The following is a 66173-nucleotide window of genomic DNA, read 5'->3' as shown; positions in this document are numbered from 1 at the left end:
AAAAAAATATTCTCAAATTTTGAGATATACGCATATATCGTACTCACTCATACTAGGAAATCCTTAGCGGACTCTATACATGAATCCTAGAAAACTCTAACCTAGCTCCACGACTTGACACAGAATGATCCTAAGGATACTGGAACTAGAGCTCTGATACCAACTGTGACGCCCCTAGGTAAAAAAATATTCTCAAATTTTGAGATATACGCATATATCGTACTCACTCATACTAGGAAATCCTTAGCGGACTCTATACATGAATCCTAGAAAACTCTAACCTAGCTCCACGACTTGACACAGAATGATCCTAAGGATACTGGAACTAGAGCTCTGATACCAACTGTGACGCCCCTAGGTTCACATAAGGCTGCAGTCCGAGGTGAAACCAAGAATGTCAAACCTGCCATGCACCACACCGTGCAATAACATGTTTCACCATCACAATTACTATCTCACTAGTAGAGTCAACAACAGGTGTAGATACAAAAGCAAGTAAAAGATAATACAAGAGATATATGATAAAATAATAGAGATAAAAATGATAGTTCATCATCCAACATACAAAAATATAAAGTGAATCTCTGAAATAACTAGTCTGGAGATCTCAACAAGTCTCAAATATAGAATATCTTATAAAAGGAAATAAGGCACACGGCCTTTACAACTTTTAGAACATAACTCTCAAATGTCTAAACAAAATGTCTATAATGGAGCTCCATAAATAAAATAAAACTACAAATGAAAGATGGACGCTAATAAGTATCGCCATCAACCTGCGACTCTTTGTGTACCTGGCTCGTTACCTGAAATGGGAGGGGACAACGAGCGTCAAAGCTCTAGCGAGCAACATCATAACCAACCCTAAGGGAGAGGGCTCGTTGCATATAGAAAATACAATTAATACATATATACATAAAATCATTGATCCTGATAATAAGAGGATTTTAGTATTTAGGAAATTACAACACGAGCATAGGTACGTCGAGCGAAATAATCCAAACAATGAAACCCTTATGTATATACCTTGTATCTCAAATTGTAAATCCCTAAATACCAAACCCAAGATCTAATACAGCAACAATAATATAAAGAAGACTAACCCATCTCAGAACTCAAATACCATGTCATGTCAAAACTCACATAAGTATCATGTCCAGCCTATGTAAGTGTAAGTGGCATACTCAATGTTTAAACAAGTGTCCAACACATGTACTAAGACTAGGTGTAGTGGATGCCTAACACATGGACTGCATATATAAATTATCCAACACATGGACTGAATAATGAATGTCCAACACAAGGACTGAATATAATGAATGTCCAACACATGGACTGAATATGATGAATGTCCAACACATGGACTGCACATAATAATTTCCCAACACATGGACTGAATGAAATGTGTAGAATATCGATGAGATATATGAAAAGGATGCATATACACTAATTTCACACGTGTCTCGATGTGCAAATCTAAACTCATGTCCGCAAGTCATCTCACATATGAAGATACATAATAAACAATAATTTCTAACGCCAAATATTTGAGGCGACTCCTCAGTCACATTAAAGCATACAACAAAAGTAAACATGCACAAACTGTGCCGGCGATCAACCGAAACAGGCAGAAACCTTTCACAGGTTTCTGTCTGCTTCGAAACAAATCTAGAAGTGGCATCATTATTTTCCAAGCATAATATTACTGATATTAACATATATGAAACAACATGAAATGAAATATTAGCATGTAAATATATCGTCGAAACCCGAAACATTTATATACACATGTTTAAACGTTTTAAAAGCAAAAACTTGTGATTTAATTCATGATTAATAAATTTCAGATCTGAAATTTGTCAAGGTTACTGTTGTAATCAATTAGAAAATTATGATAATGTATTCTCACTTCATAAGTTATAAAGATCTATCTTTTGTACACTAAAAATACGCTTTACGCTCGAAAAATCCGAATAAAACTTAATAAAACATGCAAAATAAAAGGGTGCAGAGTTGGGTGAGATGTTACTCGCCTCATATGCTGAAAAACTCTTGTCACGTGAAAGAGAACCAATGCCCTTCGCTGCACTGCACAAAACCCGCTGAAAAATCCTCCGAAATCCCTCAAAATTGCCAAAGAAAAGAACTAGGGTTTGAGAGAGGGGAAAATGGGCTGCTAGGGTTTGGAACACAGGAGAAAAGAGGTGTTTTCATGTTTAAACATGTGTATATATGACAGCAAACCCGAAAAACTATAGCCCAAAACCCGAAACCCGAAACTGGAAAACCCAGTCTGACTAGAAACATACTCTTCGGTATTTTGGCTGTAACTTTCGAATCCGACTTCGGAATGAGGTGATTAAAGATTTATTGGAAAACTGCTGAAGATATCTACAACTTTGATCTTAAGTTTTTCCATATTCACAATACATCAGTGTGTAAAATACAAAATCTCTCCACTGGTCATAAATTTCCTGATTTATACATCGAGTATGATTTCTGCATTTGCTCTTATATATATACATATATATATATTGAATTGATCTCAAATCAATTCCTAGCATACTCAAACATCATAATATGTTATTTATAAAAATATATAACATATTTATTATTACTTATCACAAAATATTCAAATTTTTAGGGTTTTACAGTTACTCGCTATATCGCTTTGACGCTCGTTGTTTTTCCCACCTTTCAGGCAGCGAGTCAGGCGCACGGAGAGTCACAAGTTGATGAGATGTCTTCATAGATTCTATATAGATATTTATTATATTTGTAGTTTATGTCAGAACTCCACAATAGATGTATTTAAGAACATTTGAGATATTATTTCTAGCTTTGTAAGGCGATGTGCCTTTATGTCATTTCATTTGACTTCCTATATGAGACAGTTGTATCAGTTCAATTGTTTGTTTCTTAGAGATTTATCCATTTATATCAGTGATGATGATTTTCTTTAGAGTATCTATTGTTTAGTATTTCTTCCGTATATTTTCTCTTGCCTGTTTTGTACCTACACCTGTTATTGATTCCACTAGATAGATAGTAATTATGATGGTGAAATATATCATAGCATGATATTTGGTGCTTGGCAGGTTTGACATTCTTGGTTTCACCTTGGACTGCAACCTTGTTGAAACCAGGGGCGTCATATTAGAGTCCAAGGCCTCCTAGTTGAGGTTGTTGAAAATTACCGTAACGACACTCTCTGGAAGATCGAGGTGGCTCTGGCCTGCAAGGCTGGCTTCGACCACCTCATGATACAGCTGCCGGTCGAGCTTAAGATCGATCCTGGATAGTTCTATTATTCCTCACGAGTCGCCAATTGCTTTGACGCTTTGCAGGAGATAGAAAAGAGAAGAGGATGGCTGGTCCTGGATGTCAATAATGGAGACAAGGAGGGTGAGGAATAGGCCCAAGAAACAAGTAAGGGCTCGGCCCAAGATAGTTGGGCTAGCTGTCCTGAAGAGGAGGATGACAAAGAGGTCAGGTCCGAGCCTCGGTCGTCTCCTCTGCCGACTTCTACTGCTGCTGCTTCTCTGGTTGCCTTCTTGTGGGCTCCTGCGTCTTCCACATCCATGTGCCCTCCAAACTTTCCAATTTCCCTTAGCATTAGCAAGATATAGATTTATGTAATGGTATTAGCACAATTTATGAGTTACAAACGATAGGGGTGTGTGTTGGCATAACAGGCAAAAGGTTTCCTTAATTTGTCACGTTATTATGCATATTTCAATATGGAGTCATGAATGATTCATGTGAATGTATATAAATACTTTTTATGTTAGAATTATATGGAATTACGGAAGCATTGTTGGATTAATTTTCTATTATCACTTTCAATTGCTTGCATTTTAAAACTTTTTTTATTGTATATAGATATTCTTTTATTGAAAAACTTTTTCTCAATTTTTAAAAAATCTGATTGTAGTAGAGAACAAGGAGATAACATGTATTTGAAAAGTGGAAATTCTCATTAATATTTGATTACTTGATTAATGGACTTTTTTATATGCATTCCGCAAAGCGTAGCTATTTTAGTTTTACTCTGATTCATAACTATTAATTTGTACACTTTTCTTGCATGTCTATCACATAAATATATAATATACCAATTTAGGTGCGCTTTTACTATTGCAAATACGGACTGCAGCCTTGTTGAAACCAGGGGCGTCATATTAGAGTCCAAGGCCTCCTAGTTGAGGTTGTTGAAAATTACCGTAACGACACTCTCTGGAAGATCGAGGTGGCTCTGGCCTGCAAGGCTGGCTTCGACCACCTCATGATACAGCTGCCGGTCGAGCTTAAGATCGATCCTGGATAGTTCTATTATTCCTCACGAGTCGCCAATTGCTTTGACGCTTTGCAGGAGATAGAAAAGAGAAGAGGATGGCTGGTCCTGGATGTCAATAATGGAGACAAGGAGGGTGAGGAATAGGCCCAAGAAACAAGTAAGGGCTCGGCCCAAGATAGTTGGGCTAGCTGTCCTGAAGAGGAGGATGACAAAGAGGTCAGGTCCGAGCCTCGGTCGTCTCCTCTGCCGACTTCTACTGCTGCTGCTTCTCTGGTTGCCTTCTTGTGGGCTCCTGCGTCTTCCACATCCATGTGCCCTCCAAACTTTCCAATTTCCCTTAGCATTAGCAAGATATAGATTTATGTAATGGTATTAGCACAATTTATGAGTTACAAACGATAGGGGTGTGTGTTGGCATAACAGGCAAAAGGTTTCCTTAATTTGTCACGTTATTATGCATATTTCAATATGGAGTCATGAATGATTCATGTGAATGTATATAAATACTTTTTATGTTAGAATTATATGGAATTACGGAAGCATTGTTGGATTAATTTTCTATTATCACTTTCAATTGCTTGCATTTTAAAACTTTTTTTATTGTATATAGATATTCTTTTATTGAAAAACTTTTTCTCAATTTTTAAAAAATCTGATTGTAGTAGAGAACAAGGAGATAACATGTATTTGAAAAGTGGAAATTCTCATTAATATTTGATTACTTGATTAATGGACTTTTTTATATGCATTCCGCAAAGCGTAGCTATTTTAGTTTTACTCTGATTCATAACTATTAATTTGTACACTTTTCTTGCATGTCTATCACATAAATATATAATATACCAATTTAGGTGCGCTTTTACTATTGCAAATACGGACTGCAGCCTTGTTGAAACCAGGGGCGTCATATTAGAGTCCAAGGCCTCCTAGTTGAGGTTGTTGAAAATTACCGTAACGACACTCTCTGGAAGATCGAGGTGGCTCTGGCCTGCAAGGCTGGCTTCGACCACCTCATGATACAGCTGCCGGTCGAGCTTAAGATCGATCCTGGATAGTTCTATTATTCCTCACGAGTCGCCAATTGCTTTGACGCTTTGCAGGAGATAGAAAAGAGAAGAGGATGGCTGGTCCTGGATGTCAATAATGGAGACAAGGAGGGTGAGGAATAGGCCCAAGAAACAAGTAAGGGCTCGGCCCAAGATAGTTGGGCTAGCTGTCCTGAAGAGGAGGATGACAAAGAGGTCAGGTCCGAGCCTCGGTCGTCTCCTCTGCCGACTTCTACTGCTGCTGCTTCTCTGGTTGCCTTCTTGTGGGCTCCTGCGTCTTCCACATCCATGTGCCCTCCAAACTTTCCAATTTCCCTTAGCATTAGCAAGATATAGATTTATGTAATGGTATTAGCACAATTTATGAGTTACAAACGATAGGGGTGTGTGTTGGCATAACAGGCAAAAGGTTTCCTTAATTTGTCACGTTATTATGCATATTTCAATATGGAGTCATGAATGATTCATGTGAATGTATATAAATACTTTTTATGTTAGAATTATATGGAATTACGGAAGCATTGTTGGATTAATTTTCTATTATCACTTTCAATTGCTTGCATTTTAAAACTTTTTTTATTGTATATAGATATTCTTTTATTGAAAAACTTTTTCTCAATTTTTAAAAAATCTGATTGTAGTAGAGAACAAGGAGATAACATGTATTTGAAAAGTGGAAATTCTCATTAATATTTGATTACTTGATTAATGGACTTTTTTATATGCATTCCGCAAAGCGTAGCTATTTTAGTTTTACTCTGATTCATAACTATTAATTTGTACACTTTTCTTGCATGTCTATCACATAAATATATAATATACCAATTTAGGTGCGCTTTTACTATTGCAAATACGGACTGCAGCCTTGTTGAAACCAGGGGCGTCATATTAGAGTCCAAGGCCTCCTAGTTGAGGTTGTTGAAAATTACCGTAACGACACTCTCTGGAAGATCGAGGTGGCTCTGGCCTGCAACTGGCTTTGACTACCTCATGATACAGCTGCCGGTCGAGCTTAAGATCGATCCTGGATAGTTCTATTATTCCTCACGAGTCGCCAATTGCTTTAACGCTTTGCAGGAGATAGAAAAGAGAAGAGGATGGCTGGTCCTGGATGTCAATAATGGAGACAAGGAGGGTGAGGAATAGGCCCAAGAAACAAGTAAGGGCTCGGCCCAAGATAGTTGGGCTAGCTGTCCTGAAGAGGAGGATGACAAAGAGGTCAGGTCCGAGCCTCGGTCGTCTCCTCTGCCGACTTCTACTGCTGCTGCTTCTCTGGTTGCCTTCTCGTGGGCTCCTGCGTCTTCCACATCCATGTGCCCTCCAAACTTTCCAATTTCCCTTAGCATTAGCAAGATACAGATTTATGTAATGGTATTAGCACAATTTGTAAGTTACAAACGATAGGGGTGTGCGTTGGCATAACAGGCAAAAGGTTTCCTTAATTTGTCACGTTATTATGCATATTTCAATATGGAGTCATGAATGATTCATGTGAATGTATATAAATACTTTTTATGTTAGAATTATATGGAATTACGGAAGCATTGTTGGATTAATTTTCTATTATCACTTTCAATTGCTTGCATTTTAAAACTTTTTTTTATTGTATATAGATATTCTTTTATTGAAAAACTTTTTCTCAATTTTTAAAAAATCTGATTGTAGTAGAGAACAAGGAGATAACATGTATTTGAAAAGTGGAAATTCTCATTAATATTTGATTACTTGATTAATGGACTTTTTTATATGCATTCCGCAAAGCGTAGCTATTTTAGTTTTACTTTGATTCATAACTATTAATTTGTACACTTTTCTTGCATGTCTATCACATAAATATATAATATACCAATTTAGGTGCGCTTTTACTATTGCAAATACGTGGGCTCTTGTGGTTGAAACCAGGGGCGTCATATTAGAGTCCAAGGCCTCCTAGTTGAGGTTGTTGAAAATTACCGTAACGACACTCTCTGGAAGATCGAGGTGGCTCTGGCAGTGCGCTTTCCTATTGCAAATACGTGGCCCCACGTATCAGTGGGCATAAACTTTGACAGCCGGCAATCACGTCCAAATATAGTTAGGTTTAACTTAAGACTTAATCGAGAAGAAAATTACCCTAATTATGACCGTTACTTAGCTTAATCTTGACGCCGACTTAAACCGGCTTAAATGGATTAGCGGGGCCTTCGTATCTCTCGTCTTCCCCCAAAACCGAAACCCTAAGCGAGCCTCTCCTCTCCCTTTTCTTCTTCCAAATTCTTCCCAAGAAAAAAAAAACTCTAGCTTTTCGGTGCCCCTATCTTCTCAATTCTCGCGGAGATCCAGGGTTTTCTGCCCTAAATCGTTAAAGATTCGACGATCCAAGGCGGAAGAGGAGCCTATCTCAAGCAGAGGGTTTTCTGCCCTAAATCGTCAAAGATTCGACGATCCATGGTGAGAGAGGAGCTGATCTCAAGCGATTTCAAGGTAACGATCTTATTTTTTTTACTATTTATGGGTACATTGGAAATTTCTGCGGCTTACATCCTTGATCGATCAATGCAGGTAAATTCTCCCATCCTCAAGTTCCCATCGCTGGATCCATGGTGGGGAAGTACTTCGAAGAAAATCAAAGTTGGGAAAGGTAACATCTTGACCCTTTAATTGAAGATAACTTTTTTATTTTTGTTCAGTTCTGTTGAAATCATGTTCTGATGTTGATAGCTAGAAACATACTGTCATCAAATTTCTTGAACTTGTCATCTTTAGATGTAAAAACCTTCCTTGGCAATGTATTTAATTAACTCGCTTATTCTTTCTGATGCAAACTTGTTAATTGTTTGTTGGTTTTCTTAGCAAGCGTAATTAGTGCAACTTAAGTAAAATCTTGGATGGTTGTTTTGCTTGAGATTAAAAAACTTTGGTTAGCCATCACATTGTGCTGCTTCTGTGAGCACGTCATTGTGGCCTTATGGGTTATGTATTTTAATTTAATAACCTATTCTTTATGATGCAAAGTTGATAACTGTTTCCAATACCATTTTACGTACTTACATTTTTTTTTTCAAATTTCCAATTTCTTAAACTCTTTCCACTTTCACATATTTTCAATTTGTTCATGCTTTCTAATTTCAAACTATTTTCAAGTTTTCATATTTCGTAGAGAAAGTTTTAATCTTCTAAAGTTTTCAACGATTTAAATGTTATAAAAAGTAGGTTTGATAGATATTTACATTCCAAACTTTCCAATTTCTCAAACTATTTCCATTTTTACATATATTCAAAAAATTTAAACTATCCTATTTTCAAACTTTTTCAAGTTTACTTTAAAAGTTTTCTCAAACTTTGTTTTTTAAATTTCCAAACATCAAATTTCTCAGAACTCTTTTGACATTTGACTATAATTTTCAAACTTTTTAATTTCTTAAACAATTTTCATGTTTTCATGTTTTTTTGAAAAGTCTTAATCTTTTCTAAGTTTTCAATGGGGTTTCAATAATTAAACTAACTTTCCGTATTTTTAAATGCCATTTTTACATATTTACATTTTTGCGAACTTTCCAATTTCTCAAACTCTTTCCATTTTCAAACTTTCAAATTTGTCAAAGTCTTTCCATTTTCACTTTCTTCAAACTTTATGATTCTTCACTTTTTTTTCAAGATTTTACTTTAATTTTTAACTTTCCAATTTCTTCAACTTTTTTCAAGTTTTCATAAATTTATAAGGTTTTTAAATACCTTTTTTTTCACTTTAACATAGTTGACTTGTTTTGCATTTCATTTAGCTTTCAATTGTTCCAATTTCTCATACTTTTCAAACATTCCAAGTTCTTATGATTTAGCTTTAAACTTTCCAAAATTTCAAACTATTTTCAAATTTCGTATTTTATAGAAAAAGAATTAATCTTGAAAAAGTTTTCATCATTTTAAACTATAAAATAGGCTTTCCTGCATTTTCAAATGTCATTTTTAGATATTTATATTTCAAACCTTCCAATTTCTCTAACTCTTTCCACTTTTACATATTTTCAAATTTTTTAACTTTTCTATTTCGCAATTTCTTTTCCATTTTTATATAATTAGATTTTTTGAGCTTTCCATAATTGAAACTTCTTGATTTTTTTATTTTTGAATATTCAAACTTTTTCAAGTTTTCATAACTTTACAAGTTGCCTTAAACTTTTTTTAAAGTTTCCAATCTTCCATTTTCTCAAGCTCCTTTGTCATTTCGCTATAATTTAATTTCCTAACTTCCAATTCGTGAAACACTTTTCATGTTTCATATTTCTTAAAGAAGTCTTAAATCTTTTCCATGTTTTCAATGGTTAAAATAAATAAATTAACCTTTCCATATTTTCAAATACCATTTTACTTATTTACATTTTCTTTCACATTTTATAACTTCTCAAACTATTTTCAAAATTTCACAATATCTTTTGAAAAAGTCTTAATCTTTTTTCACATTTTATAACTTCTCAAACTATTTTCAAAATTTCACAATATCTTTTGAAAAAGTCTTAATCTTTTCTAAGTTTTTAAACATTCCAACTTGTCAAACTTTGTTCATTTTCACATATTTTAACTTTATTCACATTTTTCTGATGTTTAGGCCTTTTTTTTGACGTTTTACTTTTCAATTTCATAATTTTTTAAGTTTTCAAAACTTCATAAGGTTTTCAAATACCTTTTTTCACTTTAACATAAGTCACTTGTTTTGCATTTCACATAGCTTTCAAATGTTCCAATTTCTATACTTGTCAAACGTTCCAGTTCTCAATAGTTCAATTTTGAAACTTTCCAAATTTTCAAATTGTTTTCAATTTTTCTTAGTTTATTGAGAAAAGTTTTAATCTTTTTCAATGGTTTAAATTATAAAACTAGGTTTTCCACGTTTTTAGACGCCCTTTTTAGATATTTGCATTTTAAACTTTCCAATTTCTCAAACTCTTTCCATCTTTACATATTTTAATTTTTTTTAACTTTCCAAAATTCCAATTTCTACAAACTCTGTTGACATTTCGCAATAATTTTCAAACATTCCAATTTCTCAAACACTTCTCATGTTTTACTTTTTTTTTTAAATAAAAGTGTTTAACCTTTTCTATGTTTCCAGTTCCGTATTTTCAAATACTATTTTTTCATATTTACTTTTTTTTGTTCAAATGTTCCAATTTCTCAAACTCTTTCCATTTTTCAAAGTCTCCAATTTGTAAAATCTTTGTATTTTTTTTACATTTTGCTTGCTCTCAAATGTTCCAATTTCTCATACTTTTGAAGCATTCCAATTTCTTATACTTTTTAACTTTCCAAATTTTCAAACCATTTTCAAGTTTTCATATTTTATAGAAAAAGTTTTAATCTTTGATGGGTTTAAACTATGAAAATAGGAGTTTTCACATTTTCAAATTCCATTTTTATGTATTTACATTTTTTTAAACTTTTCAATTTCTAAAACTTTTTGACATTTTAAAATTTTTTAATTTTCAAACTTTTTCAAGTTTCATAACTTTACAAGTTTTAGTCTTTTCTAACTTTTTCTAGTTTTCATATATTTTTTTGAAGTCTTAGTTTTTTCTATTTTTTCAATTGTTTCTTAATGTTTTCTAACTTTTCCATATTTCAAATACCACTTTTACGTACTTACATTTTCAGATGTCATTTTTAGTTATTTTCATTTAAAACTTTTCAAATGTAACTCATCCGTTTAACATATTTTCAATTTTCTCAAACTTTCCAATTTCCCCAAAATTTTCTAATTTTTACATATTACAGTTTTTTCAAACTTTTTCAAGTTTTCATAACTTTACAAGTTGTCTCCATTTTTTTAAGTTTCCTAACTTCAAGTTTCTCAAACTCCTTTGACATTTCACTATAATTTCCAAACTTTCCAATTCTCAAACTTTTTTCTTATTTTCATATTTTTTGAACAAGTTTTAATCTTTTCTAGATTTTCAATGGTTTAAATAAATAAACTAGCTTTTTCATATTCTCAATTACCATTTTACTAATTTACTTTTTTTGGCCAACTTTTTCAACTTCTAAAACTCTCTTCAAGTTTTCTTAATTTTTAAAAAAAGATTTAATCTTTTCTAAGTTTTTAAACTTTCCAATTTGTCAAACTCTTTCCATTTTCACATATTTTTACTTTCTTTAATCTTTCTGATTTGTCAACTTATTTTGACATTTCACTTTAATTTTAAAACATTTTAAATTCTCAAACAAATTCAAAATTTCAAAGTGTTATAAGGTTTTCACATACCATTTGATCATTTAACATAGTTGGCTTGTTTCATATTTCGCTTAGATTTCAAATGTTCTGATTTCTCATACTTTAAATTTTAAAATTTCCTAAATTTCAAGGTGTTTTTTAGTTTTCTTATTTTATAGAAAAAAGCTTTAATCTTGAAAAGTTTTCAACTATTTAAATTGCAATAGTAGGTTTCCCACTTTTTTAAAGGCCCTTTTTCGTTGTTTACATTTTAACTTTCTAATTTTTCAAATAGTTTCCATTTTTACATATTTTCAAAATTTTTAAACTTTTCAATTTCCAAACTTATTTTCATTTAAATATTTTTACATTTTTTTTTCAAACTTTTTAATTTCTCAAACATTTTGACATTTTTAGATTTTTAAATTTCAAACTTTTTCAAGTTTTTCAAACTTTTTTTTTTCAAGTTTCCAAACTTCCAATTTTTACAAACTTTTGAAATTTCACAATAATTTTCAAGCTTTTTATCTTTTCTTAGTTTTCAAAGTTTCAAATAATTAAACTAACTTTTTCGTATTTTAAATTATCATTTTTATACATATTTACTTTTTTTTAACTTTCCAATTTCTCCAACTCTTTCCACTTTTCAAACTTTCCAATTAGTCAAACTCTGTCCATTTTCACATATTTCACTTTCTTCAAGCTTCCTAATTTATTAGGTATTTTTTGACATTTACATTTTAATTTTCCAACTTTTTAATGTCTTCAACTTTTTTAAGTTTTCATAACTCTATAAGGTTGTCAAATATCCTTTTTTTCACTTTAACATAGTTGACTTATTTTGCATTTTGCTTTGCTTTGGAATGTTTCGATTTCTCGTACTTTTTAAGTTTCAAACTTTCCAAAATTTCAAACTGTATTCAAGTTTTCATATTTTATTGAAGAAGTCTTAGTGTTCAAAAGTTTTTTGTGGTTTCAATCTTCAAAAATTTTATTGAAAATGTTTTAATCTTTAAAAGTTTTCGTAACTTAAAAAGTTTTCATAACTTTAAAAGTTTTCTCAAACCTTTTTTTTAGTCTTCCATACTTCCAATCTCTCAAACTCTTCTTAATATTTTCTAAGGTTTCAAAGGTATTTAACTAGTTTTTTCTGTATTTTCAAATACCGTTTTTGTATATATATAGAAAAACTTATGTCAACTTAAGTGGACCATTCACCAAAGTTTTTATCCATTGATGAAAAGTCTCTTCATATGATGCACGTTCATATGATGCACGGATCTCTAGGTATCATCAATGGATATAAACTTTGGTGGATGGTCGACTTAAGTTGACATAAGTTTCTCTCTCTCTCTATATATATATATATCCAATCTTTCTAATTTGTGAAATTCTTTTCTTTGCTAGGGATTGAATTTAATCTTGGAAATATGTAATATTGGTTAAGTAGAAGTTTCTAGAGAGTGAAACTTTTTTTTCGGAATTATTGAATATTTTGGAGTGCCCTAAGTTTTTCATAAGAATTTGTTACGGATGCGTCATGACTCTTCTAGAAGTGTGTAAGAATAGTCATGAAGATTATTATGTATTGAAGAAGAATGTTATGGAAGCACCATGAATACCCCATGATGGAGTGCTTGTATAGTATAAAGGAGTAGTGTGTACAAGAATAAAGTAGTAGAGAAATTAAGTTGAGTGCAACCAAGTTATAGAGAATCTAAGTTGTATTAACCTCTACAACTTCTCTCTTATACACATATTTTTTTTCCATACTACTTTTACTATTCCTTTACAATCGCATCCTCTCTACAAGATACTTAGTCCACCTAAAAGTAGCCTATCCTAAAATTTCTAGCAAAGTGGTATCAGAGCAGTGTTCAATCCATCCACCTTCATATAGAAGCTTGTGTACGAGATGGCGAATTTGATCTAGCCCTAAATCCCAAACCTGATGAAGGTCAACGATGACAATTGGAGTATTCGCATGAGAGTCTTGTTCGCCTCGCAATACTTATTGGAGATTGTAAAGAATGGATATATTGAACCAAAATCAACTAATGTTGAAGTAGCTGTGACAAATGATTAAAAGAGCAAGTTGAAGAAGCACAAGAAGAAAGATAAAAAAGCTACATTCTTCATATATTGAGGAGTAGACGAGGCCAGATTTGAGAAGGTATTCGACGCGCAAAATTTTCTAAACATGCATGGGAGATTTTGAAGACAGCCTAACAAGGTGTCATCAGAGCAAGATAAGTGTGCCTTCAAGCTTTAAGAGCAAAGTTTGAAAACTTAAAAGATAAAAGCCAGAGAGTATCTCGGATTACTTTAATAGACTACAAACAGTTACAAACCAATTAAATAGAAATGGTGAAGCTCTTGATGATGTTAGAATAATGGACATGATAGTAAGAGTGCTAGTCCCCAAGTTTGATTATGTGGTTGCTGTAATTGAAGAATCTAAAGATTTCTCCCAAATATCGATTGAAGAGCTACAACGTACTCTGTAAGCACATGAGTTACGAATGAACGAACGAAACCATGAACATCAAGGGAATGAAGCAAATCGCGAATGATCATTTGTTTGAGGACGTAGATGAACAGGATGAGATGCTTGAGGAAGATGTGGAGAATACTTCCTAGAGTAAAGATTTCAAAATTAGTTCTTTAGCTACAGAAGGTACAATCACTTTAGTTAAAACTCTCCTAAAAGCAAAGGAGAAGAGCTAACTTCATCATGGAAAATCTAGTTGACAGTATCATAACCTATTTGATCAAAGAAGTGAGTATAGAATATGGTGAAGAAAGTTCATGAAGAACTAGAAAAGAAAGATAAGGTACCATAACAAATTAAAACTTTAAAGATAGAAAAGATAACGATAGAAACCGAAGAGTTGAATGGAGAAAAGAAGGAAGCTAAAGAAGATAAAAAAGATAACTATAGGAAGTGAAGAGTTGAATGAAGAAAAGAAGGAAGCTAAAGAAAGTCAAGCGCTTGAGGAAGAGTTTTTGGCTAAATTTGAACATGTTTAGGAGCATAACATTTAGAAGCAAGAAGAAAAAGATCAGAACATGATTATAACAGAAGAAATCGATGTGAAACGTGATGGCAACTTCGAAACCAGTCCTAACTCCTCATGCCTTGCTGGGGAGCTCCATGGCACCAACATACCTATGAATTGTAGAAGAAAAGAAGAGGATCAAGATAACCATCAAGATATATTCAAGGAATGGTTGAAACCCAAAGACGTTGACTTGGAGGTAAAGGCATGCATACTTTTGCTTACTATAAAACAAAATATAAAAGGAGGCATGGTAGAAGAAAATGCTAAAAAGAAAGGTTAATTGAAAAATCGAGAGTCATAAAAAGTTTTATGAAAGAGTTAAGACAACTGGGAAGGATAACGAGGTGGTGCTAAGGAGTCAAATTAAGCCATGTGGCAAAAGAAAATCAACATCTAAGGAGACTTCTAATTACTTTGGTCAGACATCATCTAAAAAGTAATCAACTTTATGCTTCATTCCATTCAACAAGATTTTGAAGAACAAGATGATTGACGATTATCTCCATTAGCCTAAAAATGACTTGCCAACTTCGATGCCTACAAGTTGAAGATATGTTGGGGACTCAGCAAGTTAAGTTTAAGGGGAAGTGTTGGAGATTAAACATAATTTGGGAAATATGTTATTGGTTAAGTAGAAGTTTCTAGGGAGTGAAATCTTTTTGGGAAATATAGAATGTTCCAGAGAAACATAGTTTGTTATAAGAAAATTGTATCTAGAGGAGTCAATAGATGCTTTTAGAGTGTTTTCTAGAAGTGCGTAAGAATAATCATGTAGATTGTTATGTGTAGAAGGAGGATGATGCTTTTAGAGTGTTTTCTAGAAGTGCGTAAGAATAATCATGTAGATTGTTATGTGTAGAAGGAGGAGGTTATGGAAGCACCTCATGGTGTCAATCATGTAGATTGTTATGTGTAGAAGGAGGAGGTTATGGAAGCACCTCATGGTGTCTGTAAATACCCCACGAGGAAGTGCTTGTAAAATATGAAGGAGTAGAGTAATGAAGTTGTATGGGATTGAAGTAGTAGAGAAATTAAGTTGAGTAAAACCAACCTATAGAGAATCAAATTGTAGAAACAACTTCTCTTGGATACAAAAGGGTTTTTCTTTATACTACTTTCACTACTACTACATAATTTTGTCCTCTTTACAAAATACTTAGTCCAACCTATTTTTCTTTATACTACTTTCACTACTACTACATAATTTTGTCCTCTTTACAAAATACTTAGTCCAACCTAATATAGCCTCTTTGAAAATTTCAAACACCAGTCCTCTTTACAAAATACTTAGTCCAACCTAATATAGCCTCTTTGAAAATTTCAAACACCATCTTCACATTTTTAGTTTCTTCAAACTTTATGATTTTTCAACTTTTTTTTGCATCTTACTTTAATTTTCAAAATTTTCCAATTTCTTAAACTTTTATAGTTTTCATAACTTTATAAGGTTTCTTTAACATAATTGACTTGGTTTGCATTTCACTTAGCTTTCAAATATTCAAATTTCTAGTTTTCAATCTTTACAAATTTTCATACTGTTTACAAGTGCATATTTTATAGAAAAAGAATTAATCTTCAAAGGTTTTCATCAGTTTAAACTATAAAAATAGGTTCCCCACATTTTCAAATGACATTTTTAGATATTACATTTCAAGCATTTCAATTTCTTAACTCTTTCTATTTTTACGTACTTCAAAATATTTCAAACTTACAAATATCATAAACTCTTTTTTTAATATATTTACATTAACTTTCCGAATATCTAGAACTTTTTAACATTTTTAGCTTTTTAAAATTTTGAATTTTCAAACTTTTCAAGTCTTCATAACTTTACAAGTTGTCTCAAAACTTTTTTTAAACTTTCATAACTTTCAATTTCTCAAATTTCTTTGACATTTCGGTATAATTTCCAAACTTCCAATTCCTAAAGCACTTTTCATGTTTCATATTTCTTTCAATGTTTTCAATGGTTTAAAATAAATAAACTAGCTATTCTATATTATCTAAATTTCCTAAAACACTTTTTTGTATTTTCAAATACAATTTTCAAATATTATTTCACACGATTTCAATTTCCATTTTATAGATATATTTCCTTTTTTTTTCCATATTTTCAAATTTGTGAGCTTTCTAATTTCCGAACTCTTTACATTTGACCTATTTTCAAATTTTCAAACTTTCGAATTTCCCAAAGTTTTTTTCCATCTTTACATGTATATGCATATTTTTGAAATTTTCAATTTCTGAAAATTTTGGGCAATTTTTAATTTCATTCAAGATTTCATTTAGCTTATATTTCAAAATGTTCCAATTTCTCAATACTTTAATTTTTTAAACATTCTAAAATTTAAACTTTTTGACATTTCACTTTTATTTTCAAGTTTTACAACTTCTCAAACCCTTATCAAAATTTTGTACTTTTTTAAAAATTTCTTAACCTTGCTAAGTTTTCAATCTTTCCAATTTATCAAACTCTTTTCATTTTCACATATTTTTGCTTTCTTCACACTTTCCTTTTCCTTAGATTTTTTTTGACATTTCACTTTAATTTTCGAACTTTTCAATTTCTTAAACTTATTTCAAGTTGTCATAACTCTATAAGGTTCATAAACTTTTTCAAGTATTCATAACTCTATAAGGTTCTTTAATATCTTTTTCTTGACTTTACTATATTTTCAAAATTTGCAAACTTCTCAATTTTGCATACTCTTTTCCATTTTTATATAGTTCCATTTTTTGGACTTTAGTATATCTAAAGCTTTTTGACATTTTCGGCTTTTTGAAAATTTTGCAGCTATCATAACTTCACAAGTTGTCAAGTTGTCTCAAACTTTTTTTTTTGGAGTTTCCAAATTTACAATTTCTCAAACATCGTTGATATTTCGCTATACTTTCCAAACTTCCAATTTCTAAAACATTTGTCATGTTTCATATTTCTTAAAAAAGTCTTAGTCTTTTCTATGTTTTCAATTGTCTAAATTAATAAACGAACTTTTCTATATTTTAAATGCCATTTTACTTGTTTACATTTTTAGATTTCTAATTTATCAAACTATTTTCAAGTTATCGTAATATTTTTTGAAAAAGTCAGAATCTTTTCTAAGTTTTCAAACTTTCCAATATGTCAAACTCTTTCCATTTTTAATAATTTCACTTTCCTATTTCTTAATTAAAAAAAATAGTTTTCAAAACCTTATATGGTTTTCAAATACCTTGTTTTCGCTTTAACATACTTGACTTGTTCTGCTTTTTGCTTAGCTTTCAAATGTTCCAATTTCCCATACTTTTTAGACTATCCAATTTCTCATAATTTAATTTTCACACTTTCCAAATTTTCAAATAGTTTTTAAGTTTTCTTATTTTATATAAAAAAAAATTAATCTTCAAAAGATTTCAACGGTTTAAATTATGTAAGTAGATTTCCGACTTGTTCAAATGACTCTTTTTAGATATTTTCATTTCAAATTTTCCTATATTTCAAACTCTTTCCAATTTTACACATTTTCAAAAATTTTAAACTTTCCAATTTTCCAAACTCTGTTTCATGTTTACATGTATACATTTTTTTCAAACTTTTTTATTTTTGAAACTTTTTGAAATTTTTGAAATTTTAAATTCCATACAAGTTTTAAAATTTTAAATTCCATACAAGTTTTAACAACTTTAAAATTATCTTAACTTTTTTTTTCAAGTTTCTGAACATCCAATTTCTAAAACGCTTTTGACATTTATAATATTTTTCAAACTTTTTTGGCATTTCGCTTAGCTCTCGAATGTTCCAATTTCTTGTACTTTTGGCATGTTCTAATGTCTCATATTGTAATTTTGAAACTTCCCTAATTTTTAAGCTGTTTTCAACTTTTTATATTTTATAGAAAAAGTTTTAATTTTCAAAAGTTTTAGATGGTTTAAATTATAAAAATAGGTTTCTCACGATTTCAAATTCCATTTTAATAGCTATATTTCAATTTTTCATATTTTCAATTTTTCAAACTTTCCAATTTCTCAAATTCTCTACTTTTTACCTAATTTCATTTTTCAAACTTTCAAATTTCCCAGACTCTTATTCGTTTTTATGTATATATGTATTTTGAAACTTTTTTAATTTCAAACCATTTTCAAGTTTTCATTTCTCGTATCTTTCAAAAGTTCCAATTTTTCATACTTCAATTTTTAGATGTTGCAATTTTCAAACTTCTTTGACCTTTCACTTTTATCTTCACAAACCCTGTTCAAGTTTTCATATTTTTTTAAATTTCTTAATCTTTTCTAAGTTTTCAAACTTTTCAATATACCACTTTTTTATTTTCACATATTTTCACTTTGTTCGAACTTTCTTATATTTTATTTTCACATATTTTCAATATATCAAACTCTTTTTTAAATTTCTTATATATTTGTTATATTTTATTTTAATTTTTAAACTTTCCAATTTCTTAAACTTATTTCAAGTTTTCTTGACTACAAGGTTCTTAAATATCTTGTTTTTCACTTCAACATAGATAACTTGTTTTGCATTTCGCTTAGTTTCCAAATGTTCCAATTTCTCTTACTTTCCAGGCGTTTCAATTTCTTATGTTTTAGTTCTCAAACTTTCCTAATTTTCAAACTATTTTCAAGTTTCATATTTTATAGAAAAAGAATTTATCTTAAAATTTTCATCAGTTTAAACTATAAAAATAGGTTTCCATGCAATTTCAGTTATCATTTTTAGATATTTACGTTTCACACCTTTCAATTTCTTTAACTCTTTCCATTTTTACATATTTTCAAAATTTCCAACTTTCCAATTTCGCAAACTCTTTTCCATTTTTATATAAATTACAATTTTCGAGCATTGTAATATCTAAAACTTTTTGACATTTTTAGCTTTTTAAAATTTTGAATTTTTTAAGTATTTTGAGTTTTCGTAACTTTACAAGTTGCCTTAATTTTTTTTTAGTTTCCAAACTTCCAATTTCTCAAACTCCTTTAGCATTTCGCTATAATTTCTGAACTTCCAATTGTTGAAACACTTTTCATGTTTCATATTTCTTAAGAAACTCTTAATTTTTTCAATGTTTTGAATAGTTGAAATAAATAAACTAACTTTTTTTTTGCATTTTCAAATACAAGTTTACTTATTTTCATTTTCTTTTAGATTTTTAACTTGTCAAACTATTTTAAAGTTTTCATGATTTTTTTTTTGAAAACCTCTTAATCTTTTCTAAAATTTTGAACTTTCCAATTTATCAAACTCTTTCCATTTTTGCATATTTTCACTTTAAATTTTAAAAATAGGTTTCTCGCAAGTTTGAATTCCTTTTTAAGATATTTTCTTTTTTTTTCATATTTTTAGTTTTTTCAAACTTTCCAATTTATCAAACTCTCTACCTTCTAACTATTTTTAATTTTTTTTCAAACTTTTAAATTTCCCGAACTCTTTTCTCTTTATACGTATGTACATATTTTGAAACTTTTTGACATTTTTTAATTTCAAACTATCAACTTTTCATTTCGCTTAGCTTTCAAGCGTTCCCATTTTTCATACTTTAATTTTTAAACGTTCCAAAATTTTAAACTTTTTTGATATTTCACTTCTATTTTCAAGCTTTCACTTTCAAAAACCTTTTTCAAGTTTTCATAATATCTTTAAAATTTCTTATAATCTTTTCTATGTTTTTCAAATATTCTAAGTTATCAAACTCTTTTCATTTCTACATATTTTCACTCTCTTTGAACTTTTTGTTTTCTTATATATTTTTGGCATTCTACTTTAGTTTTCAGACTTTCCAATTTCTTAAAATTTTTTCAATTTTTTGTTACTCTTAAGGTTCTTAATTATAACTTTTTTTTTCACTTTAACGTAGTTAACTTGTTTTGCATTTTGCTTAGCAAACGTTCCAATCTTTTATGCTTTAGTTTTCAAACTTTCCAAAATTTTAAATAGTTTTCAAGTTTCATATTTTATAGAAAAAGGATTAATCTTCAAAAGTTTTCATCCGTTTAAGCTATAAAATTAGATTCGTATGCATTTTTAAATGCCATTTTTAGATATTTACATTTCAAACCTTTCAATTTTTCAAACTCTTTTACCTTTTTACATATTTTTAAAATTTTCAAACTCTTTTGCATTTTTATTTAATTACATTTTTTAAACTTCCCAATATCAAAAACTTTTTGACGTTTACAACGTTTTAAGTTTTTTAATTTTCAAACTTTTCAAGTTTTCATAACTTTGCAAGATTTTTATAAACTTTTTTTTTTAAGTTTCCAAACATCCAAGTTCTAAAACTCATTTGACATTTCATTATTCTTTCCAACTTCCAATCCCTTAAACACTTTTCATGTTTCATATTTCTTAAAAATTTGACATTTCATTATTCTTTCCAACTTCCAATCCCTTAAACACTTTTCATGTTTCATATTTCTTAAAAATAGTCTTAATCTTTTCTGTGTTTTCAATCCAATCCCTTAAACACTTTTCATGTTTCATATTTCTTAAAAATAGTCTTAATCTTTTCTGTGTTTTCAATTATCATTTTGCTTATTTACATTTTCTTTCAAATTTTCTAACTTCTCAAACTATTTTCAAGTTTTTGTAATATTTTGAAAATGTCTTAATATTTTCTATGCTTTGAAACTTTTCCAATTTGTCAAACTCTTTCCATTTTCACATATTTTCACATTCTTCAAACTTTCTAATTTCTCGTCTTCTTTCAACATGTACTTTCCAATTTCTTATTATATTTTCCGTTTTCAAAATTTATAAGATTTTCAAATACCTTTTTTTTACTTTAGCATAGTTGACTTGTTTCGCATTTCACTTAGCTTTTAAATGTTCCAATTTCCCATACTTTTCAAACATTCCAATTTTTCATAGTTTAACTTTATAACTTCCCTAATTTCAAATTGTTTTTATGTTTTCTTATTTTGTAGTAAAAAATTTTAATCTTTAAAAGATTTCAATGGTTTAAATTATACAAGTACATTTCCCAATTTTTCAAAGGCTATTTTAAATATTTACATTTTAAACTTTCCAATTTCTGAAACTCTTTCCATTTTACATATTTTCAAATATTTTAAACATTTCCTTTTCCCAAGTGCTCTTGCATTTTTACATTTTTTCAAACATTTCAAACATTTTAATTTTTGAAAACTTTTTGATATTTTAAACTTTTTAAATTTCAAACTTTTGCAAGTTTTCACAACTTTACTTTTCTCTAACTTCTTTTCAAGTTCCTAAACTTCCAATTTTTTCAAACTCTTTTGACATTTCCCAAAAATTTTCAAACTTTTACATTTCTCAACGTTTTTTCATGTTTTCTTACTTTTTATATATGTCCTAATATTTTCTATGTTTTCAATCAAATTTACTTTTTCGTATTTTAAATATTTTTTTACATATATATATATACATATTTATATATATATTTTTTAAAATTCTAGTTTCTAGCCTTTTCATTTTGCAAATCCAATTTGTTAAACTCTTTCCATTTTCACATATTTTCACTTCAAACTTTCTGATTTCACAACTACTTTCATAAGTCTATAAGTCTGTCAAATATCTGTTTTTTCTCTTTAACATAGTTGACTTTTTTTTGCATTTCGCTTAGCCCTCAAAGCTTTCAAATTCACATACTTTTGAAATATTCTAGTTTCACATACTTTGATTTTCAAAATTTCTAAAATTTTGAGTCGTTTTCTAGTTTATATATTTTTAAGAAAAAGTTTTAAATCTTCAAAAGTTTTTGACGCTTTAAATTGTAAAAATAGGTTTCTCATGATTTCAAATTCTATTTTTAGATATTTTTATTTTTTTCAATTTTTTCAAACTTTCCAATTTAGAAAACTCTCTACATTTTGTCGATTTTCAATTTTTTCAAACTTTTGAATTTCCCAAACACTTCCATTTTTACGTGTATACATATTTTGAAACTTTCCAGTTTCTGAAACTTGACATTTTTAAATTTCAAACCATTTTCAAGCTTTCATTTCGCTTAGCTTGCAAATGCTTCCAATTTTCATACTTTAATTTTTAAATGTTCTAAATTTACTTTAATTTTTAATCATTCTAAAATTTCATACTTTTTTGTCGTTTCACTTTTATATTCAAGCTTTCACTTTGTCAAACCCTTCTCATGTTTTCGTAATATCTTTAAAATTTCTTAATCTTTTCTAAGTTTTCAAACTTTACAATTTATGAAACTCTTTTCATATTTCACATATTTTCGCTCTGTTCAAAGTTTTCGTAATATCTTTAATTTTTAAACTTTCCAATTTCTTAAATTTCTTTAGTTTTCATAACCAATAAGGTTTTTAAATATATTTTTTTAACCACTTTAACATCTAATTTATTTAGCATTTAGCTTAGCTTTTAAATGTTCCAATTTATCTAATTTTTGGAACATTCCAATTTCTTACGCTTTAGCTCTCAAACTTTATGAAGTTTCAAATTGTTTTCAAGTTTCATGTTTTATAGAAAAAGAATTTATCTTGAAAACTTTTCATCGATTTAAACAATAAAAACGGGTTTCCATACATTTTTTAAATGTCATTTTTAGATATTTATGTTTCAAACCTTTTAATTTCTCTAATTTTTACCTTTTTACATATTTTCAAAATTTTCAAACTTCCCATTTTCAAAAGTCCTTTACATTTTTATATAATTACATTTTTTTTTCAAAATTTCCAATATCTATAGCCTTTTGACATTTTCAACTTTATAATTTTTGAATTTTCAAACTTTTGCAAGTGTTCTTAAATTTTTGCATGTTGTCTCAAAACTTTTATTTAAAAGTTTTGAAGCATCCATTTTTTCAAACGCCTTTAACATTTCCTTATACTTTCCAAACTTCCAATTCCTTAATTACTTTTCATGTTTCATATTTCTTCAAAAAAGTCTTAATTTGTTGTGTATTTTCAAATACCATTTTATTTAGTTATATTTTCTTTCTGATTTTCTAACTTCTCATAATATTTTGGAAAAAGTCTTAAACTTTTCTAAGTTTTCAAACATTCCAATTTGTCAAACTCTTTCCATTTTCACATATTTTCACTTTGTTCAAACTTTCTGATTTCTCAACTTTTTTCGACATTTCACTTTTTAATTTCTCAAGTTTCTTTAAAGTTCTCAAATTTTTATGAGGTTTTCAAATACCTTTTTCTTTCACATGAACATAGTAGTCTTATTTCGCATTTTCACTTAGCTCTCAAAGGTTCCAATTTCCCACACTTTTTAAACTTTCCCATTTCTCATGGTTTAATTTTCGAACTTTCCAAAATTTCAAATTGTTTTCAGGCTTTTATTATTTTATAGAAAAAAGTTTTAATATTCAAATGATTTCAACAGTTGAAATTATACAAGTAGGTCTTTTATTATTTTATAGAAAAAAGTTTTAATATTCAAATGATTTCAACAGTTGAAATTATACAAGTAGGTTTCCCACTTTTTCATAGGCTATTTTAGATATTTACATTTCAAACTTTTCAATTTCTCAAACTCTTCCTATTTTTACATATTTTCAAATATTTTAAACATCCATTTTTCCAAACTCTTTTCTGTTTTTTATTACATATTTACATTTTTTTCAAACTTTTTAATTTTTGAAGCCTTTTGACATTTTAAAATTTTTACATTTCAAGATTTTTCAAGTTTTCACAACTTTAAATGTTTTCTCTAACTTCTTTCCAAAGTTTCTCAAACCCTTTTTAAGTTTTCGTAATATCTTTAAAATTACTTAGTCTTTTCTAAGCTTTCGAACTTTCCAATTTGTCAAATTCTTTTCATTTTCACATGTTTTCACTTTCTTCATTGGCATTCTACTTTAATTTTCCAACTTTCCAATTTCTTGAACTTTTTTCTAGTTTTCATAATTCTATAAGGCTCCTCAATATCTTCTTTTCCCCACTTTAACATAGTTAACTTGTTTTGCATTTAGCTTACCTTTCAAACATTCCAATTTCGCATACTTTTCAAACGTTCCTATTTCTTTTGCTTTAGTTTTCAAACTTTCCAAAATTTCAAATTGTTTTTAAGTTTCATGTTTTATAGAAAATGAAGTAATCTTGAAAAGTTTTCATTGGTTTAAACTATAAAACTTCTTTTCAACTTTCTAAACGTCCAATTTCACAAACTCTTTTGACATTTCACAATAATTTTCAAACTTTTTCAATTTTTTCTCCAACTTCTTGCGATAGAGGCTTTGTTGTTGTTGTTGCTGCTGCTGTTGTATTTCGTTCACTTTTATGTGGTTGACTTGTTAAACATTTCACTTAGCTTTTAAATGTTCCACTTTCTCATACAAACGTTCTAATTTCTCATACTTTTCAAATGTTCTGATGTATCATACTTTAATTTTTATAATTTTTAAAGTTTTTCACTTTTTTGACATATCATTTTAATTTTTTAAACTTTCCAATTTCTTAAACGTTTTTCAAGTTTTCATAAGGTTATAAGGTTTGCAAATATTTTTTTCTTTTTTTACTTTAACATAGTTGACTTGTTTTACATTTCTCTTAGTTTTCAAGTGTTCTGATTTCTTATACTTTCCGAATGTTCTAATTTCTCATAGTTTAACTTTTAAATTTTTCGATCTGTTAGACTTTTCTATCTTTTCTCTTTAATTTTCAAACTTAGTTGACTTGTTTTACATGTTGCCAAGCTCTCAAAGGTTCCAATTTCTTATACTTTTCAAACATTCCAATTTCACATACTTTAATTTTCAAAATTTTCAAATTTTTTTGACATTTCACTTTAATTTTAATGCTTTACAATTCCAAAATTTCAAACTTTTTTGACATTTCACTTTAATTTTAATGCTTTACAATTCCAAAATTTCAAACTTTTTTGACATTTCACTTAAATTTTAAAGCTTTACAAATTCTCAAGATCTTTTTCACATTTCTGTAATTTTTTAAAAATTCTTAATCTTTTATCCATATTCAAACATTCCAATTTGTCGAACTCTTTCCATTTTTACATAGTTTTACTTTCTTCAAACTTTCTGATTTCTCAACTTTTTCAAACTTACCACATTTTTAAACTTTTTATAAATTTTCAAAACTTAAAAAGGTTTTCAAATACCTTTTTTTCTCTTTAATATAGTTGACTCGTTATGCATTTCGCGTAGCTTTCAAATGTTTCAGACGTTCAAATTTATCATACTTTAATTTTCAAACTTTGCGAACTTTAAAATTATTTTCTAGTTTTCATATTTTAGAGAAATAGTGTTAATCTTCATAAGGTTTTAACGGTTTAAATAATCAAAACAGGTTCCCCACATTGTCAATAACCATTTTTAGATTTACATTGCAAACTTTCCAATTTCTCAACTATCGTGTCTTCAAACTTTTCTCAATAACCATTTTTAGATTTACATTGCAAACTTTCCAATTTCTCAACTATCGTGTCTTCAAACTTTTCAATTTCGCAGACATTTTTCCCTTTTTACATATTTTCAACATTTTTATATTTTTAATTTTTAATTGTTCAAATCTTTTTCTGAATTTCATAACTTTAAATGTTTTCTCAAAACGTTTTTTTTATGTTTCCAAACTTCGATATACTCAAATTCTTTTTACATTTCTGTAAAATTTTTGAACTTTCTAGTTTCTGGTGCTTTCATATTTTTAAAAAAAGTCTTAGTCTTTTCTAAGTTTTCAATAGTTTTAACTAATTAAACGAATTTTTCCATTTTTTCATATACCATTTTTACATATTTATATTTTTTCCAAACTTTACAATATCTCCAACTCTTTCCATTTTCACATATTTTCTTTTTCTTCATTCTTTCTAATTTCTCAAGCTTTTTCGACATTTCACTTTAATTTTCAAATTTTTTCAATTTCTTACACCTTTTTTAGATTTTCATGACTTTGTAAGGTTTTCAAATATCTTTTTTTCACTTTAACATAGTCGGCTTGTTTTACAATTCGTTTAGCTTTCAAACATTCCAATTTCGTACACTTTAATTCTCTAACTTTCCACATTTCCAAGTTTTCAATTTCTTAAACCATTTTAAAGTTTTCATAACTATTTAAGTTTTTCAAGTATCTTTTTTTTCACTTTAATATTGTTGACTTGTTTTATATTTCGCTTGGAGCATGCAAATGTTCCAATTTATTAGACGTTTCAAAATCTCGAATTTCTCACACTTTAATTTTCAAAACTTTTTGAATTTTCAAACTTTTGTTGAGATTTCAGAGCTTTTGTTAGATCTATGGAATTGCATCACCATGCCCTTTCTCCGGGGCAAAGAAAGGGTGAACTGACTTGGAATAAATGAAAGATGTGAAGTTAAGCTTGGATCGGGTTAGAAGGAATGATACTCAAGTGAAAAGTGCGGCTTCGGGTCACACTTTTTCATGAACGGTTCTTCTATTTCGCAGGATTGGGCTAAAGTAAGGGATAAAAAAATCGGGTCACACTTTTTCATGAACGGTTCTTCTATTTCGCAGGATTGGGCTAAAGTAAGGGATAAAAAAAACAACCGTACAAGCACTGTAATTTCAAGCTTTACAACTTCTCAAACTCAAGTTTTTGTTCTTTTTTGAACTTTTTAAAGGTTTTCATAACTTTTTAAGTTTTTTAATCATGCTTATTTAAAAAAAATTCTTAATCTTTTCTAAGTTTTCGTACTTTCCAAGTTGTAAAACATTGTCCATTTCACATATTTTCACTTTCTTTATACTTTTTGATTTCTCAACTTTTTAAAGCTTTCCTGTTTTTAAAGAATTTTTTCACTTTAATGTTTTCAAAATTTGAGACTTAAAACATTTTACTATACTATCAATTATTTTAATTTCCAATGGTTATTGCCATAGCTCTTAAAACTTCGCATTAGTTTTCAAATGATTTCAAACTTTACAATTTCTTAAAGTTTTCAAGTTTCATAGTTCAAGTTTTTCAGAATTTTCAAGTTTTCAAGCTCAATAGCTTTCAAATATATTTCACTTTATTATTTTGCTTAGTTTTCGTACTCTAAAAGTATTAATCTTAAAATCTTCTTAATTATTTTATGTTTTAAAATAACTTTTACATAACTGCAATCACCATTTTTACATGTTTTTATTTTCATTTTATTAGCCTTGGATTCTATAGATATTTATTTTTGAAGACATTTTACTATAATTTTGTACTTTTAACCTTTTAAGAAAAATTTCCAAACAATTCGCCTTAATGATGCTTTTGCTTTGTTGACATTTTACGATGTTTTTTACAATTTTCCCTATTGTCACACCCCGGAAGTGTGAGCCTATTGGTACAATGCTAAGTTGCACCGATATGGGTGTAGGTACGGGTGCGGGTATGAGAACAAATTTGTGAAAGGTGTGGTACGGGAACATGACTGAAACTCATAGGATATAATCATAGTCCTGAGCTATGTAAACGACCCTTTTACATTGCAGTTCTTGAGGCTGAAACGAACTCAAGTTTTATCTAACAAGTTACAAAAATGGATGTGAAGTGTATGATATATATCCAAAAAGTTTATGACGAGCGTCTTAAATTAAACATGCGTTGTATAATTGAGTGGTGTGAATAAATATGTGCATATATTTAAGGAGTGTACACGAAGTGTTGAGTACAGGTGCGGGTACGACACGTCCCGTACGGGTACTGGTCCAGCTCCATTTTAGCAATACCCAGGTAACTTAGGCGCGATATAAGCTGTGGATCCCACTGAGTCAACACATGGTTCGGCTTAATCCACTACTAAAATTGACTAGTTATGTTGCACTTAATCCATTGTCGTTCAAATTTTCACGGCATGATACATCCTAGTATCACCACCATGCAGAGTGGACTCTAGAGATTGCTCCTATGGGCGGCTCTAGATGTGGCTTTAACCATACTTACGATGTAGCACTTAACCCGACATAGCACTTAGCTCCACACTTTCAACTAGCTAACTGTTTTGATACTGTTTGTCAAGCAATGGGCTTGCGAGCTAGTTAGCGCGATGTAAGTCGTGGCGCATACTAATGCAAAATATAGTTTGGCTCAATCCACTTCCAAAATTGGCTAGTTAATGTTGCACTTATAAACCATTCATTCTCTCAATCAATATCCGATGCGGGACTAAGTTTTGTAGTATAACATATATATTTGAATGTTTGATCCCTAATTGGTAATTTACTATGGTTTTTAAAATGTTAATAACAAATGGGGTTCTATATGTTACATTTCACTTTAATTTTTCAAACTGTTTGGTTTCTTAATCTTTTCAAATTTTCATAACTCAAGCTTTTCAGACTCTTTCACGATTTTAAAGCTTTCTAGTTTTCAAAGATCTTTTTTTTTTCATTTCAAGTTTTCAGACCTTAATGACATTTTACTATATATTTGATTGTTTTAATCTCAAATGTTTCAATTACAGTAGTTTATAAAATTTGGCTTTTATTTTCAAATAAATTTCAATCCTTTCCAGTTTTCAACACTCAAGTTTGTTAGAGCTTTCAGGTTTTTTCAAGCTTTCAAGTTTTCAACTCTATTTTTCACTTTTAACAGTGTTTTGCTTAGTTCACATATTCTGAAAGTCTTAATCTTGAAATTTTTTGAACGATGTTAAGTTTTGAAATAACTTGTACATAACTTCAAACTTCATTTTCACATGTTTTCATTTTTTGAACGATGTTAAGTTTTGAAATAACTTGTACATAACTTCAAACTTCATTTTCACATGTTTTCATTACATTTTATTAGCCTTGGATTCCATAAATATTTATTTTGGGTGTCATTTTACTATATTTTGGTACTTTTTCAAATCTTTTGAAAAATAATTTTGAACAATTCGCCATAGTGAGATTTTAGCCTTAGTGGCGTTTTACTGTATTACTTGCAAGTAAAATGCTATTTATTTCAATGTTTTCTTCTCAAATTGGGAATTTGCGTTTTACTGTATTACTTGCAAGTAAAATGCTATTTATTTCAATGTTTTCTTCTCAAATTGGGAATTTACTATGGTTTTCAAAATTTTAATATCAAATGGTTTTATAATTTACATATTACTTCAATTTAAAAAAATTCAAACTTTCTAATTTCTTAACCTTTTCAACATTTCATAACTTGATTTTTCAGACTTATAAAGTTCCATTACACTTTTAAGTTTTTCAAACCTTAATGACATTTTACCATATTTTCGATTATTTTAATCTCAAATGGTTGTTTTACCATAGTTTTTAAATTTTGCTTTTAATTCAAGTTAACTTGATTTTTCAGGGTTTCAAGCTTTCACCTTTCAAATCTATTTTTCTCTTTAAAATATTTTTTTAGTCCCATATTCTAAAGTCTTAATCTTGAAGATTTAAAACGAGTTTTACATTTTGAAATAAATTTTACGTGATTTTGAACACCATTTTCACATGTTTTTATTTTATTTAATTATCCTTGGATTCTACTATATTAATGTTTATTTTGGAAAAGTTTTTACTATATTTATGTAATTTTCAACCCTTTTAAGAAGTTTTTTCAAACAATTTGCGTTAATGACGTTATTAATTTAGGTTACATTTTGCTATATATTTGAATATTTTCATCTCAAATCTATATTAACTTACGTTTCACTTCCAATTTCAAACTTCCCAATTTCTTTATCTTTTCAAAATTTCAGAACTCAAGTTTATCAAACTATTTCACGGTTTTAAAGCTTTTAAGTTCTCAAAGATCTTTTTTCGCTTTCAAGTTTTCTAACCTTAATGACATTTCCTATAATTTTAGATTATTTTAATCTCAAATTCTTCATTTACCATAGTTTTTAAATTTCGCTTTAATTTTCTAATGATTTTCAAACTTTTCAATTTCTCTAACTTTTCAAAGTTTTTATAACTCTAGTTTCTTTGAGTTTTCAGCTTTTCATGCTTTCAAGTTTTCAAGTCTATTTTTCACTTTAACAGTATTATGCTTTGTTCTCAACTTCTCATATTCTAAAAGTCTTAATAATCTTTTAAAGTTCTAAATAGTTTTAAGTTTTAAATATATTTACATGTATTCAAACACCATTTCACATATCTTTATTTTGATTTTATTAGCCTTGGATTTTATAAATATTAGTTTTGGAAGATTTTTTTACTGTAATTTTGTACTTTTCAACCCTTTAAAGAAAAATTCAAACGATTCGCCTTACCTCAGTGATATTTTATGATATTTTTTTACAGTTTACTATATATGTAAACATTTTCATTTCAATTCGGTAAGTTACTATATTTTTTAACATTTTAATATCAAATGGTTCTATAAATTACATTTCACTTTAATTTTTAATTTCAAACTTTCCCATTTCTTAATCTTTTAAAAAATTTATAACTCAAGTTTTTCACACGTTTTCATGTTTGTAAAGCTTTCAAGTATTCAAAGATCTTTTTTTCTTCATTTTCAAATTTTCAAATATTCATTACATTTTACTATATTTTCGATTTTCTAAATCTCAAATGGTTCCTTTACCATGATTTTTAAAATTTTTCTTTAATATTCAAATGATTTTCAAACTTCCCAATTTCTAAAACTTCTCAAGTTTTTATAACTCGAGTTTTTCAAACATGTCGTATTGAGACATTTATGCTTTGGAAATGCTGTAATTTGATTTTGTTTTGTTTATTTCTACTTAGTTGCTTCTTATGCTCTGGGCTTTGTTCATGTGAACTTAGTGCCATGACTGTACTTACTTTTCAAATATATTTTTCATTTTGACACTATTTTATCATATTCCGAAAGTCTTAATCTTGAGAACTTTTCAATGGTTTGAAGTATTAAAGTAAGTTCTACATAATTTCAAACATCATTTTAACATGTTTTCATTTTTTTATTTTATGACCCTTGTGTTCGACAAATATTTATTTTGGAAAGGTAATATTACCATCCATCTTTTGTATTTTGACTGATTACCTTTCCATATATGAAATACTTATGCCGGGAGAATTTTAATCTCATTTCAAAATAGTTCCGGGTTATTCCCAGGACAATTGTAATCTTGTTTCAATATTATTATCCATTTCCTTTGCACCTATTGGCAGTGTATATTGACTGATTATTTTTCCAATATAAGGTTCATATGAGATATTTCTTCTGTTTCACCAGCCATCTCTTTAGGCTTGTTGAGATCAGTTTTAATCTTGGTTACATATTACCATCCATCTTTTGTATATTGACTGATTACCTTTTTTAAATATGAGGTACTTATTCAGTATCACCAGCTATCTCTTTATGTTTGTTGAGATCGTATATTATCAACCAATATCTTGAACTGAGAAGCTTGGTACAAATTCTTAACTGTGTAAAATGTTTTGGGCTATTTGCAGGACAATTTTAATCTTTGATTCAATATTACCATCAATCTCCTTTGCACCTATTTGCTGTGTATATTAACTGATTATATTTCTGATTTTCATTGATGACCTTCCGTGAATTTGATGCGTTCATATAAGATGTTTATTCTGTCTCACCGGCTATCTCTTTAGGCTTGTTGAGATCAATTTTAATCTTCATTCAAAATTACCATCCATCTCTTTGTCTATGGACTGGTTACTCTCGCAAATTTATCGCTCATGACCTTTCCAATTTTGGTTCAACTTAGACGCTTTATTAATTTGCATGCAGCTATGCAGATATTTATCTGTGTCACCACAGTCTTTTAGGCTTGTTGAGATTGTGTTCCCATTATCGACGCAATAATTTGAACATCTAACAGAAAAAGTATGTTCCGTACGTATCATTTCTTAACGAAACGCTGGTTTGTTTGAGGCTTCATTAAATCTCTATCTCGAAAAATAGATGACCTGCATTTTTATGTAGCTCTAAATATGTAACAATTTCCTTCTATAGGCCTACTGTGGAAAGTGTATTGGTTACTTAGTAATAGTTATCAAGAAAGCTTGATACAAGTGACTTTTCATACTATAGTCCTATGACATCTTGTCTAACACCTTTGCTTATAAAATTTTGCCATATGCAGATTCTTTTTATATTGGCCAATCCTATTCTCATGGGCCTGACTGGAGAAGTGTATTGTTAGCTGTTACTTAATATAAGAAAGCTTGATACAAGTGACTTTTCGCAATCCCCGTCCTATGACATCTGTAATGGCATCCTTTGGCTTATAAAATTTTGATTAGATATATTTAACCTTCTGGTAGAATTTCATCTTTTTCTGCACAAGATTTTTTTCTCGAAAAGAAAAGAAGGTCCTTTAACCATTTCAGAATGTAAATTACATCTGATTTTCCCTTTAAATGTTCAAATTTGTAATTTCCAGTCATTTACTCATTTATTCATTTATGATCGATATAAAATTTTTTAAATCCCCAAGTTCTTGAATTTGAAATTATTTAATTGTTTTTAATACTCTTTTGATCTTTGGTATTTCTTTTTCTACTACCTGTTATTTTCAGCAACCATATCGAACTTATAAAATAGTTTGTGTTACCATTATCAAATAGTTTCAAGTTTTTTAGGAAATAGTATCAATGATCCTGACTTGTTTTGTGAATTTTGAAATTTAATCTGAGGTTTGCATATGTTTTATTTACTTTCAAATGAATGTAATATTTTTGACAAATTTTGAATTGTTAAACTGGTTGGTGTATTGTCTTAGTTTTAACTTAACACTCTTTTTCCATACACACACGCACATACGTAACTCAAAATTTGAAACTATAAATACCTGGTTTGTTTCATTTTTTATTTTTTTTCTAGTAATAAATATACACTACACTTTGTAAAAGGTTTCTAATTTTTTTGAATCAAAGTACCCTTATGGTTTTTTGAATCAAAATACCCATATAGTTTTCTCAATTTTTCAAAATAGTAAAATCTTTATGAGAATTTTAAAACTCTATATTAGTTGGTGTATCATTTTGTTTTAAGGTTCCTCGTAGGCCTTTTATGTTATTGCTTCAAGCACTACCTTAACGTTTTCGAAGTTCCAAAAAAATTCTGTGAAAGAACAGTCATCTCTTAAATTTTCAATTGAAGTCTTGTCTTTTTAATTTTTTAAAGTAATTTTTTTCATTTATTAATTTTTTGACAAATCTTGTTCCTTTTAATTATGGAGTTCGTTTTTAACTTGTTTTTGACTTGTTCCTTTTATTTCTGAGAAAGGTCTTCTATAATTACGTTCTAAATAATGTATTTCTTTAAAGCATCAAAATTGACTTGTATATTACATACTTCTCATTAATCATCATAACTTGCATCAACTCAAGTTGTCACATGTTATCGGTTTCCCAAGTTATGTGAACTGATATCAAGTGCTTCATTAATTCTACCCTCGGGTGATCTCACACTTTTGAGAAGTCAGTCCTCAATAATATTAGTCTCATTAGGCATGTTGATATCAGTTGCCCTATTCATACTCACCGGAAACTTGCAAATGTGTTTCATCAATTTATCCTTTTATGAATGTTTAAAATACAGCTTAACGTGATCCAACATCAGATCATTTCTTATAGATTTCCAGATAGTCTATAGTGCCTACTTTCAGTTACTAACTGAAACTGATGCCAATTCTAGAGTCTTACAGATATTTATCCGCGACCTAGTTGTTGATCCAGAGACTTGTAGAGGGCTTTCATAATTTTATTCGTGCCCCAATTTTTGCATGCACTTCAATATTGATCTAGATCCTGTAGCCCCATCTAAGCCCTTAAGGTTATTGAGATTATATATTTCCTGCTTATCATTACCCACCAAAATTTGATACTAAGGGTTTCACTACATAAGTTTCCTCTCAGTTATTCTAAGTTATATTATGAGATTATATATTTCCATCTTATCACTATCATAAGATATTTTCTAAACCTCATTCAGGAGCATATTCAATTGCTTAGACTTGGCGGCAGTATATTTAACTTATCTTACTCATTTCGAATCGATTTGCGATCAAGCTTAATTAGCCACCACTAACTACTTAACTAACTGTGGATCTCCTTAATTGACTAATTGATACCTTGTGCCACATTAATTTTACTATCATTACCCGTTAGTCATTCACATGCACTTTAGATGCTTACCTTGTGTGAGCTCCTCTTTTCTGGGCTTGTTACTCTACAGTCTTTTGGGTGACATCTTACATCCAGTTGGACTTACTTAGAGGTACGCTTAATCTGAATTTGATACAATGGGCACATCAATTCTACTCTCATTTATGCATCTCGTGCACTCTAAATATTAATTTCTTATTATAATGTGCATTTTTTGAGTTATCCTTATTGCAGTTTGTTCAGTGTAAGCATTTATTGAGGTTGTATATGTTCACTTATTGGCACTCCTTTGAGTTTGTACCAAGGGGCTTCCTCAACTCTTCCCTATAGCCTCGGGTTAGAACCGGATTGACTCTAATTTAATATTGAGGTATTCACATTTGAACTTTCCTATTCTCTTGGATAATATGAATCTGAAGTTTCTTCTCTGAATCTAAAAGTATGTGAAATTATTTTCTTGTGCCCTATGCTTATGAAAATGTGGGACCTATTAAATTACTCGGTAAAGTTTTTTAATTTAATTTTTCCTCTTCTCACAAAATTATAGCTAAACTTTTGAAACTATATATAGTTATTTCGTTAATTGTTTTAATTAAATTTCCTAGTACTAAACTCTTTCTTCATAAATTTTCCTAGAGCTCTTTGGAATTTTGAGAAGTTTGTGGGATTTTTTGAAGTCTAAGCTTTATTTTTATTGTACTTTTTAAATTACAATAATATGACATTTTTATCAAAAAATTTGATATATTGATTGAAATTTTCTCTAATGGATTAGAAAATTTTATAAACCAAATGTAGTTTTTGCTCTTTGTTTTTCTTTCCAGTTTTGCAGTTCTGAATTTTATCAAAATTCTTCCTAACTTTTTAATTCTAAAGTATCAAAATTTTTAATGTTATCCATATGCTTTTTATTCTCAATAAACTTATGTTCTGTAGGTTATAATTTATCAAACTTGTAAATAGATTGCCTATTTTTTTTACTTTCTAGTATAATGCGATGTGCTCCTATTGAAGGATAAAAAGAGAGAATTAACTAAGGTGGTTTGGTCATGTACAATGGAGAACTCTTAACGTATCGGTTAGGAAAAAATGATAATGTTATAGTTAATGGGGAAAGAAATCTAGAGGTAGACCTAAGGAGACTTGGATAGAAGCAATTAAAAGGGATAAAAGGATATGATAATAGTTGACTTAATAGAAGAAATGGTCGAATATTGAACGGAATTGAAAGAATAGGATTCATGTAGTGTTGTGCGCAACGGAAATTTCGGCAGCACCTTTGCTGCATAACAAGAGAGTAAGATCATAACTAAATCCCTGTTTCACAAAGGAAACAAGAACCGAAAGTAATATATCTCAACAAAGTGGGATATACACTCTTCCTCTCATCAGTTCCAGGACTGACTTGTCGAGGGAACTAACAAGGTATTACAAATCACAGCAAGACAAACTATTAGAGAGAATACAAATAGGGTTTACAATCACACAAATTAAATCCTAAACAATCTTCTCAAAACTCACACAAAAGGGTGCACAAATCCTAAAAAACGGCTGCTCAAAATCACCTCTTTTTCTCCTGTGTTTTCACCACGCCGTCATTTTTCCCCTTCTGTGTTTTTTCTTCTTGCCGCAGCCAAAAGAGAAAACTCAGCCGTTCTTTTTTCTTCCTTGCACACAACCCTAGGAACTGCTACAAAAAGATATATATATAGCATATCAATTCGGGTGGGCCCCATGTGCTTAGCCTCCCACGTGGGTGTGTCTCAATTGCGCGTGGGCTTGCTAACTTTTGCGCGTGAGACCCACTCACAATTCTCCACCTCGGTGAAGTTTCTTTTAAAATCAAGTCGACACCAAAGCAACCAAATGTCCCGCTTATTATGTTCAGTATGCCGTGAAGTTAATTCACGACAACGGACTAAATCCACAACAAGTTGGTAATCCGAACGAGAGTCCAAACAATCTCACCCTCATCAAAATCAAGTAATCCAAACCGGCTGCATCATAAAGACTACCTACGTATCCTCTTGCCTAAGGAATCAAACCTTATGTAGTTCATCCAAATGGCCTCTAAAGGCCTTAACATCGAAGAATGTTCAAAAGCTCCAAACAATAACCAAACTTAACACCTAAAACAACTTTGGTCAACATATCCGCATGGTTATCTTTTGTGTGGATCTTCTCCAATATGACATCTCCATCCTCTAAGACATCACGAACGAAGTGGAATCTAACATCAATGTGTTTCGTGCGTGCATGATAGACCTGGTTCTTCGCCAAATAAATAGCCGACATACTATCACAATATACCCGAATGGTCTCCTGTGATATCTCTAAGTTCTCCAATAATGCATGGATTATTAGAGAATTTACAGCTTCATTCACCATCATATACTCCGTCTCTGTAGTAGAAAGAGTCACTGTAGACTGAAGTGTACATCTCTAACATACCGGTACTCCTGTCAATGTAAACACATATCCTGAAGTAGACCAGTGCTTGTCAAGATTTCCCGCATAATCTGAATCCACATAGCCAATATAATCTTGTCCTGTCTTCTCATTCTTCTGAAAAATTAAACCAATATCCACGGTACCTTTGATATACCGTAGAATCTACTTCACGGTCTCCTAATGACCCTTCCCAGAGTCGTGCATGTACTTGGATACCATGCTCACAGCCTGTAATAAATCTGGCATCATACACACCATAGCATGCATCAAGCTACACACCGCACTGGTATATGGAACCTTCGACATGTAATCTCTGTCATTAACTAAAACAGGTGACATCAAAGCTGAAAGCTTGAAGTGGGGAGCCAATAGAGTGCTTACTGCCTTTGCATTGCCATCAAAGCTGAATTTCTTAAACATCTTCTGCAGATAACTCCTCTGTGTTAGCTTCAATTTTCCCTTCGTCCTGTTTTTCTCGATCTTCATACCCAAAATCTTCTTCGTCTCTCTAAGATCTTTCATCTCAAACTCGGATGACAGCTTTTTTTTAAACTTTCGAATAGCCGAAGAATTCCTAGAGGCAATAAGCTTATGATCAACATATAATAACAAATAGATGTACTCACCATATTATAGCTTGCGCATGTAAATACATGGGTCAAATGGGTTCCTCGTGTACCCTCGGCCAATCATAAAGCCGTCGAATCTCTTGTACCATTGTCGCGACGATTGCTTCAATCCGTAAAGATTCTTCAGCTTGCACACCAATTCTTCCTTTCCTACAGCTTTGAACCCCATATGTTGTGTCATGTAGATCTCTTTCTAAATCTTCATGTAGAAAGGTTGTCTTCACATCCATCTGGATCAAATCCAAATCCAGCTGTGCCATCAATACCAACAGAATCCTAATCGACGAATGCTTTACAACAGGTGAGAATATCTCGTTGTAATCAACGCCCTTAAGCTGTGCATAACCCTTGGCAACCAATCTGGCTTTGTACCAAATGTCCCCATTAGAAAATCCCTCTTTGTTTGCATACACACACTTGCATTCAATAGCCTTCTTATCCTTCGGTAGTTTTGCAAGTTCCAAGTATCATTCTTCTAAAGAGACCGCATCTCCTCCTCCATATCTTGCCTCAATCTGATCGAATTAGAGCTTGACTCTTCCTCCTTGAATGTAGAAGGAATCAAATCATCAACGAGTTCTACTGATAAGGCATATGTAATCATGACATCATTATATCTAGATGGCCGACGAATCACTCTTTTGGGTCTGTTTGCTGCAATGGACTCCCGAATATGACCATGCCCCGAATATGACCATGCTTCTGAGTCTCACTATTCACTGTATCCTCTATATGCCCAGCTGTCATTCCATCTCCTCCTAATGTCACCTCTGTAGGATCCTCAATAGATACAATGCTATTTGGAATGGGTGAAGTCACATCATCCTCCACCTGCTACGATATCCTTCTTGTTTGGTCTCCCTCAACCTGCTGAGGGACTTGATTCCTCATTATGTACGTCTCGTCGAATGTAACATTTCTGCTAATAACTATCTTCTTGTCTTGTGGATCCCATAATTTAAAGTCTTTTACTCATTCTCTAAAGCTCACAAAGACTGCTTTCTTTACCCTCGGATTCAATTTACCATCACTGACATAGTAATAAGCTGGACACCCAAATATCCAAAGCGACTCATAGTCACTTGACACCGAACCAGACCAACGCTCCGTAGGAGTTTTCCCCTGTATCACACTGCACGATAATCTATTCACGAGATGGTCGCATAAACCAACGCCTCGATCCAAAAGGATCTTGGCAATCCACTCTGCGTCATCATACATTGCACCTTTTCTAACAAGGTACGGTTTAATCTCTCAGCCATCCTGTTTTGTTGCGATGTCTCACGAACTGTGAAGTGTCGCCTAATGTCGTGATCCCAGTAAAACTGTAGAAACGGATCACTCTTATACTCTCCTTCATTGTCCGAACGAAGAGTCTTCACTTTTCTACCTGTCTGCAGCTTTACTTTTTTCTTCCACTCCACAAAATATCCATGACCTCATGTTTATGTTTCATAGGGTATACCTAATTTTTTCTGGAATAATCGTCAATGAAAGTGATAAAATAGTTGGCCTCACCAAGTGATGTGTGCTTAGAATGATCCCAAACATCTGTGTGAATGTAGTCCAATATACCTTGGGTATTGTGAATAGCGGTGCCAAACTTTACTCTCCCAAACATCTGTGTGAATGTAGTCCAATATACCTTGGGTATTGTGAATAGCGGTGCCAAACTTTACTCTCGTCTTCTTCCCAAGTACACAATGCTAATATACCTTGGGTATTGTGAATAGCGGTGCCAAACTTTACTCTCGTCTTCTTCCCAAGTACACAATGCTTACACAGCTCCATCTTACAGGTCTTTGCACCTTTCAATAGCCCATGTTTCGCCAATGCCTATAGAGATTTATCACCAGTGTGTCCTAAACGCATGTCATAAGCTGGTAGTATCCTCCTCTGTCCTGTAACTGTCTTGTCCTTCAAATAGTATAAGTTGTTTTCCCTGACACCTCGCATCACCACCATGGATCCCTTCATGACCTTCAGAGTTGCATTCTTCAATATCACCCGATAGCCAGCTGCCTCCAAAGTTTCAAGTAAAATAATATTCTTCAACTGCGGTACGAACCTTACTTCCTTCAGCTCTCGAGTCACCCCGTCACATGGATCCGAACTGTACCAATACCACCAATAGAGCATACGTGATCATTACCCATAAGCACGACATCCCCTCTTTCCAACTCCTTAAAGCTGGAGAACCAATCCCTCCTAGGGTAAATGTGGTATATAGCACCAGAATCCATCATTCACTCTGTAGAGTCAGCGTAACAAACTAACGGTAATGCTGAGCATGAAAAGCCCGAAGAATCTGTATCTGAATTGTCGTCATTAGCCTTGACAACATTCACTTCCGAAGCTTGTACTGCTTTTCCTTTATTCTTCCCGGTTTTATCCTTCAACTTTGGGCAGTCTATCTTCCAATATCCTTCTTCTTTACAAAAGCAACATTGATTCCTACAAATACTCTTATGGCCACCTCTATTCTTCGATTTTGAGCGGTTGAACTGACAGCGGTTTGAATCACGGCCTCGAACTGCTAATGCATCTTTCGATGCCTTCTCGGAGGGTTCACCATCACTCTTCCTCAACCCATAATTTACCAACGTTGAGATCACCTCCTTATAACTAACAATAGTTCTTTCATTGATCATAATGAGAACAAACGTACCATAATCATCCTCCGGCAACGAACACAAAAGTAGCTTCGCCTTGTCTTCATCCTCAATCATGATGTACACATTGGCCATATCTGAAAGTAGCTTCGTGAAGTTATTTACATACTCCTTAATGGAAACTCCCCTCTTCATCTTGAACTGGTAAAACCTCTTCTTCAAGTAAAGCTGATTCTCAATGTTCTTAGTAAGATACTTCTCATTGAGCGTTTCCCACAATCTCTTCGTCGACGTCTCGTTCATAACATCATAAATAAGATCCGACGTCAAACATGACCGAGTAACTCCACAAGCCCTACTGTTCATCTTCTTTCAAACCTTGTCCTCCATGTCTTCGGGTTTCTCTTGTAACTCAAGAGTCTCCTCCAAATTCTGTGCATCCAAAGCATCTATCACCTGACACCTCCACAATCCGAAATTGATCTTGCCGTCGAACTTCGGAACATCAATCTTTGTATTATTGATGCTCAGACTCTGTATCGCCTTCGAAAGAGACGATCCTGATGTTCTTGTTTCATCCATGTTGTCGATCTAACTCTTCAAATAGGAATCCTTCAGGGAATCCTTCAAACAAGCTCCAAGCCTAATCTGTAGCTCTGATACCACTTGTAGTGCGCAGCGGAAATTTCGGCATCACCTCTGCTGCACAACAAGAGAGTAAGATCACAACTAAATCTCAAAGGAAACAAGAACTGAAAGTAATATATCTCAACAAAGTGGGATATACACTCTTACTCTCATCAGTTCTAGGACTGATTTATCGAGCAAACCTAAAAACTATTACAAATCACAGTAAGATACTATTTTTACGTGGTTCGGCAAGTAGTCTACGTCCACGGGGCAAGAAGAGGAAGATCTACTATTAGAGAGAGAATACAAATAGGATTTACAATCACACAAATTAAATCCTCAAACAATCTTCTCAAAACTCTCACAAAAGGATGCACAAATCCTAAAAAACGGCTGCTCAAAATCACCTCTTTTTCTCCTCTGTGTTTTCACCACGCCGTCACCTTTCCCCTTCTGCGTTTTTTCTTCTTGCTGCAGCCAAAAGAGAACTCTGCCGTTCTTTTTTCTTCCTTGCACATAACCCTAGGAACTGCTACAAAAAACTATATATATCATATCAATTTGGGTGGCCCCCACATGCTTAGGCCTCCCACGCGGAAACGAAGCTGCTGAACGTGGGTGTCTCAATTGCGCGTGGGTCTGCTAACTTTTACGCGTGGGACCCACTCACATGTAGCTGACCCCAAGCGTTAGGGATAAAAAGCTTTATAGTTTTTGTATAATGTGATGTTTTTTGAAGATTTGGTCTATCACTTTTTTTTAAAATTTCCTAGTAATGAAATCTTTTCTCTCTATTTCAAGCAAAATCAATTCAACCTTAGAGCTTTTTGGAATTTCAGAAATTTGTGGAATTTTGAATCCAAAATTATACTTTTTTTCATTTTGCTTTTTAATTATAGTAATATTGTAGTTATAAAAAATTTTGTCAGAGTTTAAAGATTGGTTTGAAATTTCTTGAAAAATAAAAGTTATTTTCTCAGCTCGCTTTTCGTTCCATTCTTATAGTTTCACATATTACCCCGTACATTAGTCTCATAGGCACATATTATTGCTGTTAAACGTTATTATCCAAAATTTTCCGTATCAACGATCATTTTCTGCCTTCATATTATTTGTCATTTGAACTTGATATGGATGATTTTCTCTTAGGGGTGAACTCGATTTGGATATGACACTTATCATATCCATATCCACTTCCTAAAAAACAGACATGGATACATATATAAATATTCTTCGATAAGAAAAAGTCAACCATATCCACATTAAGTGGAAACGGATATGGTTTGGATATTAAGGAAGCGGATATGGATACCATCACATATGCAAATCAGATATTTGGAAAACGGATATGATTCGAATATCAATCGTATAACATAAAATATCATGTTAATTGGACAATAAAAGTTATCAGTTAAAAATTTGGTTTTATACAGTAAGATCTCATGAAATTTCAACCACACTAATCTAAGCAAACCTCACAAAACTAAGAATTGCAAGCAATTGATTAGAAAAAGTACGAGATAAGAATTACAACATAAAGTGCTGCAAATTTTTCTTCTAGGCCTCCCATTTTATTATATCCATTGATAAACAATAAATTAAATTATAGTATAACTTAAAATTGACTATAAATAAGTTTAAAATGTATAATTGTTACCTCAGTAAAAGCATGATCTAGTAAACCAAAAACATATAACGACATTTCAAATCTCATGCAATTGATATCAAGATAATAAAAAATTTAATAATATTCATATCTATAACTATGTCAGTGACTAAATTCATATCTAAATATATATCTGATCCATATCTGAATTTAAATAGATTATCAAACCAAAAATTGAAGCGATATTTGTATCAAACCAAAAATGTGAAACCATATTCTCATTTGTTTGGGGTTACTGTTGTAGATCAGATCAGATATATATAGATTATTTTGCACCCCTACTTCCCCCTATTCGACCTCTGCATTTATCTATCTTGTCTAATAGTTTTTACACATCAAACTTCTATTTCTCGAACTTCATTCATCGTTGTCCATTGTTTCTGCACTAAATATTTACTGTGTAGTTCTGTATTAAGCGGTATCGTCATCCATTGTTTCTGCATTCATTCGCAGTGTGTAACACCATTTTATCAGTATGCAGTTGCACTTAATACTGAGTTGCATCGTGAGGGCATGCACTTTAGACATCTTCATATCATCAGCTTTCACCTTAACCTTATTATCATTGGATATCACTCATTGGCTTTTGTCATATAAACTTTAACACTAGTTGTTCTACCAATTTATGCTTATTTCTGTGTTAAAATTATGTCAAGTGGAGTACTAGATTTTGTTCAACTTCATTACTTATAGGCCCGTACAAATTTTCATCTGACTTTTTAGCTATTTTTGCTTCTTATGGAGATCATTGTTTTTTTAAACAGTGTCATTTTGTTGTAATCTTTGAACTAGAAATTTCTTGTTCTAATTATTTTTTCTTTAATTTTCGTAGACTTTGACTCTTAATTTAGAACAGTTTTAGAATTTGGAAATTTCTATATTTGTTTCTTGAGAAACACAAAAATGATATGTAAAACAGGAATATTTGATTACATTGGTGCTTTGTAATTTTTTTTGTTCCAGTAATGTTACATTCCGTGCTACTTTTATCTGGAAGATTTGAAAAAAAAAATTGGGTTGTAAGATCCACTTATAGATTTTGAAGATTTAAGAAAGCATGAAACCATGTTCTCTACTAATCTTTTAGAAGAAAATAAAGTGGTGCTTTGATTGTATCCTTGTCAAGTTTTTGAATTTCTTAAAATACTCTATAATTATTTATTTTATTTTCCTTTCTTTTGAATTTCTTGATTTTGTAGATATCTTTCTTGACGATGTAATCTTGATAAAAGAAAAAGTTCTATTAAATTCTTGAATACTTGTATAGTTCCTCGTATAGTCATCCTTACCTTCAAAATATTTTTTTAACCTTTGAATTAATAATAACTATAAGGTCATATTTGGTATACTTTTTATAAGAAGTTCTACTTTTTCTAGGTCTATAATTACCATATCCATATTTTTTTCCTACTAAATCATTTTAATTATGGAGTTTTAATCACTCAAAAATTCATCTTTTTGAATCCCAAGTCTGATGGTTTATTGTGTTGTCCTTTTAGACTTTGAAGAACAACGAGATGCTATGTTATCTGAGTACTTCTTTATGGAGTTGTACCACTACCCGATATGTGTCGTACTCGTTTACCCGACACTTCTTGGTCACTCTTTTAATTATTTAATATATGCATATATATTTATTAGACGTGTACTCAATTATACAATGCATGTTTAATTTAAAACACTAGTCATACATTTCTTGCATATGTGTCCCTACAGTTCACATCCATCTTAGTAAGTTGTCGGATAAGGGTGTAGTTCGTTTCAGCCTTAAGAACTATGATTTAAAAGGATCGTTTACATATAGCTCAGAACTATGACCATATCATAAGTAATTATCTGATGCAAATCACTCGATTCCCTATCAATATTTGAAATTATTGCTCATGTTTATAATCCATATTCATTGGTGATCATTTGATTGGCAGAGTTTGATTTCCATATTCTTTAAGTTGCCTTAATTGCTCTTATCACCTTTCTTCTTGTTTTTTGTGTGGGTGGGGGTGGGTGGGGTAGATGGCTGTGTGAAATGCCTTGAGCAAAAAGACCATAGCCTGATCTTGAAGTCCGTCTTTTTTGTGTGAAATGCTCTTGAGCAAAGACCATAGCCTGATCTTGATGTCCTCATATTCTTTAAGTTGCCTTAATTGCTCTTATCACCTTTCTTCTTGTTTTTTGTGTGGGTGGATGGGTGGGTGTGGGTGTGGGTGGGGTGGATGGCTGTGTGAAATGCTCTTGAGCAAAAAGACCATATCCTGATCTTGAAGTCCGTCTTTTTTGTGTGAAATGCTCTTGAGCAAAGACCATAGCCTGATCTTGAAGTCCGTCTTTTTTGTGTGAAATGCTCTTGAGCAAAGACCATAGCCTGATCTTGATGTCCTTCATCTTTTTCGAGCTTGTGTAACTGTGTGATGCTCTTGAGCAAAGACCATAGCCTGATCTTGATGTCCTTCATCTTTTTCGAGCTTGTGTAACTGTGTGTGTGCGCACTTGTGTGAATGTGTGTGTGAAATTCTCTTGAGCAAAGACCAATGAATTATCTTGATGTCCTTCATCTTTTTTGAGCATGCTCATGCTGTAAATATAATAGTGTATCCTGTGTGCAGGCTATAATTTCATAGTCCTACTGACTGATAGTCAATCTTTATGAACTACTACTAATAAGTTAGATCTTTTCCATCTTGTATGTGTCATGTTTTGAAATAAAAACACATCTATATTTATATTACACAGGACAAAATATGCACAAGCTCAATTCTGTGGACTGTGACTTTTACCTGAAATTCATCATACTGCAGAGTTTGGAGTCTCTGATTCAATACTGATTGTGAAAAGAGGACGGATGAATCGAGAACCTAACCTCATACGGATGCACTTAGTGTGAAAGCTACTGCAACATCTCATCAGATCCCAAGTCGATAGGCAAATGCGAACTCCAGCTTCCCCCAGTGGTGCATCATTGAGTAAAGAAAGACCAGCAGAGAAGCAAATACTTTCAGGTTTGAGCTTATTATTCTGATGGTAAGAGTAGGAGATGGTGTAGTTCCAGCAAGAGCACTGCTGGTGTTAATTACACTGGGATTGACAATCCTTTAAGAAAGATAGAAAATATAACCAACATATCAAAATGAATGGACTCTAGAATCAATGAGCATCAGTTTAGAATCTCAGTGAGGCAGCAGAGTTAATTTAATTCAAGTATGGAAGTCCGAATAATAAGGGGAACTCTTGCAAGATTATTGGCTTGGTATTTGATAGCAAAATCCTATAGAAAGGGGGCCCAAAGTCAAATTTGAAGGTTGTGATTCAATGGAATTGTAGGTTTTCAGTTTGCATCTTGACTCTCAACCTAATTTTGAAAATGCAGGAGAGTACAGACACACACAAAAAAAAGGACCTGACGGTGACACCTTCTAGAAGCAACACATGAGAGAGATCATCATTAATGTTGTAAAAGGGCCTAGGAATCCACTTAGGTGTTAGCTTAACCGATCTCGTATTCAAGACATTTCATCTATGTGGTTGCCGCCGCAAATGTAGGAAGCCTAGATGCTAGGTGCTTCTCTTCATGTCTAGAACAGCATAGCATTTTATTTTGACATATTTCTTCATATAGTAGATAGTATATGAAGGGATAGATCGATAGCTTATGCAAATATTAGTGTTAGAGAACTTTTTAATTTGTATATATTTGAGTCTAGTAGTTTGTATCATATTAGAGTTTCGAGCTCTTTTCTCCCCCACTTTTAGATGTTAGTTAAAAGTGTTATTGTTCAATTCTTTGCTATATAATGTTTCATGTTGATCTGTCTTAGGTTGAAAACTTAGATTTTGGAATACCCACAAACTTCAACTTTTCACGAAGCATATGCACAATTTTCTCCTTTCTTCCATCTCTATGTATAACCCTTTCTTCTCCAAATCTGAAGAACCCAAATTGTATTTTTCAAGAGACATGAGAGCAGGCATGGTGTCTTTGGTTATGGGATGACCTTGGGAGTCTGTTCCTAGATCACAGAGAGGGATATCATATATCCTATAGGATGTATAATTTCGTAATGATTTCTAGCGCTTCTTGTATCAGTTCTAGAATTACTTCTGAATCTAGACTAGAAGAAATCAAGTTCACATATGAGTTTGGTTCTCTAGTTTAGTTAGGCATTTTTACTGGACTGCATTTAGAGGAAAAAGTTAAAGACCTTAAGAACCAGAGTCGAGGATGCTGAAACTAAAAACAGAGAGACTCGTTGGAATTCCGGGAGTTTGATAGTGATAACTTATTTGATAAGAGAAATTAGTCGTCTATCTTTCTGATTATTTAAGTGTAGCTCTTGCAAGTAGTCTTAAGATATCTTGCCGTCATGCAATTTTTTATGCTCTTAACTGTGCCATACAGCAAGAATAACTAAGCATTTAATGCAAGTTTGTCACTTACTCTTGATATTATCATGTTAATATGCATTATGACTTACTGTACAATGTTTATGTTGGAGTTTGAACCTTATTGTTGTGCACTTCTGTTGTGTATGTCTCTTGTGGTCCTCATTAGTAGATTTGGTCTGCATTAATTTTTTTAAGAACAAGGATGGGGTCTCAGTGTAAGACCCCGCCCTACCCTACCTTCTGCATTAACACCCAAATGATTGCCTACTTATGACTCAGCAACATCCTCATCCATAGGATGAAAACTGAACAACAGAGTATTCTGTTATAATGGTGTTTATATTAGGTTATGCTACTTTGGATTTTATTGAGTTTTTTTCTGTACTTTATATTCGATATAAATCTTCAGGATATAGCTAGCTATATTTTTAATACTCATTTTGTACACCTGTGGAGATTTGTTTATCACTTTTCTTATCTTCTATAAGGTTTTTATGCTGATGTTCTTTTATAGTTATCTTTATACTGTGTCGTGACTGACAATATGGCACGGGTAGTCTTCTAACCAAAAATGGATTCTCTGATTATTTGTCTTGCATATAAGTTAATATATCTCAAACATGTGAGTATGTAGCATATTTTCAAATTGGTTTCTTTTGATCTTACAAACTGATTGAATTGAAAACTTTACATTTCTAATGCACTAGGCATACTTATTGACTTCAATTTTCTGTTGTTTGCATTATAAACTTATGTTATCCAATCTATTTATTGCGAGAAGTAGAGGGTTGCATTTTGCTTCATAGTACTTTATGATGGTATTTTTGCTTTCATCTATTCAAACTAGTGGTCACATACTCTTGATGATATCCTGTTAATCTGTCCTATGACTTATTGTACAAGTCACTTGCTCCTGATTTTATTCTGTTGATGTGTACTGTGACTTATTGTACGATGTCTTTGTTGGAGATTGAGCCTTATTATTGTAGTGAACTTTTGTGCTCTGCGTTAGTATATTTGGTTCTGCACCTGTTATAGGAGAGTGTGCTCTCGCGTGCATGCGTGTGTTTATTCGAGTAAGGATGGGGTCTCAGGGTAAGATCCCAGCCCTCTTTTTTGCATTAACCCTCAAAATGGTTGGTTATATATGACTCAGTTAACATCCCAACCTTAGATGAAAACTGAACAACAGTGGATTCAGTTATAATTGTGTTTATATTGGGTTTTGCTACTTTGCATATTATTGAGTCTTTTCTGTACTCTATATTCAATAGGATCTTCAAAATGTAGCTTGCTATATTGTTAATATTCATCATTGTACCTCTTTGGAAGTTTGTTTATCATTCTTCTTATCTTCTGTAAAGTGTGAACTTGTTATTTTGATGAAATCTGCTGTAATCCATCCGCATACTGTGTCTTAACTGACAGTATGATATGGGCAGTCTTCTAATAAATGTGTATTTTGTGATGATAGTCTTGGATATAGTTCAAAATATATAACATATTCTTGAACTTAGGAAGAAAATTTTTACATGTGTACGCACTAGGAATCCTTGTTAACTTACAATTCATGTTATTTGAATTATTAATTTATGTTATCCAATATATTTATTGCTTGAAAAGTATGGTTGTATATTGCGTCATAGTACCCTATAGTGGTATTGCTTCATGTATTGAAACTAGTTGAATGCTTCTTGTCAATTTTGCATTGGAAAATATTAGACTGAATTTAGATGTTTATTTGGAAAAAAGAAATTAGTTTGCTTTGTGTATACTTAATTGCTCATTATGATGGCTTAAGTTGTACAGTAATGGATGTGGCTTGTGTAGCGCAGTTTGTATGAAATTTACAAGTAGGTTTATGCATCAGCATTAGCAGCCGTAACTTTCCTTCGAACTAGCACGTTATCATGCATAAATTTTCCTCAAAACTATCACGCATTATAAGCATCTTACAGTGTGAAGCCAGGAAAGCGTTCACCTCAAAGATTTGCATTATATTCTGTAGAAATATATTTTGAGAATTATGTGTGATGAATAATAAGAGGGTACAGAATTAGAACATAATAGCAAATGTTAAAAATACTCTTACCTGCCAGCCAAGTATTTACCGAGTTAAGTAGTACTTTTAGTGCCCTTATGAAATCAACAATGAATCTAGTTTTAATTTCCTTCCCCCAATGAAAAAAGTAATAACCAAGAAACTACCTTGACAGTACGTAAAAAACAAAGAAGCTGCCATGTATGTTTTGTAATGTGAGTTGGGGGCCACAACCTTTTCCAATTTTTCGTTTCTTTGCGTGTGAATGTGGCCCACCCGAACTCATGAAGCGGAGCAGGTACGAGATTGATTGAACACCCAATTCCGCTGCTATAAAAATAACGTCTAGGGTTTCGGGATGTGAGCAAGGCTGAGGGGAAAACGACAGTGTGAAGGAGGTTTTGTTTTCGGCTGTGGTTGTCAGATGCTTTTTTGGGCTTTGTGCGGGTGCAGAAAATTGCAGAAGGTAGCGGCAGAAGTCAGCCGTTCTTTAAGGGTTTTGAATATCCTTTTGAGGGAGAGATTGTGAGGGATTTGAGAGATTATTTGAGGGTTTAGATTGTGAGATTGTAAATCCTAGTTGTATTCTCTCCCTCTAATAGTAGATCTCCCCCCTCCTTGTCTCGTGGACGTAGGTTATTTGTCGAACCACGTAAAATTAGTTTGTCTCGTTATTTGTGTGATTTGTATAGCATATTTAGGTTCCCTCGACAAGTCGGACCTAGAACTAATGAGAGGAAGAGTTGATATGCCACTTTGTTGAGATATTTTGTTTTTGGTTCTTGTTTCCTTAGTGAAACGGGAATTTTTATTGCGATCTAACTCTCTTGTTGTGCTGTCGATGTGCTCTCAAAATTTTCGTTGCGCACAACAAGTGGTATCAGAGTCCAGGTTTCAGATTTAGGGTTTTGGAATTAGGTGGAGGAAGATTCTTATGTGAATCTTGGTTTTTGGAGTTCTAGGCTTCGGTGGAGATAGCATTAGGAGTTGTCGTTGGAGATTTTGCTTTCGTCGTGTGGATAAGAGATCTACTTGGAATCTGATCTAGGGTTCGGTTGGGTAATTCTTAATTTCTATCAAAGTTTGATTTTTTCTCTACAACTGGAGTTAGTTTGCAATGGGAGAAGAATGTGAAAGCAGCAAGTCGTTGGCGAGTACAATTCAAGTTGGTTTTCAGAACATCAAAATTAGTGTGGTGAAGTATGACGGTAAAATTAACTTTGGTTTGTGGATGAGCGACGTACAAGATGCGCTTATCCATGAGAGACCACCAAAATATGAAGAGGCAATATGAGTAAAGATGAATAGGAACGCTTGTGGGGTGATCGGGTCCTATTTGGAACAAGAGCTGAAGTATAATATGATTGGGGTGACGTCTGCAATGAAGATGTGGGAAATTTTCAATAATAAGTACCTTACGAAGAGTGTTGAGAATCGGTTGTACTTACTGCGTAGGTTATTCAGATTTCAGATGTCCAGAGGCACCTCGCTTGCGGCTCATGTGAACAACTACACTAAGTTGTTGTCGGACTTGGTGAATGTTAATGAGAAGATATCGGATGAGTACAATGCTATTATCTTATTGGGTTCCTTACCAGATGAGAAGTATGACACATTTGTGCTCACTTTGTTGAACGGGAGATCTTCTATCAGCTATAGTGAAGTTACTAATGCATTAACAAATTATGATTTGAGGAGGAAAGACAAGGAGACTTCCCGTGCTAGTACTTCAGGTGAGGCCTTATCGACGAGAGGTAGAAGCCCATATCCGAAAGGTGATAAGAGGAAGGTCAAAGTCAAGAGGTCGTCACCAGCTAGGAAAGAACCAATATGGATTCTGCAAGGAGTAGAGACATTGGAAAAGAGATATCCAAAGATCAAAGAGAAGGAGAATAGCAAGAAAAAGGGCCCGAATGCCAATGAGGTGAATATTGCGAAAAACGATGATTCTGATGATTCGAGCTTTTTTCTATTGATTACTTTGGAGGTGAACCATGCATATGCATCAAATTGGATGCTTGATTCCGGCGTTACTTATCATGTGACCTCTAGGCGAGATTGGTTTACATCGTTCGAGAGACTTGATTGGGGTGTTGTTGTCATGGGAAATGATCAATCATGTGGCATTTGTGGGATATGTACTGTGATGATTCGGATGCACGATGGAGTAGTCCGTGAATTAAAGGAGGTGAGATTCATTCCTCAGCTGAAGAAGAATCTTATCTCAGTTGGAGCTTTGGAGACGAAGGGATTCAAGGTGACCTTTGAGGACGCTGTAGCAAAGGGATTCAAGGTGACCTTTGAGGACGCTGTAGCAAAGGTTACTAAGGGATCTTTAGTGGTGATGAAGAGACTCCGCAGTCGAAACTTGTATTATCTGAAGGGGAGCACCGAGATTGGTTAGGTTGCTTCTGCTATTATAGAAGCAGACATGAGCAGGCTTTGGCATTATAGGTTTAGGCACACAGACGAGAAGTCACTGCAGCCTTCGTGCAAGGGCTATTGAAGGGAGTCAAGAGTGGAAAATTTGAGTTATGTAAGCACTGTGTTCTTGGTAAGAAGACGAAGGTGAAGTTCGGAACGGTCATTCATAGGACAAGAGGCATCATGGACTACGTGCACACAGACGTTTGGGGTCCTACCAAGACTGCGTCACTTGGTGGTCGACATTGGTTCGTCACGTTCGTTGATGACTATTCTAGGCGATGTTAGGTGTACACCATGACGAAGAAGAGTAAAGTCCTAGATTTGTTTGTGGAGCGGAAGAAGAGATTGAAACTGCAGACTGGGAGAAAGATCAAGACGTTGCGATTCGACAACGGTGGTGAGTACACATCAGATCCCTTTCAGCAGCTATGTCGTGATGAGAGCATAGAAAGACACTTCACGGTTAGTCATACACCACAACAGAATAGGGTGGCAGAGAGGTTAAATCGGTCTTTGTTGGAAAAGGTCTGATGTTTAATATCGCAGAGTGGTTTGGAGAAGATCTTTTGGGCTGAGACACTTACATATGCGAATCACCTCATTAATAGGCTGTATTCATCTGCGATTGAGGGGAAGACCCCTATGGAGATGTGGTCGAGGGAGCCAACACGAGATTATGACCAACACAAGGTATTCGGGTGCCCTGCATTTTATCATGTGAGAACAGATAAATTAGAACCTCAAGCTAGGAAGGTCATATTTGTACGATTCAAGCGTGATGTTAAGGGATACAAGCTATGAGATCTAGTTGATAGAAAAATTGTGCTGAGTAGAGACGTCACGTTCGATAAGGTGTCTATCTTGAAGCTTCTCAGCTCTCATCAGGTGGCGAGCGACCCGACGGAGGAAATATCGCATGTGGTGAAGATGGATGCAGTTGCACAGTGTCCAGATGGTGCAGTATCCATTAGAGTGCCGACTGAGGTGACGCCAGACGAGCACGACGATGACACGGAGGATACGGGTACTGATGTGCAGGATCAGGGACCGAGGCTCAGGTTCATGATTCTATTGCGGTTCGGAGAAAGAGGAGAGACATACGGATGCCAGCACGGTATGCCGACACAGTTACGTATGCACTTTCGGTGGAGAGTGTCGATGAGATGGTGCCTACTACATTTAGAAAGGCCGAGCAGAATTCGGAGGATGATTCGTGGCGGGTGGCTATGCAGGAGGAGAGGGAGTCTCTTCACAAGAATGATACGTGGGAGCTTGTTGAGCTTCCAAAGGGGCGGAAGACAATTGGTTGCAAGTGAGTATACACGAAGAAGGAGAGCATTGAGGGCACTTCATTGAGATTCAAAGCTAGGTTGGTTGCGAAGGGCTATGCACAGGAGGAAGGTATTGATTATAATGAGGTTTTCTCTTCGGTGGTAAAGCACTCTTCGATTCGGATTTTGCTAGCTTTGATGGCACAGTATGGTTTGGAGTTAGACCAGTTGGATGTGAAGACGGTATTTCTTCATGGTGATCTTGATGAAGAAATATATATGACTCAGCCATTGGGATTCTGAGCTGCAATGAAGGAAAAATTGGTTTACAAATTGAAGAAATCGCTATACGGTTTGAAACAGTCTTCTCGACAGTGGTATAGGCGATTCGATGGTTTTATGATTGGTCATTCATATACTCGAAGCCAGTTTGATCATTGCGTATATTTTCACAAGTTGAAAGGAGGTGTGTACATCTATTTATTACTTTATGTTAATGACATGTTGGTTGCCTTTATTTCCAGATATGCTATAGATGAGTTGAGGGCACAGCTTTCAAAGGAGTTTGAGATAAAGGATTTGGGTAAGGTGAAGCGCATTTTAGGATGAAGATCGGTAGAGACAAGAAAAATGGCAGAATTTGTTTGACACAGATGACTTATTTGAAGAAGGTTCTACAACGATTTCATGTTAGTATGGATACGAAGCCAGCTAGTGTACCTTTGGGGGCCTATTTAAAACTTTCAGCTGGCTTTTCACCGAAGACAGTTGAAGATAGAGAGCTGATACCAAAGTCTCCATATGCGAGCACGGTTGAGAGCTTGATGTACGCGATGGTATGTACGAGATCAGATTTGTCACAAACGGTGAGCATGGTTTCGAGATACATGCACGATACATGAGTGGGTCATTGGGACGCCATGAGATGGATTTTGAGGTACATTCGAGGTACGCTCAATGTTGATTTGGTTTTCGAGCGGGACACTACATGTGGGCAGCTATGTATTGGTTATGTTGATTCGGATTATGCCGGGGATTTAGATAACAGTCGGTCTACGACGGGGTATGTGTTCACTTTGACCCGTGCACTGGTGTGTTGGAGATGCACCTTACAGTCTACGGTGGCTTTGTCTACGATGAAGGCAGAGTATATGACAGTTACAGAGGCTGTGAAGGAGGCTATTTGGCTTCGTTGACTTTTAGAGGAACTTGGTATATCACAGCGGTCTGTCACTATTCATTATGATAGCATAAGTGCTATCTATTTGGCGAAGAATTAGGTTTTTCATACGAGGACGAAGCACATTGACGTTCGTTATCACTTCGTTCGTGATGTTCTTGAAGACGGTGATGTGGAGATTGTGAAGGTCCACACGAAGGATAATCCGGCGGATATGCTCACTAAGGTGGTTCCGAGCAACAAGTTTGATCATTTTCAAAGCTTGTTGTATATTCGTGATTGTTGAGACCATTGACGGTCATTTGAATGAACTATGTGAGGCTTGATTCCTTAGGTAAGAGGATACGTAAGCAGTCTTTACGATGCAGCCAGTTTGGATTAGTTGATTTTGATGGGAGTGAGATTGTTTGGACTCTCATTCGGGTTCCCGATTTATTATGGGTTGAGTCCGTTGTCGTGAATTAACTTCATGGCGTACTGGACACAACATGTGGGACATTTGGATGCTTTGGTGTCGGCTCAGTTTGGGAAAACTTTGCCGAGGTGGAGAATTGTGAGTGGGAGCTACAACTTTTTCCCTTTTTTCTTTTCTTTAAGTGTGAACGTGGCCCACCCGAACGCGTGTGAAGCGGAGCAGGTACGCAATTGATTGAACACCCGATTCCGTTGCTATAAAAATAGCGCCTAGGGTTTCAGGATGTGAGTAGGGCTGAGGGGGAAAACGACAGAGTGTGAAGGAGGTTTTGTTTTCGGCTGTCACGCCCCGCTTCCCAAAACACCGAGGAATCGGAATGTGAACAAGCTCGCGACGTATTAGATCAAGGAGAGTAAATAAAAATAATCATTTCTCCTCAACCTAATACGCTAAGCGTCTGGAAATAAATACAATGCGAAGTCACAAGTCCCCAATCACAATCAGCAAGAATATAAAGACAATCCAGAATAAGAAATAAACATATCATCCATGGTAAATCATCCTAGACATAAAAATATGGGTCAAACATGCCCTTATACAAATCTGAACAAGAGAATACTGGAGAGATACAAAATACATCGTTCAAGCAGGAATGGAAAGAACTACAAAAGTAACTGGAACCTTCAAAGAATAGGCTTCGACTCCTTCTGCTCCGTCTACAAGACACTCCTGCTGAGTATCCTCGGCTCTGGCACATCTCTAAGCTGAACCTGTTCTTCTTCTAAGTCTGACGTACACCAGAGAAAACAGGTGTACGTCAACGTGTATGGCACACGGGCAAGACCCCACAAAAGAAATAAAATGATCGAAAACACAAGCGGAAAACGATATGAAAACCGAAATAACAAAAGAACGTGCAACTGGTAATCTAACAAAATCAACATGCAATCCACATGATAATCATAAGAATCTGTAAATCATTCGGGTAACGAAAACATGCAGCTAGCGATCAGAACAATCATCGAAGCAACAAGGTTATACAATAGATGGAATTAATACTTAAAAATCTACAACATGAGACGTAGTACGTCGAGCGAAATAATCCAAACAAGGAAACCCTCATGTATATACCATATGTCTCAAATTGTAGATAATTAAATATTAATCCCGATCTATGTATGAAAGAAATACAACTGATCTACATCTCACAAGAATCCAAAAATCCTAACCAAAGTGACGACACCGATTCACCTTGACCCAACAAACCAACCACAGTTGCGACACCGATCCACTGGTAACAAGTCATGTAACTAGTCATCCTATAACAGGTCACTGGTTCACATCTCACACAGAGTCAACGCTCATATAATCGGATAACTGACTGTTCACATATCTCCTACGTGCATCCTATCAAATAAATTCAAGAATTAAAGTAGCGACACCGATCTACTTTGACCTAACCAATCAGCCCTAGTGGCGACACCGATCCACTGTGACTCAACAAACTAACCAATCTCAGTGGCAACATCGATCCACTGTGACTCAACCAACCAACCAACCCACCCTAGTGGCGACACGAATCCACTGGTACGAACCTAGAAGATATATCAACAGTCTTATCCGATTACATAAACATGGACTTTCCCACCCCAACTCATCTTGCTTTTCTAAGTCAATAATACACATGTATCTAGGTCTTACTCACGTCACACAGGTCATTCTAGTCATAAACTACCAAGGTTCTCAAACACAACGAGATGATAATAACATTAATTTCACGCAATCACATCATGACATGTCGAATACAGTAAAATATTCACAAAACATGAAATGTAATCATGAACAGCAACTACGTACTTCAGAAAATAATTCTTTTCCCAAAATAATTTTTAAAAAAAATTATTTCTCATTATACTAATCCAAAATATTCTCTTTCCTAGAATAAATTCTTCAAAATTATTTCTCATCAATTATTATTCTAAAATAATTCTTTTTCTCAAAATAAATTCTTTTTAAATATTATAAATTCTCCAAAATGATTCCGTTATCAAATAAATTCTTTCACTTCATTATCATTATTTTGAAAATACTATTTATCATTTAACTATGATTTAAATTAATATTATTCATCAAACCCACGCAGATAATAACAATTATAAATTAACATAACCAGATAATTCACCAATTCATCAACAAGCTCACGCAGATAATAACAATTCATAATCTAATCTATGCAACTAATTAACGACATATATAAATTGAAAATGACGAGTCAAGAGGAGCGGGATCTTGCCTCGGGTTCGTCGAACGAATCGACGTCGACGTGCGTGTCCACGGGTCTGATCTGAGCGCAGGTAGGAACGATGGGCTGCTGGCTTGGTGTGGCGAAGGCGGTTGCGCGGTTAGCGGAGGACAGAGAGGAGGGGACTGGGGGAGGCTGACGGCTCAGGTGGCTGTCGAGGGCTGCGAGGGGAGGCGGAGGCGGTGGAGATCTGGTTGCTGGCGGACGCTGGCTGTCGGCGGTAGTTCAGGCGAGTTTGGGGGCGGCGAACTCGGCGATTGGTGCAGGGGGGCAGTCGAGGCTGTTGCCGGGTAGGAGCTCGTTGGAAGGCCCGATGCGGGTGCGGAACTGGGGGTGGCCTGGGCGGTGCAGGACCGCGGGATAGGGCCCTGAGAAGACATGAACGAGACGGCGGACGATCGGCAGGTCGAAGAGAGGGGCGGTGGGGCTTTGGGCGTCGGGGGTTGGGTTGCTGGGACGAGGCGGCGCGGAGCTCGTTGGAGCTAGAGAGGCGGCGGCGGCCGGTTTTTGATATCTGAAGTCACGGAGGAAGAGATGAGAGAGAGAAACGGGGGGCTGTTTTTCCGTGGAAAGAGAGGAGAGCAGAGGGCGGAAAGATACTAAACATATACTATATAAGCGCACTACCACGCTAAGCAGGGTTTAAATGAGAAATAATTAAAATAAAATAATTACGGGTACCTAAAATTTAAACTAATTACATAATAATTATCTACAAATAAAAACGTACACGTTGAGCTAATATAACAGTTGATACGAAATAGTTGAAATATATACATATTATACAATTAAACAAGAATAATTAATATTAATAATAAAAATATATTTACTTACATTTAAAATCAAATAATTATTGAATAATTGTATACACAGTAAAACGTACAAGTTATACTAATATGACAGATAATATGCAATAGTAGAAATAATACAACAAATTATACAAATAATACGTAATTAATAATACAACGTATTATACAAAAATATATGTAATAATAATAATACCACGTATTATTCAAAATGATTCGTAATAGTATTGGTAACTCAACGAATAAATTTCAGAAATTTTTACAGTACTAAATAAATTTATAAATATCTAAAACATTTAAATAATTATAAAACTTGGACATTAAATCATAGAAAATTCTAAAAAATCGAGAAAAATATAAATACTCTTTTAAAAATCATAATTAAATATTTTAAAATACTAAAAAATTATTTTAACTAGTATCAAAATTCACGGTCATTACATTCTACCCGCCTTAAAATAAATTCCGTCCTCGGAATTAAAATAAGAACCCCAAGGACAGATATGGAATGATATCCATAAGCAGATGAGACAAGAAACAAGAAACATTGGAAAGTTACGAGACAAAAAATAGTGGAAAGTTCCGGAGTCAAAAGTGATAAGATAGGGACGAAACGAAATCTATCAAGAAAATTGGATAAGGGCTCGGGACCGTGACCGGGACCGTGATCGGGACCATGACCTGCATGGGCCACCACTAAAACCTATCACGCCCCGCTTCCCAAAATACCGGGGAATCGGAATGTGAACAAGCCCGCGACGTATTAGATCAATGAGAGTAAATAAAAATAACCATTTCTCCTCAACCTAATACGCTAAGCGTCTGGAAATAAATACAATGCGAAGTCACAGGTCCCCGATCACAATCAGCAAGAATATAAAGATAATCCAGAATAAGAAATAAACATATCATCCATGGTAAATCATCCCAGACATAAAAATATGGGTCAAACATGCCCTTATACAAATCTGAACAAGAGAATACTGGAGAGATACAAAATATATCGTTCAAGCAAGAATGGAAAGAACTACAAAAGTAACTGGAACCTTCAAAGAATAGACTTCGACTCCTTCTGCTCCGTCTACAAGACACTCCTGCTGAGTATCCTCGGCTCTGACGCATCTCCAAGCTGAACTTGTTATTCTTCTAAGTCTGACGTACGCCAGAGAAAACAGGTGTACGTCAGCGTGTATGGCACACGGGCAAGACCCCACAAAAGAAATAGAATGATCGAAAACACAAGCGGAAAACGATACGAAAACCGAAATAACAAAAAAACGTGCAACTGGTAATCTAACAAAATCAACATGCAATCCACAATATAATCATAAGAATCCGTAAATCATTCGGGTAACGAAAACATGCAGCTAGCGATCAGAACAATCATCCAAGCAACAAGGTTATACAATAGATGAAATTAATACTTAAAAATCTACAACATGAGACGTAGTACGTCGAGCGAAATAATCCAAACAAGGAAACCCTCATGTATATACCATATGTCTTAAATTGTAGATAATTAAATATTAATTCCGATCTATGTATGAAAAAAAATACAACTGATCTACATCTCACAAGAATCCAAAAATTCTAACCAAAGTGACGACACCGATTCACCTTGACCCAACAAACCAACCACAGTGGCGACACCGATCCACAGGTAACAAGTCATGTAACTAGTCATCTTATAACAGGTCACTGGTTCACATCTCACACAGAGTCAACGCTCATATCATCGGATAACTGACTGTTCACATATCTTCTACGTGCATCCCATCAAATAAATTCAGGAATCAAAGTAACGACATCGATCTACTTTGACCCAACCAATCAGCCCCAGTGGCGACACCGATCCACTGTGACTCAACAAACTAACCAATCTCAGTGGCGACACCGATCCACTGTGACTCAACCAACCAACCCTAGTGGCGACACCAATCCATTGGTACGAACCTAGAAGATATATCAACAGTCTTATCCGATTACATAAACATGGACTTTCCCACCCCAACTCATCTTGCTTTTCTAAGTCAACAATACACATGTATCTAGGTCTTACTCACGTCACACAGGTCATTCTAGTCATAAACTACCAATGTTCTCAAACACAACAACGAGATAATAATAACATTAACTTCACGCAACCACATCATGACATGTCGAATATAGTAAAATATTCACAAAACATGAAATGTAATCATGAACAACAACTACGTACTTCAGAAAATAATTCTTTTCCCAAAATAATTTCTTTTAAAAATTATTTCTCATTATAATAATCCAAAATATTCTCTTTCCTAGAATAAATTCTTCAAAATTATTTCTCATCAATTATTATTCTAAAATAATTCTTTTTCTCAAAATAAATTCTTTTTAAATATTATAAATTCTCCAAAATGATTCTGTTATCAAATAAATTTTTTCACTTCATTATCATTATTTCGAAAATACTATTTATCATTTAACTATGATTTAAATTAATATTATTCATCAAACCTACGCAGATAATAACAATTATAAATTAACATAACTAGATAATTCACCAATTCATCAACAAGCTCACGCAGATAATAACAATTCATAATCTAATCTATGTAACTAATTAACGACATATATAAATTGTAAATGACGAGTCAAGAGGAGCGGGATCTTGCCTCGGGTTCGTCGAACGAATCGACGTCGATGTGCGTGTCCACGGGTCTGATCTGAGCGCAGGTATGAACGACGGGCTGCTGGCTTGGCGTGGCGAAGGCGGCTGCGTGGTTAGCGGAGGACAGAGAGGAGGGGACTGGGGGAGGCTAACGGCTCAGGTGGCTGTCAAGGGCTGCGAGGGGAGGCGGAGGTGGTGGAGATCTGGTTGCTGGCGGACGCTGGCTGTCGGTGGTAGTTCAGGCGAGTTTGGGGGCGGCGAACTCGGCGATTGGTGTATATATATATATATATATATATATATATATATATATATATATATATATATATATATATATATATATATATATATATATATATATATATATATATATATATATATATATATATATATATATATATATATATATATATATATATATATATATATATATATATATATATATATATATATATATATATATATATATATATAATATTAGGGTTAGGGTTTAAATGAGAAATAATTAAAATAAAATAATTACGGGTACCTAAAAATTAAACTAATTACATAATAATTATCTACAAATAAAAACGTACACGTTGAGCTAATATAACAGTTGATACGAAATAGTTAAAATATATACATATTATACAATTAAACAAGAATAATTAATATTAATAATAAAAATATATTTACTTACATTTAAAATCAAATAATTATTGAATAATTATATACACAGTAAAACGTACAAGTTATACTAATATGACAGATAATATGCAACAGTAGAAATAATACAACAAATTATACAAATAATACGTAATTAATAATACAACGTATTATACAAAAATATATGTAATAATAATAATACCACGTATTATTCAAAATGATACGTAATAGTTTTGGTAACTCAACGAATAAATTCCAGAAATTTTTATAGCACTAAATAAATTTATAAATATCTAAAACATTTAAATAATTATAAAACTTGGACTTTAAATCATAGAATATTCTAGAAAATCGAGAAAAATATAAATATTCTTTTAAAAATCATAATTAAATATTTTAAAATACTAAAAAATTATTTTAACTAGTATCAAAATTCACGGTCATTACATTGGCTGTGGTTGTTTTCGGCAGAAGCTTTTTTGGGCTTCGTGCAGGTGCAGACAATTGCAGAAGGCAGCGGTAGAAGTCAGCCGTTCTTTAAAGGTTTTGAGTATCCTTTTGAGAGAGAGATTGTGAGGGAGTTGAATGATTGTTTGAGGTTTTAAGTTGTGAGATTATAAACCCTAGGTGTATTCTCTCCCTCTAATAGTAGATCTCCCCCCTCCTTGCTCATGGACGTAGGCTATTTGCCGAACCACGTGAAATTAGTTTGTCTCGCTATTTGTGTGATTTGTAATAGCTTATTTAGGTTTTCTCGACAAGTCAGTCCTAGAACTGATGAGAGAAAGAGCTGATATTTCACTTTGTTGAGATATTTTGCTTTTGGTTCTTATTTGCTTAGTGAAACGGGAATTTTTATTGGGACAAATTTTTAAAAACGACTCTTTTTTAAATTTATTATGCAAAATCGACCCTCTAAGAAATTAATGAGCAAAACCGATCATTTTCTTAAGAAAATGGTCGGTTTTACAACTTAACTGTATTGTGAACTGCACGGGACTACTAGTCCCGTGCAGTCTATGATTTCGCTCTTTTAGAAAATCCATGAATAAGGTTACGTGTACAAATAACGCGGTTGATAGAAAGATTTCTCTATAGGTTTCTAGATTCTTCCACCGTGAGCTCTCATGGCTACCATATAAATCCGAGCTCTAGCTTTATTGGGTTTGTTGGAAAACTCATAAAAATCTCATTTTGGTGAAGGGGTTAGAAGAAGGTTTCTATTTTGCTGGTAATTACTTCTGGGCTATATTTGAAATCTTTAATTTGATTCATCCACCCAATATATCTTCATCTGGGTGTTCTTGTTTTCGGTTGAATTTATTGGGTATTCTTGTTTTCGGTTGAATTTATTGTTTTTTGATTGATTTGATCTGAAGAAGAGGGTTCCGTTGATGGGTTTCTTGTAGAATGGCCTACTGAGATGATTTAAAGTAATTTTAGGATAAATACATTATATTGAATGAATCATTGGCTGCTTCTAGATATTGGTGCCATCTGTGCTCAAGAATTGTGGACCCAGTAATGGAGGTTGAGATCAAATGACCTCTCTACAATGGTGGATTCATTGAGGAAATGGAAGCCCAAGAAAACCCAGCGCTTTCCTCCGCTAATAACCCAATTCAACATCTGATTCTGATCAGGACCTCTCCTTATGGGCCCCCATCCTACTCAGCATGCTCAACGATGGCCTCCGCCGTCGCCGGAGGTCTCAGATGAATGAAGGACAAGAGGAAGAATCAAACGCAGCCTCTGAACAAGACAATGAGCTCGCGTCCCTCTTACGTCGACGCCGGCGAACTTCGGCCATCCTCGACGTCCTCACGGACATCCAACAAAGGTTGCACATCAGAGACCAAGAACAAGGAGAGAGACAGGGAGAACATATGATCCTAATCAATCCCTTCAACCAAGCTGTGATCATCCCGGGGGGAGCCATTGATCCCACCAGCATAAACCGCAACATCAGAGCTTCGGTAGGGGATTATTTCATCGGCCCTGGCCTCGATCAGCTGCTACAACATTTGGCTGAGAATGATCCTAATAGGCAAGGGACTCCTCCGGCGAGTAAAGAGGCGGTCGAGGCGATGGCTAGAATTAAGATCGAGGAGAAAATTGGGAGTTGCTATGTCTGTTTGGAGGAGTTTGAGATAGGGGAGGAAGCGAGGGAGATGCCTTGCAAGCATAAATTTCATGAGGGGTGTATATTGCCCTGGCTTGAGGCTCATAGTTCGTGCCCCGTCTGTAGGTTTCAGATGCCCGTTGAGGGGCCGAAGAACGAGTCCATTGGCGCTGGCAATGGTAGCACAGGCGCAAGTGGGGGTAGTAGAGGAGGAGGTAACGGCAATGGTAATAATGGCAGTGGGGGGAGGTCGTGGATGCCGGTGCCTTGGCCTTTTAGTGGATTGTTTTCGTCTTCGTCTTCGTCGCCTTCTCAAAACGGAGGGGATGGGAACGGGAATTCTCTGAATGAGTCCAATGGCGCTGGCAATGCTAGCACGGGTGCAAGTGAGGGTAATAGAGAAGAAGGTAATGGCAATGGTAATGGCAACGGGGGGAGGTCGTGGATGCCGGTGCCTTGGCCTTTTAGTGGATTGTTTTCGTCTTCGTCTTCGTCGCCTTCTCAAAACGGAGGGGATGGGAACGGGAATTCTCTGTCAGAAGATGGTCCTGATGAGCATTGAAGAAGTTTGTTCATTGATCATCTTGTTCTTTGTTGAGTTCAGTGGTATGATGCTGTACATAGTCTTCTGTTTCGTGAATTGGAATTGTGGCTTAATAAAATTGAATACCGTGATCTTGTCCGAGCCTAATTCATTGTGCTCCTTCTGCGCTCGTTCTTCATCTGTGTCAGCAGAGCAATCAGTAAAACCAATGCCGAGTCTTGCGACAGTAAGCCGATAGAGGGTGATGCTTGCGGAAATGCTATTATGGGCGGTACCTGAGACGTTTGTTTGAATCATTTAGGCTCGTATCATGTTAGCGGACAGTAGATGAGAAGTTTATTTGAGTCATTTAGGCCATCTTTAGCGCCGTTAATTTAGTTTAAAGGCTAACATATCTTTTACAGCAGTTAATGTTAGCTAATCCCTCATCCAGAAGAGCTGGCCATTTTTATTCTACTGGTTGGGATTTCGTTGCTATCCATAAAGCAAGAGTAATCTTTGTATAAATCTGATGAGACGCTAATCAGTTCACCGAACTATTACAAACTATCGAAAGTTGTACGTTGATATGAACTTTCTTAGTAACATAATAAGCACATAGAACTGGATCAGATAACCATCAAATTAAAATGAGAAAAATGAACATCCATCCAAATGGCTCCTCAGCAATCCCAGTCAATAATATTTGAAATAAACTGTAACTTGTTCAATTGTTTGAACCTACAGAATCAAACTAGCAGTAGATAGCAAAAGATAAAACCCAGAAAAATATTAATCAAACCAAAAAAGAAAAATCCCAAATTATTCCAATTTAATAACAAAAGTATCGGATAATATTTCCAAAGACGAAACACCGTCCTTGCTGACAAAAGTAGCATATACTTCAACAAAATCGCATACCCCACACCAAAAACAAGAAGGCAAAACCAGCAGGGAAACATAAAGTACTTTCAAACAAAAACGCTTCCCCACCAAAAAAAATTAACTACTCCGTAATCACTGTTTGATTATCTTGTGAAGAAAACAAGTAAACGGAGCCCCAAAAAGCTCCCAAAAATTACTTAACAGTCACGAGCTTGATCACGGAAGAAGCCCCAACTCGATGCAAAGCAACAACAGAATCCCCAGGCTTACAAAGCCCCAAATTCTTCGCGTGCTGAACTGAAAACTCAAGCGCTTCCTCCGTAGCCTCAGTATGAGAGGCTTTAGCCGATCCAGCACTCAAAACTGGAATCAAACCTCTGAATATGAGGCTGTGCCGTGCTGGAGCCTCGTCACTAACCAACCAGCTAAAGGACTCATCAGGCTTAATCTCAGGAACCACCACAGACAAAATGGGAATTGCCGGCCTGTACTTGGCAACGAGCTTTGCAGTGCTACCACCTCTAGTCAAGACTAATATCAGTGAAGCTCTAGCGGAGTTTGCAGTTCTAACTGCTGATGATGCGAGACTCTCTATAGGACTCATAGGGACTGGTGCTTGAGCCATTATCCCTTTGAACACAGCTCCATAATCTAAGTATGATTCTGCCTCTACGCAAATCTTGGCCATTGTTTGAACCGCCAGCTCAGGATAAGCACCAGCAGCGGTTTCACCACTAAGCATGACACAGTCGGTGCCATCGAGGACGGCATTGGCCACATCGGTGGCTTCAGCTCGAGTTGGGCGAGGGGATTTGATCATAGATTCGAGCATTTGGGTTGCGGTTACAACAGGTTTTCCTTGCACATTGCACTTGAAAATCATCACTTTTTGGGCGTAGAAGATCTTCTCGATGGGGATCTCCATGCCCAAGTCTCCTCGAGCAACCATGAAAGCATCAGAGTTTGCAAGAATGTCATCGAAATTTGCCACCCCTTCTTGATTCTCAACCTGCAAGCAAAAATAACAAAGCAACTAGACCTTTAGTGCTAATACTGAAACCTGTAACCCCATTTTGTAGTATGTACATCTTCCATCATGTAAAAATATAAGTTTTTCTTTGAACTTAAGATAATTTTGTTTTCATTTTATTTTCTGAATGCATGCTTTTCTAGAAACTGTGTCTTTGAAAAGGAAACCAGGAAAAAAAATGCAGTTGAATATGTTCTCGTTATCCACTGCTAAAAATAGACGGAAGTGCTATATTCATGTCTATCATATACCCAACCAAACATTATTCGCAAATGATTATTTCTATAGGAATTAATTGTGGATGGACCCCCTGCACTATTGACAAATTGAACTTACTACCCATGTAGTTCTATTGTCACAGATGGACAACCTGAAAAGTGTGAATTTTTTTTTCACTCAGGCTCCATCTGCAACATGGGTAGTGTAGCAAGTTCAATGTAGCAATGGCACGGGGGGTCTATCCGCAATTAACCCTTTTTGTAAATAACCAAAGGTAAGTGTGCAAACCTTGGACATCAGCATAATTGTCTTTGCATGTTCTCCAAGGACTTTCCTGACCTCCACGAGATCAGAACCTTTGCGCACAAATGATAGAGCAATCATATCAATCCTATTAGGGACACCCCATTTTAAGATATCCTCTTTGTCCTTCTCAGTTAGTGTAGGAAGATCAACAACTACTCCTGGAAGATTGACATTCTTCCTCTCACCAAGAAGAGCAGAGTTCTCACAGCGGCAGCGAACTATTCCATTCTTTTTATCACAAGAAAGAACCGTTAGCGTGATTGTTCCATCTGCACATAGTATGGTGCTCTGTGGCTTGACATCCTCGGCTAACTTTTTGTAGCTCATGGCTATGGTATTCTCATCACCCTTGATGCTATAATCTGTGGAGATGGTGATCTCTTGGCCCTTAGTTAGACGAATGGGCTTTCCGTCTTTCAAAAATCCAGTTCGAAT

General features: G+C 33.5%; 1 protein-coding gene, 1 long non-coding RNA gene and 1 pseudogene across 4 annotated transcripts; 2 read left to right on the top strand and 1 right to left on the bottom strand.

Moving 5' to 3' along the window:
* On the top strand, positions 7521-45863 carry LOC109840297. 3 transcript variants are annotated; one of them, XR_002246856.1, is made up of 4 exons: positions 7521-7806; positions 7885-7963; positions 34780-34915; positions 45264-45863. It is a non-coding gene; the product is annotated as an uncharacterized LOC109840297 (long non-coding RNA). The 3 variants fall into 3 exon arrangements; XR_002246855.1 differs by lacking the exon at positions 34780-34915 and having other exon boundaries at positions 7524-7806; positions 45329-45863; XR_002246854.1 differs by lacking the exon at positions 34780-34915 and having other exon boundaries at positions 7524-7806.
* LOC109842218 lies at positions 52058-63337 on the top strand (annotated as a pseudogene).
* On the bottom strand, positions 64091-66167 carry LOC109840296 (pyruvate kinase, cytosolic isozyme-like; the record flags this gene model as incomplete). The annotated part of the gene is made up of 2 exons (XM_020408875.1): positions 64091-65192; positions 65721-66167. Coding segments are annotated over 2 exons (1263 nt in total), but the record flags the coding sequence as incomplete, so codon positions are not given.

Source organism: Asparagus officinalis, chromosome 5, assembly GCF_001876935.1.
Source record: "Asparagus officinalis chromosome 5, Aspof.V1, whole genome shotgun sequence".
In the NCBI taxonomy this organism is placed as follows: domain Eukaryota; kingdom Viridiplantae; phylum Streptophyta; class Magnoliopsida; order Asparagales; family Asparagaceae; genus Asparagus; species Asparagus officinalis.
Note: the sequence above shows the minus strand (reverse complement) of the source record. Positions and strands in the feature narration are given on the sequence as shown.